This window comes from Notothenia rossii (assembly GCF_949606895.1).
Source record: "Notothenia rossii genome assembly, chromosome: 10".
Classification (NCBI taxonomy): domain Eukaryota; kingdom Metazoa; phylum Chordata; class Actinopteri; order Perciformes; family Nototheniidae; genus Notothenia; species Notothenia rossii.
In genome coordinates this window covers 30160476-30232564 of record NC_136908.1, presented here as the reverse complement: position 1 = coordinate 30232564, position 72089 = coordinate 30160476, and the positions used below count along the sequence as shown (strand labels likewise).

The 72089-nt window shown below is 41.2% G+C and overlaps 3 protein-coding genes and 1 long non-coding RNA gene across 14 annotated transcripts in view; 2 read left to right on the top strand and 2 right to left on the bottom strand.

Annotated features, from left to right (window-relative positions):
* Nucleotides 1-16559: 16559 nt before the first annotated feature.
* Nucleotides 16560-29693, bottom strand: LOC307021208. 2 transcript variants are annotated; one of them, XR_013803101.1, is made up of 3 exons: nt 28450-29693; nt 26516-27415; nt 16560-17991 (listed from the first exon to the last, which is right to left on the bottom strand). It is a non-coding gene; the product is annotated as an uncharacterized lncRNA (long non-coding RNA). The 2 variants fall into 2 exon arrangements; XR_013803102.1 differs by having other exon boundaries at nt 28484-29693.
* Nucleotides 29694-38145: 8452 nt separating this feature from the next.
* On the top strand, nt 38146-49098 carry LOC307021205 (uncharacterized protein). 9 transcript variants are annotated; one of them, XR_013803095.1, is made up of 6 exons: nt 38146-43585; nt 44868-44978; nt 45433-46159; nt 46329-46506; nt 46945-47212; nt 48029-49098. XR_013803095.1 is itself a non-coding variant. In XM_079653095.1 (5 exons), the coding sequence occupies exons 4-5, from the start codon at nt 47039-47041 to the stop codon at nt 48218-48220; spliced, it is 366 nt and encodes a 121-aa protein (XP_079509221.1). In that variant the 5' UTR covers nt 44994-45483; nt 46001-46159; nt 46329-46506; nt 46945-47038; the 3' UTR covers nt 48221-49098. The 9 variants fall into 9 exon arrangements, 3 of the variants coding, with proteins under 3 accessions (XP_079509221.1, XP_079509222.1, XP_079509220.1); XR_013803096.1 differs by having other exon boundaries at nt 38176-43585; nt 46001-46159; XR_013803099.1 differs by lacking the exon at nt 38146-43585 and having other exon boundaries at nt 44591-44978; nt 45433-45483; nt 46001-46159.
* Nucleotides 49099-50163: 1065 nt separating this feature from the next.
* rps18 (ribosomal protein S18) lies at nt 50164-56517 on the bottom strand. Its single transcript, XM_079653093.1, has 6 exons — nt 56457-56517; nt 51886-51984; nt 51598-51684; nt 51176-51277; nt 50676-50767; nt 50164-50283 (listed from the first exon to the last, which is right to left on the bottom strand). Exons 1-6 carry the CDS (start codon nt 56457-56459, stop codon nt 50208-50210), a joined length of 459 nt encoding a protein of 152 aa, XP_079509219.1. The 5' UTR covers nt 56460-56517; the 3' UTR covers nt 50164-50207.
* A 95-nt stretch (nt 56518-56612) lies between these two features.
* vps52 (VPS52 subunit of GARP complex) overlaps nt 56613-72089 on the top strand; it is a 34155-nt gene continuing 18678 nt past the window's right edge. The window contains exons 1-11 of one of the 2 annotated variants that reach the window (XM_079653091.1): nt 56613-56876; nt 57850-57928; nt 58227-58279; nt 58613-58688; nt 59150-59217; nt 60274-60449; nt 61190-61340; nt 64767-64867; nt 65121-65253; nt 66187-66244; nt 68068-68201. In XM_079653091.1, coding sequence (XP_079509217.1) covers nt 56784-56876; nt 57850-57928; nt 58227-58279; nt 58613-58688; nt 59150-59217; nt 60274-60449; nt 61190-61340; nt 64767-64867; nt 65121-65253; nt 66187-66244; nt 68068-68201 — 1122 coding nt within the window. In that variant the 5' untranslated portion in view covers nt 56613-56783. Of the gene's footprint in view, nt 56877-57846; nt 57929-58226; nt 58280-58612; nt 58689-59149; nt 59218-60273; nt 60450-61189; nt 61341-64766; nt 64868-65120; nt 65254-66186; nt 66245-68067; nt 68202-72089 lie in introns of both variants that reach the window. The other variant, XM_079653090.1, reaches the window with a different exon arrangement.

Here is a 72089-nt window from a genome sequence, read left to right as displayed (position 1 = left end):
TATTTGATGACAACGATCAAAACAGCAACAATCTCTTCAGCTCGTATTAACCACAACACTTATTATAGGCATCCAACCAAAAACCCATTCAATAAACAGTTGACTTCGAGAAGAGGGAACTTGCGATGTGATGTGGTAAAATGCTGACTCACTCCTGTTCCGCTCTGATAAGGTGGTAAGGGAGCATGCCCCGAGATAATTTATTTGTAGGGTGTGAATTAATGTAATCTTACTGATACAAAATAATTGTAAGTAAGGGTACTTAAAATGTACAAGTACAAGCGGGTACAAGCGGCTGAGATGGGTTTTCTCCGCAGGGTGGCTGGTGTCTCCCTTAGGGATAAGGTGAGAAGTTCGGTCATCCGGGAGGGACTCAGAGTTGAACCGCTCCTCCTTCGCGTCGAAAGGAGCCAGTTGAGGTGGTTCGGGCACCTAGTTAGGGTGCCACCTGGGCGCCTCCCTAGGGAGGTGTTCCAGGCACGTCCAGCTGGGAAGAGACCAAGGGGTAGACCTAGAACCAGATGAAGGGATTATATCTCTTCGCTGGCCTGGGAGCGCCTTGGGATCCCCCAGTCAGAGCTGGTTGATGTGGCCAGGGAAAAGAAAGTTTGGGGCTCTCTGCTGGAACTGCTACCTCCGCGACCCGACCACGGATAAGCGGGAGAAAATGGATGGATGGATGGATGAATTTCTGACAAGTATCTGTGTTATTTTTAAATGAAATCCTTGAGATCCTATTTAAAATCTAAATATAATATGAACTGCTAATGTTTCTGGTAATGGAACACACTAATGTTATGGATTAAAAACAACTAAAATCATGATACTGACAAAGTGAATAATTTCCTGGTGATACTGCTTCTACCTGTCAGTGCTTAGATATTATCAAGCTGAAAAAATGAATACAGAAATCCAACATACTGTCATCAAATGTCTTTCTATTATGAATTTAAATTAAATGTACATCCCCATAATGATCTGAAAAGTCTATGGCTTTTACTTCTTTACCAGGCTAGTTACAAGATGTTGTCTAAATTAAATTCTATCTCATTACATTACTATGTTTTAACTTAACTGTAATATGTTCTTTCTACATTTCAAACCTCAGTTACTTTAATACCTGTTGAAATATTACAAAATTGTTTCATTATCACAGTTCACCTTCTCTGGTATTCTCATTCTGGAATTACACCTCTCACAGTAGCCCCTCGGCCACTGATTTGTTATAACTCAATCAATATTAGAAACATGTCAACATTCATCAAACAGTATCTTTTCCCTAGATATGGAGCAGGTTAAATCTAAAACTGTCAACATTTTTTAGGAAACCTCTCGTTTCCCTTGGAGCTCCAGAATAATGTGTTAGTCCAAAGACATGCTTGGTTAATTATTGTTTTAGAATCATGCAGTTGCACTGATCACATGCAGACATTCATTCACACTCACTCTGTCAGTCAGGGTCAAAGGTAATGTACTGTCTATCTCCCGACAGTATGGGTGGAATCAAGATGGACGGAAACAACTCCTAGGTTTGATAATTTAATCAAATCCAAATAGGTTGTTAACCTTAGAAGAAAAAAGGACAACAACAATACAACAATTAGGATCACACATATCCCATACAACTTAGATCAAATTCAATATAATAATCACACTTACTAGTGGCCTCTCCTGATTCCTCAATCTCAATGACGTTCATTTATGTATCCCCTCTACACATCAATAAACCCTGTGAAGCTCCACCCAGATTTACAGTATCACACACATAAACAGAACATGAGTTTACAGCACACCTCCCACTTGGCACCCTGGTCGGATGACCCAAGGAGGCCACCAACCTAAATAACCTTGCTCTGGTGGTGGTGTCTGAGGAGGTTCTTCTCCTTAGTTCTCTACTTCGGAATCTTCCACGACCCCGAAGCCAGGTCCCCCCGCAGAGGCACAGGTTTGCCTTTTCTTTTGTCCAGGACTCTTGCCTCCCACTTTGCTTGACCCGTCGCTCGGCCTCTTCTAGTCAGCCATTTCTCTGCAGCTCGCCGGACCCATGCGACCACTCCACATAGCCTAGCCAGACTGCTGAACCTCTCTGGTTTTACCAGGTTCACAACAGCAATGCTTCGAAACTTTCCTTCCGGTCTTCTCTCTGTCAAGACTGAAGCTTCTTCCCTTTCGGAGGTTTCTGGGGATCCACCAACCTTAACTAGGGACTCCTCAGCCTCTGCGTCCTTTCCACTGGTGTCGTCAGGGATAGGGGTTTTGGTTGACTGGGCTCTGGTGAGTATTGCCGAGAATGTTTTTCTTTGAAGCTTGCCCACACTCTCTCTGGCACCAGTTGCCACCTCAGCGGCCGACTTCATGGGCCATTCTTCTAGCGGCCTCACCAGGAACTCTGGTCCCCTCTGCCACTCTGAGCCCTCTCCCAGGTCTTCAGGAGTTGCTCCTTTTGTTACGATGTCGGCGATGTTAAGTGGCCCTGGGATCCACCACCAGTCTGCTACTGCTCCAGCTTGGACCTGCTCTGCAGTCCTCTGCCTCCCACTTTGGCCTGACCTGACCCATGGTTTGAGGGAGAAGCCTCCGGCGCTCAGGATCTCTTCTACCCCCTCTGTGATTTCCTCCAGTCTCTTTTGGTCATTGTGGGATGTTAAGATATTGTCCACATAACTGTCCTCCTCCAGGACCCTGCGTTCTTCCACCATATGCGCGAACCTGGGCAGCCGAGCAGTCTCCCTCATTGCCAACTGTGCGATGCACCCAGCGGGTCGGTCGCCAATATTTACCCTGGTGATGGCGTACTCACCGATGTCCTCTTCTGGGGTGTCTCTCCAGAGGAACCTGTGCAGGTGGACTTCGCGCTCTTTTAGCCAGACTGAGTTGTACATCTTTCGGATGTCTCCTAGGACTGCATGCTCTCCCGCCCTGAATCGGAGTAAGACCGATCTGATGGGGTTCAGCACATCCGGCCCCTTAAGCAGAAGGTCGTTCATGCTGACCCTCCTGAACTGTTGACTGCTGTTCCAGACCAGTCTCACTGGTGTCGTCACTGAGTGGGGGTTCGGCGCGACCATGTGGCTCACGTACCACACTGGTCCTCTCCAGCCGTCTATCATCTCCGTGGTGAGTTTTACTGCCGCGCCTCTCTCCACCATCTCGTGAATCTGACCTTTGTAGGCGGACTGCCACTCAGTTTCCTTCCTGAGCTGCTTCTCTGTTTTCAGGAAGGTGGCCTCCACTCCTCTTCTGTTGTTTGGAAGTGAGGCTGGGTCCTCGGTCCATGGGTAAGATGCGTCCCAGTGCGGAGTCAGGCAGTGTTCATCTTTGGCCATGTAGGACAGCCCCTCTTTAATCACTTCCAGCTCCCTTTCTTCTGCCAGGGTCATTTCCTTTCCTCCTGGCTGGCATGTCCCGCAGCGACACCCACCACACCTGGGTTCACAGGCCGCACCGATGCTGTCCCACTTCCACCGCTCGAGAACTTCTCTCCTTGTTGCAGTTGTATTCCTGGTCTCCGCCTTTACTTCCTGAGTCAGGCTCTTGGTCTCCTCTTCCCTCAGAATCTCAGGACTCTCAACTACTTCTCTGTACCCCACTGCAGCTGTCCTCATCGAGCGAGCGAAGTGCGTGTCAGACTGGTGCATTGCCACTTTTACATCCTCGAACAGACTGGGATGTGCTCCGCCCACGGTTTTACCCAGTGGGCCCTCCCATAAGACGAGGTCTCCAACTATCCTCAGTCTTTGTGGAGCGAGTCTCCCCTCTCTGTGACTGATGAGAAGCTCGACATGGTCTGGTCTCTTCAGTTCCTCCGTTGCAACCTCCGGAAAGAACCTCTTTAGCTGTTCAGGTCTGACGCTCCGATGCACTTTAGCGATCTCCTCCAGGCCATAACAAACCAGCTTGTGAGCCCTCACAGTACCTTTGGGGGTCTTGACTCTTACTCGCAGGAGGTACCTCTTCGTCTTGACTGTCACGGTCATTCCTCCAACTCCATGCACAATCAGAGTGACTTCTTCTCTGCTCAGACCGAGCCTGTCAGCCGCTGCATGAGTAATGTAGTTGGTGTCTGATGCGAGGTCAATCAGAGCTCCGATCTTTTGCCCCGCGTTGGCAGTGACTTCCAACAGCATCATGATGACAGGGTGCTCGGTCAGTCTATTTTCTTCCAGAAGTCCACCTTCATCCTTCCTAGCGCTCCTTGTCACTGAAGTCTTGTTGCTGTTACTGAAAGCTTTCATGATCTCCGCCGCCGCCTCTGGGGAACATTTGGACAAGGCTAGCTTTTGTTCTTCTGTTAGCTCCCTTACCCTCTCACTGCCTTTTCCAAGTTTCCCCTTTGGTAGCTGTTCCCATTTTGGACAGAGGAGGTAGTGGTGGTCCGAGGAGGTCCCCTCTTGGCAGTCTTCCCTGTTGCAGAGGAACCTGTCTGTGCACTCTTCTACCACGTCGTGACATCCAAGACAAACGCGGCATGCTCCTACCTTCTTCACAGCAGTCTTTCTCTCAGCCAAGCCAAACCCCTTGAACTTCTTGCAGAAGAATAATTTGTTATTGTGTTTCTCCTCTCCACACACGACGCACTCCCCTTCTGGAGTGTCCCTTCTGGTGGCTTTTGTGTAGGCATACTTCCTCTCGAACCTGTTTTGCGGCTTTTCCATTTTTTCAGATGTCTCTGTTATTTTCAGTTGTTCCAAGCTCTCTAGAATTTCTTCTTGCTCCTTCAGGAACTTCAGAAGCGCATTGAAATGGTTGACTGGGGTGACACCGTTTTCGGGCTTAGCCTTGAAGATGACCCACTCTCGCTTCACCTGGTCGGGCAGCTTGCTTTCTATAGACCTAATCATCAGCGGGTGGTTGATGGCTCCAGGGTTCCCGAGGTCTGTGAGGTCTGCCAAAGCCTTTTCCACAGCTTGGATGAGGTCTATCACCTTCCTCGGCTGGTCTCCTTTCACAGCTGGTATCTTCTCCAGTTCTGCGACGATCTGCAGTGCAATCGTGGACCTGTTCCCGTAACGGTTCTCCAGAACCCTGAACATGTCTTCGACTGTACTGTAGCTGGCCAATGTGACATCCTTTTTTACCTTCTCTTCCATGCTGTCTAGAAGCTGGAACTTCTTGACTTCAGGCGACCCGGACGGTTCTCCCTGCTTCTGCAAAGATTCCCAGTCCTTTTTCCAGCGGTGAAACTCCCTCATACTGCCACTGAACTTGGGAAGGCTTACCGGCTTGAGTCGTATCTTTGATATCGCTCCCATCGGGTTGTCTCTGGGTTCCGTGCCTGCCACGCCAGTAGTGTGCGCCTCTTCCACTGCTTTGTGCTGCGCTTTCATGAGTTCAAACCGTGCTTCTTCTGCTGCAATCTGAGCCTCGGCCAATTTAGAGCGTTGGGCCTGGTCTTGTCTTAGCTGAACCAGGGCGAACTGGGCGCGCTCATCCTCTGCTGCGGTGCGTGCCAACTCTGCTGCACCGCGTGCTTTGTTAAACTCAGCTTCCTTTTGACGCTTGAGTGCATTTTTTCTTGTCTCCAGCTGCCGCACTATCTCTTCCACATCTGTTTTAGCAGTCTCAGGAGCCCATCCCCTCCAGGTGCTGTGCACTTCTTTTAATTCCTTAATGAGTATTTCTAAATTATTTAGCTGCTTTTCGTAACTCTCATAGCTTACTAGGTCAATTTGTGTCGCTTCTGCCTCCTCATAGACCTTTTCAGCTTCCCCGACAGCAAACATCACTTTCCTTTCTCCATGCCTAGACCAAAGGTTTGCTTTAATCACTTCACTGATCTCTTCAAGCCTTTGGCTGGTTTTTCCATCCGTCTTTTCCACGTCTGCCCTCAGCTCTTCTGATACTTGGTCCTCGTCGCTATCAGCGTTCAGAATTAATTTCATCAGGTATTCACTGTTGGCCTCTGTGACTTTGGTGGCGGCCTTGTGGACTTCACCATATTCTTTCATCAACTCCTCCTCTGACATAGTGTTCACCATCTTTGTTACTGAGTTCACCTTACGACCTAGAGCCACCTTCGCCCTCGTCCGCAGGTCTTTCAGATGCTTCACTGTTTCCTCCCACTTAATCATCTCTCTGAATTTAAGGCTGAGTTTAGCTCAATCTGTCTTATCCTGGCTAGCTAGCTGGATACCTAGCTGGTTGGCTTCGTTTTCTAGCCAATAGCTTGGTGTCTTTGACTTGGATAGCTAGCTTGGTTTCGTATGCTAGCACCCTTCAGTGTGCTAGCTAGCTAGTTATTGTCTTCTTGCTGGTTAGCTTTGTTTCCTGGCAACCTTCAGTCTGCTGTCTAGCTACTGCTTCGTCTTTGCTATGCTACCGCTAGCTTCTTTGGCTAGATAGCGCCGAAAATAGCCTTGTCACTCACGTGTTCCGACCACGTTAGCTCCGCTAGCTTTGCTAGCCTCGGGCCTTCACTTTCCGCCGACCGTTGCGACCACGGGGTTTCCTAGTCGTCCGATCGTCAGCTCTACTTGCGGACCGGCGTCCCTCGGTGCTTCGCGAGCTCCGCTAGCTTCGTTAGCTCCGCTAGCTTCGCTAGCTCCGTTAGCTTCGCTAGCTTCGTTAGCTCCGCTCCGCTAGCTTCGACGGTCCTTGATAGCTTTGCTAGCCTCGGGCATTCACTTCCCGCCGACCGTTGCTGTAGTCTATCTTCCTAGCTGTCTCTCGCCATCGGTTGAAACCTTTATTCCTCCCGATGCAGGTAGTTAACAACTGTACTGTCTATCTCCCGACAGTATGGGTGGAATCAAGATGGACGGAAACAACTCCTAGGTTTGATAATTTAATCAAATCCAAATAGGTTGTTAACCTTAGAAGAAAAAAGGACAACAACAATACAACAATTAGGATCACACATATCCCATACAACTTAAATCAAATTCAATATAATAATCACACTTACTAGTGGCCTCTCCTGATTCCTCAATCTCAATGACGTTCATTTATGTATCCCCTCTACACATCAATAAACCCTGTGAAGCTCCACCCAGATTTACAGTATCACACACATAAACAGAACATGAGTTTACAGCACAGGTAATTTGGTCTCAGTCTTTTTGGCCATGTGTCGTGCTCTGCAGAGACTTTAATATTCTACTAGCTGGAGTTGTACTAGTGACATCATTGTGTTGATGTCAACCAATGCAACAAAGTTTTTCTCGTGTTCGCTGCACCATTTTCTTCAGATGTTTAACCAACAAATTATCAATACACTTTATTAATATACCGCCCCTAGGAACCACAATACCTGAAAAATGTTCATGCAAGGCATTCTTAAGTGAACCTGCAGATAACGGCCTTTTGAATTAATATTCCAAATTAATCAATAATAATAACAATAATCCATTTTATCAATTTGTTTACCCTTAGAAGTGAACATACCTCATAATGTTACATCAGGATGTTAAACTAAGCTTTAGCCAAATCAATCATTATTACTGTTTCAGATCTAACTGGAGGTTGAACAAACAAAACCTTTTTTTGTTTACATCATGCAAACCACTACCACATTTTCCAATTTCAGCATCAGCCTTGTTACTCTAAAATTACGTCTTAAATAGGAAGATTAGAAATGAAACAAATATTTAATCTTCAGAAATGTTCTTAACAAATGTAGAGTAATGCCATCTCTCTATCTAGTGAATAGCCAACATATTTAAAAAATGTCAGATATACAAAAATAAGCCTAAATACTCTTTTACTATTAAAGTCTAAAGCTAGACCTAAACTGAATAGTTTTGGTAATGGACAATTTAATCTAAAAACAAAACAAAACTGGACTTGTGTTCTTGTTATGTGTTCTTCAAAATACATTAGTAAATACCTTGTGAAGTATTCACAATATAACTAATCCTCTCTAGGATATGAAATCCATTAATCTTTAACCAGATACTATTTCCCTATTTATTTTTAGTTCATGATAATAATGGTATAAAGTCCACACGTTTACCCATAGCTAGTCACTATGTCAAGATTATCATGTGTGACATAATAATCAGATGTCTTGTTTGCCAAACAAGGATATTAAACTTTATTCTTTTCAGCATTCCAGACCATCATTAAACAATCAGCCTCCTTTCCTAAACACTAAGCATATCGTTCTACACCACCTTCTGATAAACTCTTGCACAGTTATGCTGTAAAATCATTGCATGATTTCTTCAGAGTCTGAACAGACTGAGACCAGCCTGTCTCTTGATCTTGTCATATTGGGAACAGTCAGTGATTCATTGTCCTCTTCAGCTCTAGTCAGTGGCAGGGTCCCCAAAAAGTTAGAACCGGCCCTGGTCAGTGGGCTCCAAGGAAACTCTCTCTGGCATTGGGATGTCCTGAGGGGGAAGGGACCTCTGGATCAATGTGATACAATCAGCAGACACACGTTGTCCTCTGTACAGTAGGAATCCCCAAAAACTGCATTTCCTCTTCACACCACTGTTGCCTTGACAACGAGGCACAAGCAAACTGTCAATACCTCCTCAGAGATGCGTTCTTTGCACACTTCTTCTGTTTCTGTAATGAGCAGCTTTTCACCAACACACTGATTCAGAGTACAACCCAAAGGTGGCGCACAACTATCCAATGCTGCTGTAATCACAGCAAATCAGCTACTAGAGAAAAACTCAATGTAAATCTCTCCCCCAGCGGGTTACAAAATAAAACAGCTGAGTGTCTATATGGTCAGGAATGCTGAAACATGTGAATGTTAAACCCATTAATGGTAACAGTCTTCCTATTCTTCATTACTTCAGTTCTCAGTTAATAGGCAAAACAAAAATCTTTTCTTAACCACTATAGATTCATCTTTAATCTTCTTGCTTATTCTATTCTTTTTCAAATTGTTTATCGAAGTTGTGTGTTACAAGCATGGTTAGATTTGTAACAGAATATAAAACTAACTGTATTCAGCGCTATATATTTAAAACAAGTAATCTGACTACAGTTAATGAATATATATTTTTGGAACACTTAAAGGAATTATTACAAAATGTAATCTTCATTATTACTAAAGCTGAAACCTAAATAAATCATCACGGAACATTTTTCTGTCCTTATTACTTAATTGTTTCAATAAAAACTAAAAAACATTGTGAAAACTCCTCCTTTGAGAACATCTCAACACTTTTATTCCATCTAAGCACGAATGTTTATGACAAACTCGTCCTATTAATCCCAAACGGTCTTTAATGGTATCAATTGTGAACTTTTCTTAATATTAATTGTAAATGCAACGTATGTTCTCTTTAGAACAAAGACAGGTTAGTTGCAGCTGAAACTGGTTAATAGCAATGTTCTGTTAACCTAGATAAGCCTGTTGTTCTTATATCTAGTAAATATATTCTTATTTTATGTTACTCACAAAACAATATGACATTTTCCAGAATATTGGTTAACTTTATTTAACATTTATTCTCTCTCTACTCTTCAAACCATCTGACTTTTCTCTCTCTCTTCCTCTCTGCGCCCTGCAGCCCCTTTGTGTAACCGTGTGAGATGGCTGGAGCAAAACCTCGTGCGGGACCTCTGTCGTGCTTAAACATGAACAGATTCCTTTGATTGACAAACTTAGAAAAACCCTCTGTTGTACTTTCTACTGTTTCATCATAAACTTAAAAACACCATTGGGGTGAATCGTTTAAGTTTTCAGTTTCCTATCTACTTTAAACAACCATCAACTGAGAGTAACTGTATATGATAAATACAACTCCTAAATAACATTACAATATATATTTCTTCCAGTGAGTTCGTTATTTCATGTCTAACAAATTCTCCTCTTTTCATGTCTTATTCTAGGGGCAGAAAAATCCACCTATTATATTTAATTTGAATAAAGCCTTAACTTTAATGTACTTCATATACTCAGTAAACCTCTTTTCACTTTCCCCTAATGTTACTGTATGTAATATAATTTTCCTTGAAGTATAATTAAGTACAATCCTTAGTTAATGACAAATACCATGAAATTCACAATGCAATGCAACGGTATCAATCAGTTCTCAAAGACTATATTTAAATAGCAGCAAATCATTGTTTCTTATTTATTTCAATATATCTACCACTTCAAATCACACCTTGATCTGTTACTTTTCTATGTATTTCCTTCCAACTTCAGGCATTAGAGAAAAAAGCAAGCAGACACACTCCGGCCCGCTGCTGCTCTCGAGAGGTAAAAGGGGGGGGGGACTCTCACAGACAAATACTGACAACCCCCCTCTCTCCCCCGCTGCAGCTCTCAGCCTTTTAAGGAGAAGGGGGGCTTCTTTCAACAATTAACACTTCTGCTATCCTTTTATTCAATTTTTCTGCTTGAACCCACTGTTCTCGTAAGCTCTTAACTCATGCTTTTCTCGTTCAAATACTCCCTCTATTATGACTTTGTATATCTATTTATCTGACTAAGGCTGTATCATGTTCAATAATATATTCTATTTATTCACCTGGTACATAAATATATCCTCCTCACTGTCTGTCCAGCTTTTAAGATGCGATATTTCTTTCAACAGAATGGGAGTTAAAACCCAACAGAACAAGAGATAGCGAGATCCGTTAGTTTCAAATGGCTTTTCGAAGTTTGCGTTTTCTCCTCTTGGATTTTTACACATATCTTAACTTTGATTCCTATGAACCTAAGAATTGTTATTCTGATTTGTTCCGGATGGCGTCTGAAAACAGCCACTGAACTTCCCCAACGAGTCTTAGCCGTCTACTTTTGAAAAAAGTACGGGGCCTTTCACCGTCTTCTTACACACCACACCTTGTTGATTCACTTTTATTTTATATAACTTTCCTACCTATCTAAAATATGTATTTTATATTCCACCTCAACAACTATGACACCGGAATATGTCTCTGACAACTCTAACATTTAGTTTAGCCAATTACAGACCTTCGATAGAAACAGGCTCTTCTGCTCACCTTTCAATTGTAGGATCCTTGTTTTAGTTGTCAGAGATTATTCTAGGCCTCTTCTCTGGACCATTCGTCCGCTGGCTGCTGATTTTCCTCTAAAAAAACCTCCTCATGACGTCACCACGTCGGCACGTCGGCACGTCATCACGTCGGGGTCACCAAGCATCACGAAGCACTCTGCAGAGTACTCCGGGCTCAGGTTCTACCACCGCGTGAGACACGTACCACGACAGCCAGTCAGAAACAAGAGCGCCGATCTTCAAAATGATCACAACATTTATACACAGGTGGGGAGGAGTTTTATCGCTTGCTCTTCCCTAGCTATTTGTTATTGGCGAGTTCACTTCTGAGCGAGCTAGCCAGTGAGTTGGCAGTGTTCCATTGGTCGGTTTCCCTTCTGGGCGGGACCCCAGGTAGTGAGTCCGCAGTTGTTGATTCCATCTGTTGCTTCACAGTGTATTTGTGTGTGTGTGTGTGTGTGTGTTTGTCCCTCTGCCCTTAGGCAGATCCCCAAATCAATGATTTGGAGGCATGACAGAGGACTCTTTGACAGGACACATACTCATTCCCCCTAAACATCTTCAACACACACACACATCCTATCATGTATCTTATCACACAACAGTCACATGTTTTTCTTTATGAAAGCCATATTTGTAAATATCCAAACGTCATCGTCTCATGACATCTTTAGGATTAGGTAAATAACTAAGCTTAACTGTTCCCATGGCCTAAGGCCTTCCCTGAACTTCCCTTCACCCCAAAGTCAGCTTACTTTAGAATCAGAAGGACCATTGTCTCTCTAACTTGTGTGTGACCCAATCATCTCCTGATCTGATAAGAGTCTTGCAGGAAACGCACATTTCAACACCCCAACATCCTTATCGTTTCTTAACTAATGCATGCTGGACATGAATCACTAATTAACAGGACTTTAACTGCATTATATTTGAGGAAAATGTCCTTTGGCTTAATCAATAATAGTTTTAGCACTTAACAGAGGAAGCCAGAGACTCAGGGCCTCTTCAGAGGTCTGGGAACTGTAAAGCAGATGTCAAAGGTCATTTGTATTATTCTCAACCACAGATAGCCAAAAAACCACCCTTTTAATTACACATAAAAGTGGAAGAAAAGACTATTGCGCTATATTTATTATTACTAAGTAATGGGACATTGTTTCAGGAATATATAAAAAGCCTCTCTATATTTAAAGAGGAAAAATGTACTTTGTCCCTTCAAATTTAACACACACGAATATATGAGGTGACATTAAAATGAATATACAAGAAATACACCTTCTTGAACTTTCTGCTATAAACACGTTAATTGAATCTTTCAAATAATACTTCATGTTACGTTATTATGAGAGTGCTCTCATACTTTAAATTGTATATATTTATGTAAATATATTTGTGTGTGTCCCCGCATCTGTAGCCTGTTATTGTCTCATTATACCGCACTCTCAATGAATTCAAAGTAAATATATAAGTCGTCATGAACCCACCTGTCCATCAGACAGAGTGCTGCTGTGCCTCCTGTCATCATGAATGGACGTCTCTTTAAAATGACCCCTCAGAAGAGAGGAGTTCTCATTTCCCTAACTGCCTGCTGCTTCCCCTCCTCTCTCCCCGGTTCCCCTCCTCAGTCCTCCGCTCGCATCTCCTGTGGGCGGGACTAAATCAAATCAAATCAAGTTTTATTTATATAGCACATTTATAAACGATTTTTGGTCGAGCCAAAGTGCTGTACATATAATAATAATAATAAAAATAGCCTACACTTTACAGCTAATACAATAGCACAGATTTTTCAGAATATCAGTATGAGAAAAAATTACACCCTCTATCCTCAGACCCTCACATCGTCAGAGTTGTGGACTCGAGTCACATGACTTGGACTCGAGTCAGACTCGAGTCATGAATTTGATGACTTTAGACTCGACTTGACAAAATCTAAAAAGACTTGCAACTCGACTTGGACTTTAACATCAGTGACTCGTGACTTCACTTGGACTTGACCCTTTTGACTTGAAAAGACTTGCTACTTTCCTCGAACGCAAAGATTAAAAAGTATGTTGACACGGACGTCTCTCTCTCTTTGCACCTGTGTGCATCTGTGTGCGGCACGACATCCAATCAAATTAGATCCACGTTGTTTCGATCTGACAGCATCCAACCAATCAAAGTACGGGACAACCAATGAAGAGGAACAAACTAAATGCGCGCGTCAGTTGGCAAAAATGATACCAAAGGTAGTTTCGTTTGGGTATAAAAATTATGAGGTGCTCAACAAAAAAAGAATTGCAGTATGTAAAACATGCGGGTCGAAGATTACAGACGGAGACGCGACAACTTCGAACTTCGTTCGACATTTGAAGTTGCACAAAGAACGGTAAGTTTTGAATGAAACATTAACACTAAACATTCGTTTTCAAAGATGAGCAACTCACCGAGTGGTAAGTGGTGTTCGTAGTTGTTTTTTTTTAAATATATCGGCGCAATATTTGGTTTCCATCCGTGTTATTTGCTATTGTGGAACTAGCTATGTTTTCAGATACCTCACCGAGTAGGCTATTAACTTGCGCTTGATATTTATCAAATTAAACACGACAGAAACTGTATTTCGCTAAGACACTCGTTTTGGAACATCAACGAACACCACTAACCACTCGGTGAGTTGCACATCTTTGAAAACGAACGTTTAGGGTTGATTTAAGGACCGCTTTATGAATGCCCGTACCTGAAGCATATGGGGGTGATTCTAAATTAACCAAAAGCTCTAGACTGGACCAATCGTCAAAATGTCGGAGTCAAACAGTCTCTTTCATCCTAGACAAACCAGAAATGGGTCTCAAAGTGCAAAATATTGAACTTATCCATACTTATATTGTAAAAGGATAGTTTAGGATTTTTTTTTAAGCGAGATTGTATGTGCTTAGCAGCTAGTCAGTGGATCATACACAGTAGACTGCTGCCAGCAGCAAAACTTAAGCAAGCCTAATCAAATCAAGGTCAGTTTAATGTACTTTATATTAAGAATATGTGTACCATTTTAGCTTGCTGCCAGACGATTTTTTTCCGATAGGAAAACTAAGTATATCTCACTCTCTCCAGCACACCAGATTCCATTGACAAAAATGGCCATTTTACTTTGCAGCACATGGGAGTTGCTAGCTGCTGGTCTACTGCTGCCTCATTGAGGTCGTTTATGTAATTTAGGTAAATCACAACTAAGCTGAACTATCACAGAAGACATAGAATAGCACAATTATACTTAATCATTGAGCCAGCAGTAGACCAGCAATTTCTGTGTGATGCAGGTAAAATTGCTGTTTTTGCCAATGGAATCTGGTGTGCTGGAGAGAGTGAATTAACAAGCATACTTCAGTTTCCTGTCGGAAAGGGCTGTTTGATGGCAAGGTACAGCAGTAAAAATATTATTAATATAGTAAGTGTACACTGAAAATGAAATGTATTTTATCAATGTAATGTTAAAACACACACACTCTTACAGTATACAATACAATTAATATTAACACAAAAATTAATATTAACACAATGTTAGCATTTTCTGACATCTGTTTTATATGCTTACCTGTTACAGATTTGAAGAATACCAGATGAATAAAAGCATCATAGATGACCCACAACAGCCTTCAATCTCACAATTCTTGGACAGTCGTGTAGGGCATTACAGCATGAGTCATCCACAGCAGAAAGCTATCACTAATGCAATACTGTCCGACTTGATTATTGATTGCAACTTTCCCCTGTCTATTGTGGAAAACAAGAGTTTTCGGCACTTTCTGACGGTACTTGACAGTAAGTACAGCCCAGTGTGTCGCAGAACATTGACATCAAAAACAGAGAGCCTCGCTGAGGAGAGACGTTCAAGATTAAAAACTCAATTGAGCAACACTGAGCATGTTTCAGTCACTGTGGACATTTGGTCTGACCGAAAGATGAGGGGATTCCTAGGTATCACTGTCCACTGGATAGAGAAAGAGACAGAGAGGATACAGCTAAAGACTAATCTCTTGGCCTGCAATCGCTTCAAAGGCTCACACACAGCTGAACGAATCTGTGACCAATTTGAGTCAATATGCGATGAATACAGCATCAAAGATAAATTGGACTACATTATTAGTGACAATGCGGCTAACATGCGAAAGGCATTCACTGTGTGCTTCCCCAGTGAACAAGAGGATGATGACGGAGATCATCTTGATGACCCTGATCTCTGGTGTGACTTAACCCTGGAAGAACAGCAAACGGTAGATGCTGCTATGGCAAAGAAACGGCGCCTGCAGTGTTTTGCGCATACGCTTCAGCTGGTGGTGGGAGACGGTTTGAAAGAAACAAAAGTGGCATGTCCTTCTCTTTCCAAGTTATCAAAACTTAGCTCACTGCTGCACACAAGCACAACATTCAAAGATGTGTTTGATAGTGAATTTGGGGAACAGAGAGGCATCCCTGCTGCAGTCAACACAAGATGGAACTCAACACTGAGGCAAGTAAAGGCAGTTCTCCACTGTGATCATATAAAGCTCTGTGCCGTTCCAGAAAAGGCTGGGCATAAGGAGTTGTCATTCACACCGCGAGAGTGGAATCTGTTGAAGGAGTTGGTGGACATCTTGAAGCCGTTTGGAGAAGCAACTGATTTGACACAGGGAGAGAAGGTCGTCACAATCAGTGCAGTTGTTCCATCCGTCTTGTCCCTCAATCACCACCTTGAGAAGCTGAAGCCTAAAGTGCGTTTCCTGAGTGGCCTGGTCAGAAGTCTCCAGGCATCCCTGAACAAAAGATTTCTTGGGATCTTCATTAATGTGAAAATGGCCAGGACTCAAGATGGGATCACTGCCCCCTTTTCAGACCCAGTCTACCTCAAAGCAGCCGCCTTGGATCCAGCCTTTTCTCTGCTGTGGGTGGAGCCCCATGTGCTGGTCAATCGTGACATCAAGGCAGAGGTGGCACAACGAGTTAAAGGTAAATACTATTGACTTCAATGCAACTTTTTTCCTCATAGTCTGATCTAATTGACAGCATCAATAATTGCATTTTTCAGTCTAACACTGTATCACCAACACCAATGGTAATAAGGGCTCTTTTGTTTCTGCTACTGTTGTTAAATGTTTTTCCAGAATTGATCCTGCAAGATGCTACAGAGACTGAGCAACCTGTGCTTCTGGTTGATGAAGAGCAAGATGACCTTGTAGAAGGAGAAGGGCTGTTTGCTGCATACCATAAGAGGCAGAAGAAGGATGTTGGGACCACTCCAGCACTACAGCTAAGTCACTACCTAGACATAGCCGAAGGACAGAACGCCCTTTTGTTCTGGGCACTGAACATGAAGACTCTTCCTTCACTCTTCCGAGTGGCCACCAGAGTCTTGGCAGTGCCTGCCTCTAGTGCTCCAGTGGAGCGAGTTTTCAGCCATGGTGGCATCATACTACGTCCCCATCGTGCACAAATGACTGACAGACTTTTGGCCAATTTGATCTTTTGTAAATGCAATGCAGCATAGGGCCCTGACATAGAAAAGCACAACTCTGTTCATTGTCATGTTCATGACACTTCCAATCCAGTCCCCTTCCAATCTCTCTCTCTCTCTCTCTCACACGCAGTCTCTCTCACACGCAGTCTCTCTCTCTCTCTCTCTCACACGCAGTCTCTCTCTCTCTCACACGCAGTCTCTCTCTCTCACGCGCAGTCTCTCTCTCTCTCACACGCAGTCTCTCTCTCTCTCTCTCTCACATGCAGTCTCTCTCTCTCTCACACACACACGCAGTCTCTCTCTCACTCACACACACACACACACACACACACACACACACACACACACACACACACACACACACACACACACACACACACACACACACACACACACACACACACACACACACACACACACACACACACACACACACACACACACACACACACACACACACACACACACACACACACACACACACACACACACACACACACACACACACACACACACACACACACACACACACACACACACACCAGTCTCTCTATGGATGCATGCCAATTGTTTATCAAGGGAGCAACAGGAACTGATAGAGGCATGAATGTATTACATGTAGATTATTTAGATAATTTTTTGGGAGCGAGGATATCTTTTATAAAGTGGTGACATGTTTGAAAAGGTTAAGGTTACACTTAGGTTTTGAAATGAGTTAAAAAGAGTGTTTGAACAATGTTCTTGCAAAAAAAGGTTTAATAAATGTATACAAATCTTAAAAGCATACATGATCTGTGTAAATATTATTTCCCTGTTGTTAAAAGGACTCGAAAGGACTCGAAACTCAAACGGTAGGACTTGGGACTCGACTTGAGACTTGTCGGTCTTGACTTGGGACTTGACTCGGGACTTGCCTGTCTCTGACTCGGGACTTGACTCGGGACTTGAAGGCAAAGACTTGAGACTAACTTGTGACTTGCAAAACAATGACTTGGTCCCACCTCTGCACATCGTACAAGGAAAAACTTCCAGAGAAAATCCACAGTTTAAAGGGAAAACATGGGAGAAACCTCAGGGAGAGCAACAGAGGAGGGATCCCTCTCCCAGGACGGACAGACGTGCAATAGATGCCGTGTGTAAATCGAAGAGATAATACATTTTACACCATAGGTGGTCCAAATGTTAGGAAATGCATGTGTCTGTAATAAGAAGATGAATCTACGAAGATGTCAACTACAATCCTGTGGGAGCCTTCAGGGAGGCAGCGTGACGAGACCCAGGCAGGACTGCAGAGACAGATTTAGCCATGACCCAAAGTCCACGACTTAATCCAGAACTCAGGACAGAGGATCCAGGACACAGGACCACAGCAAGAAGATCAGCCTCGACTCCGGATCCCGGCGTAGATATAGACACAAAACAAGAAAAGATTTGGCTGGGTTAATCGGAACAAGAGAATACACAGACACAGACAGACAGACGGAAGAACAAGCACTCCCTTAGAATAGGTTGAGGGCAAAGGGTAGCAAGTAAGAGAGTAAGAAACATAGGTGGAGAGGCACACTCAGGGAACAGGGTCCCCACTGGAGCCTGAAGGATTATTTGAATTATTTGAAGGATTAAAGTAACGTGGTATGACAGGAAAGTTCAATCTGGTATATTCCTTTTAATGTCACCTTATATATATTCATGTGTGTTAAATTTGAAGGGACAAAGTATCCTTTCCTCCCCCAATATATTGAGGTGAAAGGCCAAGGCTCTGGAATGTTTCCCTCGTAAAAAAAGGGTGTGTGTGACACAATCTTGTAGCAGATGTGTATGTGTTTTCATTGAAGTAAATATAAATGCTACATGATTACTGGTCAACTATACCTCTGTTCTTATTCTTTCATGTGTGGGTACTAAATGGCTACAAACATTGTGGAGAAATTAGCTTAAACATCTTTTATTACTCTATATGAAATGGAAGCAGTTTTATGACAGGGACGAGAGAGCTGGAGGAGGGTAGCACATTCCAGGAGTTTCAGCATGTCAATTGTCAGGGGAATCGACTTGTTTTCAATAGAGGTGTGTGGTTAGTTACTTTGTGTTAATAATAGCAGTATGTGTAAAGGAAGCTGGAAATATACAATGTGAAACCTTTTATTCGAAGTAAAGATGTGAACAATAGCTCAAACAAATGGAAGGGCCATAGGTAAGCCTGTGAGAAGTTTGACTATTTGAAAAGCATCTCTACTACTGCTTAAGAGCATAGGTAATGTGTTCCTCGTTGTTATTGATATGAAAGTAATTAACATGTATTACGTATATTTAGCCAACTATAACAACTATATCTTAAAACATACTTTTAACTTGTGTGTGGTAACCTGAAGGGCCATAAACTGGGGGGGGGAAGATGGACACAGGGACCAAGGGCCATAAAGGAGATGTGTGTGTGCTGGCTGCAAGATGTGAAATAAGATAAGGAAACTTGTTGTTTAGAGCAGGTTCGTACCAGACACCAAAAGGTGTCTGGTCTTCGTCAAACTGAATGAGACTTTTTGTTTCCGGGTTTCTTCTGCTGTGTCGCACTGATTGGGTGCGACAGGCCATGTGTTCGTCTCTGCCAATAAGATGACCTCTGGGGGAAAGCACGTACACCTCCTCCTCCTGTGTTTTAGTATGAAAGACTGTGTTTTCCTTTGGTTCGCGCTCTTGTTTTTCACCAGCCGTTCCTGAGACCTGTCTCACACACGTGGTAGAACCTGAGCCCGGAGTACTCTGCAGAGTGCTTCGTGATTTCTTTGTATTTGTATTTTGTATCGTTGCCTTGTATCATTAAAGCCGGATTATTGTTTCACTTGCATTCTGGTGTTTCTTAATCAATCCCTCCCTTTTCCCGAATTCACCTAGCTTGTCAAACGACACGCGGAGACGAGGTTGGTTTGCAACATCCTCCAAATCTCCAACAAGTGGTGACCCCGACGTTTCTGAGTGGGGTGTTTTCGGGGAAGAGACCACCAGCGGCAAGCGGACGGAATAGTCCAGGGCTAAACATCTCGGCCTCTTCTGACAACTACAAACAGAGCTCTGTACAATAGGCTACCAGGTGAGCAAACACGATTTAATTCGAAACCTGTGATTTGACCATATTCCAAATTTTAGGGTTGTCAGACGAAGTTTACAGTGTTTTTTTATAGTAACAATGCAAATGCGTGTTTTAGTTGTTAAAACCGAATATTGAGTTTCGGCAGGCCAGAAGGGTATTAAAGTCCCTGGCTTGGAAGTGGAGGTATAAGAGTCCCCACAGTTAAAATCGGATATCAAGTTCCGACAGGCCAGAAGGGTATTAAAGTCCCTGGCTTGGAAGTGGTGGTATTGAGTCCCCACAGTTAGAATGTCTAAGAGTAGTCAGTTGGTTGTATTAAGTCTCCATATAAGACTGACCCAAAATAACGAATCCACAGCTCGACGGGGCTGGAGATGAGTTATTTGTTATAAGTGATCCAAAGGAGAGTAACGCAAACTTCAGAAAGTCATTCTGAAGTGACCGGGCCTCACTATATCCTTTGGTGTGTTGTGAATATTTACTGGTAACAAGGACAGTAATTCAGATCAATAGATATGAAGTCTGTGAATATTTACTGGTAACAGAAACAGCCTAAGTCAGATGAATAGATACGAAGTCATAATGAAGGGAACATTTTAACGAGAGGAGCGTGAGTTGAGAGCTTACGAGGACAGTGGGTTCAAGCAGAAAAATTGAATAAAAGGATAGCAGAAGTGTTAATTGTTGAAAGAAGCCCCCCTTTTCCAAAGGAGAGGCTGAGAGCTACAGCAGGGGAGAGAGAAGGGGTGTCAGTATTTGTCTGTGAGAGTTTCCCCCACCCTTTTTCCTCTCGAGAGCAGCAGCGGCCCGGAGGGTGTCTGCTTGCTTTTGTCTCTAGTGATCTGAAGTTGGACTGAAATACATAGAAAATTAACAGATCAAGGTGTGATTTGAAGTGGTAGATATATTGAAATTAATAAACAATGATTTGCTGTTATTTAAATATAGTCTTTGACAACTGATTGATACCGTTGCATTGCGTTGTGAATTTCATAGTATTTGTCATTAACTAAGGATTGTACTTAATTATACTTCAAGGAAAATTATGTTACATACAGTAACCTTAGGGGAAAGTAAAAAGAGATTTACTGAGAATATGAAGTACATTAAAGTTAAGGTTTTATTCAAATTAAATATGATAGGTGGATTTCTCCATCTAGAATACGACATGGAAAGAGGAACATTTGTTAGACATGAAATAACGAACTCATTGGAAGAAATATATATATTGAGAGGTTATATAGAGTTACTGCTATTCTGGAAAATGTCATATTGTTTTGTGAGTAACATGAAATAAGAATATATTTACTAGATATAAGAACAACAGGCTTATCTAGGTTAACAGAACATTGCTATTAACCAGTTTCAGCTGCAACTATCCTGTCTTTGTTCTAAAGAGAACGTACGTTGCATTTACAATTAATATTAAGAAATGTTCACAATTGATACCATTAAAGACCGTTTGGGATTAATAGGACGAGTTTGTCATAAACATTCGTGCTTAGATGGAATAAAAGTGTTGAGAGATGTTCTCAAAAATGGGAGTTTTCACAATGCTTTTAGTTTTTATTGAAACAATTAAGTAATAAGGACAGAAAAATGTTCCGTGATGATTTATTTAGGTTTCAGCTTTAGTAATAATGAAGATTACATTTTGTAATAATTCCTTTAAGTGTTCCAAAATATATTCATGAACTGTAGTCAGATTACTTGTTTTAAATATATAGCGCTGGATACAGTTAGTTTTGTATTCTGTTACAAATCTAACCATGCTTGTAACACACAACTTAGATAAACAATTTGAAAAGAATAGAATAAGCAAGAAGATAAAAGATGAATCTATAGTGGTTAAGAAAAGTTTTTGTTTTGCCTATTAACTTAGAACTGAAGTAATGAAGAATAGGAAGACTGTTACCATTAATGGGTTTCACATTCACATGTTTCAGCATTCCTGACCATATAGACACTCAGCTGTTTTATTTTGTAACCCGCTGGGGGAGAGATTTACATTGAGTTTTTCTCAGTAGCTGATTTGCTGTGATTACAGCAGCATTGGATAGTTGTGCGCCACCTTTGGGTTGTACTCTGAATCAGGGTGTTGGTGAAAAGTTGCTCATTGCAAACAGAAGAACTGTGCAAAGAACACATCTCAGAGGAGGGTTTCAAAGTTTGCTTGTGCCTCGTTGTCAAGGCAACCGTGGTGTGAAGAGGTACTGCAGTTTTGGGGGATTTCTGCGGCACAGAGGACAACGTGTGTCTGCTGATTGTATCACATTGATCCAGAGGTCCCTTCCCCCTCAGGACATCACAATGCCAGAGAGAGTTTCCTTGGAGCCCACTGACCAGGGCCGGTTCTAGCTTTTTGGGGGCCCTGCCACTGACTACAGCTGAAGAGGACAATGAATCATTGACTGTTCTCAATATGACAAGATCTTGAGACAGGCTGGTCTCAGTCTGTTCAGACTCTGAAGAAATCATGCAATGATTTTACAGCATAACTGTGCAAGAGTTTATCAGAAGGTGGTGTAGAACGATATGCTTAGTGTTTAGGAAAGGAGGCTGATTGTTTAATGATGGTCTGGAATGCTGAAAGGGTTAAGGTTTAATATCCTTGTTTGGCAAACAAGACATCTGATTATTATGTCACACATGATAATCTTGACATAGTGACTAGCTATGGGTAAACGTGTGGACGTTATACCATTATTATCATGAACTAAAAATAAATAGGGAAATAGTATCTGGTTAAAGATGAATGGATTTCATATCCTAGAGAGGATTAGTTATATTGTGAATACTTCACAAGGTATTTACTAATGTATTTTGAAGAACACACAAGAACACAGGTCCAGTTTTGTTTTTTTCTAGATTAAATTTTCCATTACCAAAACTGTTCAGCTTAGGTCTAGCTTTAGACTTTGATAGTAAAAGAGTATTTAGGCTTATTTTTGTATATCTGACATTTTTTAAATATGTTGGCTATTCACTAGATAGAGAGGTGGCATTACTCTCTATTTGTTAAGAACATTTCTGAAGATTAAATATTTGTTTCATTCCTAATATTCCTATTTAGGATGTAATTTGAGAGTAACAAGGCTGATGCTGAAATTGGGAAATATGTTAGTGGTTTACATGATGTAAACAAAACAAAAAAAAAAGATTTTGTTTGTTCAACCTCCAGTTAGATCTGAAACAGTAATAATGATTGATTTGGCCAAAGCTTAGTTTAACATCCTGATGTAACATTATGAGGTATGTTCACTTCTATGGGTAAACAAATTGATAAAATGGATTATTATTATTATTGATTAATTTGGAATATTAATTCAAAAGGCCGTTTTCTGCAGGTTCACTTAAGAATGCCGTGCATGAACATTTGTCAGAACATTTGTTATTGTGTTTCCTAGGGGCGGTATATTAATAAAGTGTATTGATCATTTGTTTGTTAGACATCTGAAGAAAATGGTGCTGCGAACACGAGAAAAACTTTGTTGCATTGGTTGACATCAACACAATGATGTCACTAGTACAACTCCAGCTAGTAGAATATTAAAGTCTCTGCAGAGCACGACACATGGCCAATGAAACTGAGACCAAATGACCTTTGACCCTGACTGACAGTGTGACTTGAGAAAAGCACTATCAATGACTGACTCTGGGGCTGACCAAACTTGACTTTACAACCTGACAGTGTGAGTGTGAATGAATTTCTGCATGTGATCAGTGTAACTGCATGATTCTAAAACAATAACTAACCGAGCATGTCTTTGGACTAATACATTATTTTGGAGCTCCATGGGAAACACAGGTTTCCTACAATTTCACACATTTGGAAAAATGCACATGTGACCCGTTTCTAATTCCCACAGGAGTTGGCGGTTTGCAAATGTAAAATTCAAACTAAAATCTAAAGATTCTGTTTCTTTTAGGACTGCCAGCTGGAAATGAACACTTATTTTCCCTGGAGTGTTTACTGTGAAAGATGATGGATATACTTTTGTGAATGATGTTTGGTATTTTCTTATAACCACTGGTTACCTGAAGGTTTTCTTCCCATACAGGATTTTATTACACATGTTTACATGTGTAAAAAGGGGGAGTGTGGGATATTTTCATATAGGGACTGGAAGAAACCTGCCGCCCCAACTCAGATGTTCAATCTGACCATTGATTGACAGTTTTAGATTTAACCTGCTCCATATCTGGGGATAAGATACTGTTTGATGAATGTTGACATGTTTCTAATATTGATTGAGTTATAACAGGTAACACAGATGCAGAATCAGTGGCCAAGGGGCTACTGAGAGAGGTAATTCCAGAATGAGAATGAGAAGGTGAACTGTGATAATGAAAACAATTTGGTAATATTTCAACAGGTATTAAAGTAACTGAGGTTTGAAGTGTAGAAAGAACATATTACAGCTAAGTTAAAACATAGTAATGTAATGAGATAGAATTTAATTTAGACAACATCTTGTAACTAGCCTGGTAAAGAAGTAAAAGCCATAGACTGTTTAGATCATTATGGGGATGTACATTTAATTTAAAGTCATAATAGAAAGACATTTGATGACAGTATGTTGAATTTCTGTATTCATTTTTCAGCTTGATAATATCCAAGCAGTGACAGGTAGAAGCAGTCTCGCCTGGAAATTATTCACTTTGTCAGTATCATGATTTTAGTTGTTTTTAATCCATAACATTAGTTTGTTCCATTACCAGAGACGTTAGCAGTTCATATTATATTTAGATTTTAAATGGGATCTCAAAGATTTCATTTATAATAACACAGATGCTGGTCAGGAATTCAGAGCTATTGAGATATGTTATTTAGTTCACCTGAAGATGTTGGGGTTTATTTTGTTGACACAGGCCAAGTATTAGAATTCTGAAGTGGCCTACCAGCGGTGGGTCAAACACCTGAGGGCCCAGAAGCACTGAGCGTAGACTTGAGGGGTGGGTATCAGATTTCTCCACACAGGTTGCTGACGCCAAAAGGGGGACCCGAGGAGCAGGAGGCCGACACAGCGGAGTTCGTCAGGCCTACGTGACTCAACCCCAGGCTCTCCGGCCTCTACAGAGTGACCCAGAGGACATCTCATGCCGTCCGCCGAGGAGCAAAGGGGGACATCTGGTACTACTGGAGCCAGTGTGCGGCGAGGAACACTCCGGCTAGGACCTTGGAGGACATCAGGATGGACCTGGCTATCGTCAACGCGGACATCCCTACAGCAGACGACTTGGAAGCAGGCATCAGCGGACTGGAGGAGAAGGACCTCGCGGACATCCCTACAGCAGACGACTTGGAAGGAGGCGTCAGCGGGCTGGGGGACTTCTCGAGGCAGCAGAGGAGTCTACTTCTCTCTGATCAGATTCATCAGTTCCACCTTTGAAGGAAAGGCCGCATCTCCCCCTCCCTATCAGCTGCCCTTGTTGCCGTATTCCGCTGAGGGGGGGCCCTGATGATTCAACAACACGCAAGGATGCTGCTGTCTGGCACTCAGGCTCTCACTCTGATAGTTTCTTCATTGTCATTGGAGGTTGTTTTCTGTTCTCAAGGGTTTAATGAAGGGGGACAGACACCGTATTAAAGAAGGACAGTAGTTTTGTTTCAAATGTCTTATGTGTGTTGGTCTCGTTAATGCGAGACCAAAAAGGGGGAATTGAAGGATTATTTGAATTATTTGAAGGATTAAAGTAACGTGGTATGACAGGAAAGTTCAATCTGGTATATTCCTTTTAATGTCACCTTATATATATTCATGTGTGTTAAATTTGAAGGGACAAAGTATCCTTTCCTCCCCCAATATATTGAGGTGAAAGGCCAAGGCTCTGGAATGTTTCCCTCGTAAAAAAAGGGTGTGTGTGACACAATCTTGTAGCAGATGTGTATGTGTTTTCATTGAAGTAAATATAAATGCTACATGATTACTGGTCAACTATACCTCTGTTCTTATTCTTTCATGTGTGGGTACTAAATGGCTACAAAAATTGTGGAGAAATTAGCTTAAACATCTTTTATTACTCTATATGAAATGGAAGCAGTTTTATGACAGGGACGAGAGAGCTGGAGGAGGGTAGCACATTCCAGGAGTTTCAGCATGTCAATTGTCAGGGGAATCGACTTGTTTTCAATAGAGGTGTGTGGTTAGTTACTTTGTGTTAATAATAGCAGTATGTGTAAAGGAAGCTGGAAATATACAATGTGAAACCTTTTATTCGAAGTAAAGATGTGAACAATAGCTCAAACAAATGGAAGGGCCATAGGTAAGCCTGTGAGAAGTTTGACTATTTGAAAAGCATCTCTACTACTGCTTAAGAGCATAGGTAATGTGTTCCTCGTTGTTATTGATATGAAAGTAATTAACATGTATTACGTATATTTAGCCAACTATAACAACTATATCTTAAAACATACTTTTAACTTGTGTGTGGTAACCTGAAGGGCCATAAACTGGGGGGGGGAAGATGGACACAGGGACCAAGGGCCATAAAGGAGATGTGTGTGTGCTGGCTGCAAGATGTGAAATAAGATAAGGAAACTTGTTGTTTAGAGCAGGTTCGTACCAGACACCAAAAGGTGTCTGGTCTTCGTCAAACTGAATGAGACTTTTTGTTTCCGGGTTTCTTCTGCTGTGTCGCACTGATTGGGTGCGACAGGCCATGTGTTCGTCTCTGCCAATAAGATGACCTCTGGGGGAAAGCACGTACACCTCCTCCTCCTGTGTTTTAGTATGAAAGACTGTGTTTTCCTTTGGTTCGCGCTCTTGTTTTTCACCAGCCGTTCCTGAGACCTGTCTCACACACGTGGTAGAACCTGAGCCCGGAGTACTCTGCAGAGTGCTTCGTGATTTCTTTGTATTTGTATTTTGTATCGTTGCCTTGTATCATTAAAGCCGGATTATTGTTTCACTTGCATTCTGGTGTTTCTTAATCAATCCCTCCCTTTTCCCGAATTCACCTAGCTTGTCAAACGACACGCGGAGACGAGGTTGGTTTGCAACATCCTCCAAATCTCCAACAAGCCTTAGTTGGAAATTGATGAGAGATAGGGAGGTACGCTGTGTCTACAAATCGTAACACTCCCCGGCCTCTCTAAGCCACTGTACAAACCGTTTCCCTCTAATAAAACCTTGAGAGGTTAGAGAGGAAAAAGGTCTTGGATAAAAGTTATTCTTGATAAGAGAAGCCTAGAAGGCCAGAGAGAAAAAGTGAGTTTTAAGTGTTGACTTAAAAACCCCCAGGGTCTGGGCCGACCTCACATGGAGGGGCAAAATCTTCCAGAGACTAAGTCTCGAGGAGGGGAGTCGAGGAGGGGAGTCGAGGAGGGGAGTCGAGGAGGGGAAATTTAAGAATTGAGAAGCCTCTTTTGTAACGATTGGGCTGGAACTTGTGTGTTGTTAACCCTTTGTGAACTGGGATACATATGCGCAAAAAAAAAAAAACACAATTAAAATTCTATATGAACTAAGGAGCAGCATGAGACTGGGCAAAGAGCCGCATGCGGCTCGAGAGCCGCGGGTTGGCCACTCCTGCACTAGCCTCTAAGGGCTGATCTAAAGGAACAACCTTTAAGTTTAAACTTTTAGCCAACTCCCAGTCTAACAAGCTCTCATCAGCCCCAGAATCGACTAATGCATCCTGAGTGATTACCACCAAGTTTGATTTGTACCTGCATTAATTTTCTGACTGGAGAGTCAAAGGAAATCACTCGGCTCACCAGCATCTTCCTTCCTGCTAATGAGCCTGATCTTTTGCCGAACAGGCTGCCGAAACATGACCCTGCTGACCGCAGTAGAAGCACCGCCGCTCCCGTAGACGGCGCTGACGCTCCTCCGGAGTGAGTCTGGCTCTTCCGAGCTGCATCTGTTCCTCCGCGGCGATAGGGGGCGCTGGCCGCTCTGGAGATGAAGTCTGGGAATTCCTCTGCAAAGCGTAGTATTCCCTCGTTAATTTCTGTCTGAAAGGTGGAGTGGATACTGTATTCCTTGCTTTTTCCCGCTCTCTATCAGCTGGACGCTGATCAACCCGGATAGCCGTAGCGATGAGCGAGTCCACATCTTCAGGCAGCTGTAATGGAGGTAACTGATCCTTTATAGGATCCGCTAACCCATGCAGGAAAGCATCAAAGAGAGCCGCTGAATTCCACCCACTCTCCGCCAGTGTTGGGCAAGTTACTTCCAAAATGTAATATATTACATATTACTTATTACTCTCTTTTGAAAGTAATAAGTTACATTACAATATTACTGTCTCTGAAATGTAATGAGTTACACTACTTTAGTTACTTTTTAGTTACTTTCACCAAAATAACCGCAAAAGAATAGCTAGGTATTTTAAATGCTAAAATGTAGTTTAGTGCAGCTCATTATGCATCCAGTGAAGGGCAATGTGGTATAGCATAACAACTGTGTAGGCCCTTAAGGCTACTAACAACTTGTATTACAGGGCTTAGTTGAATACTCGATACTGATTGTAAATTCTTAACATGTGACACGTTGTTAATACAGCAGTACAGACCGCTGTCAAGGACTATAATGAAGGTTAACATATTGTAAATCAAGGCAAATATTATTTAAACCATGCTCATGGTTTGAAATGGCAAACATTGAAAGGCAAAAGTATTATTAAAACCATGTATCCTACTACATCATCACCTTGGTCCCATCATATACGCTGGGAAGAGAATATTTACTGTGCTTGAAAACTGGTATCACATCATCATGTGAGGTTGACTTTGTGACCTGGACAACATTTCAGCTGCAACATCAGCTCGTTGAAAATAAGCTTGGGATATGAGATATTTTTGTAGCCATTCGTGGTGAAGGCATCTGTGCTATTGTATGCATTATTTTTGACCCAACATTTCTACAGGCATGTCAGAATATGGTACTATTTTCACATGAATATTCTAGCCATTGTCTATTTTTATACCACAAGCTGCAAAATGACTGCCTTACCCCACTGTACAGGCGGGTAGTTGTTTAGATATACCTGGCACCTGCGGGCCGCAGAGGGGCGGCGTAGTTTCGGGCGACGAAGACTGCTGCTCCGGAGCCGGCGAGTCAGGCGGGAGTAAGCTAGTGTCCACAACGGAGGGTAACGTGATGTCCGCATCTGACCTGTTGCTACTGTCTGCAGTAGATGCAGTGTCGCTGGCGTTTAGTGATGGTTGCTTTAACCATTTTCGTATAAATGATTATCCACAGATCAGATGTGTGTCACTGCTGTGGAAGCACTTTGGAAATGATGCACGCGCAGCGGAGCAGGTCACGCGCACCTGACACAATTTGTTGTTAGTATTTTTCGTTACGTTCTCTTTTTTGAATGGTTGCATAACGTTCAACTTCCCCGAAGATCTCGACGCGAAGCCTGAAGGGTAAACACCAGGTTTACTAATCTACCCACACAATTTGTCGGGTGTCGGAATGTCTCGCTATGTTAGTACATTCTTAAAAACAAAACACCATTTCATTTCGGGTTAAAATGTGTTGTAACTGCGTTACTGAGCATTGTAACGGGTAATATATTACCCACATTTCATTAGTAATGCGTTACATTACTTCGTTACAGCAAAAAGTAATATATTACTGTAACTCCGTTACTTTTGTAATGCGTTACACCCAACACTGCTCTCCGCTGCCAAAGTACGGAAATCGATTGCGTAATCCGCCACTCTCCTCTGCCGCTGCTTAATGTTCACCAGGGCTCTCGCTGACTCTCTCCCGGGTGATGTCTGATCAAAAATCTTGCTCATGGTATCCAAGAACAGTCTTAATGACTGACAAACAGGCGAGTCCCGGGACCACTCCGCCGTTGCCCGGCTCCCGCTCTGCCCGTCAGATGAGACACAATAAAAGCTACCTTAGCTTGATCTGTGGGAAATACTGCGGGCTGGTGTTTGAAGTGGAGATCGCACTGCACCAGGAAGGGACGACAGTTTCCAGATTCTCCGGAGAATTTCTCAAGCGAAGCGAGGCGGATCGTAGGCGAATGCATGGGTACTTGAACGGGGATATCAGCAGACCCTACCCCCACTGGACCGGAAAATTCTGCCGCAGGAACACCAGGATTTGCCACGAGGTGAGTGAGTATGTCACACATCTTCTCAGCCAGTAGGTTTATTTCCGTTGACACAGTAGCTTGAAAGTTGTCTTGACGAGCATTTAAATCCTGGACCCCTTGGTTAATTGCTGACAGCTGTCCCTCATGTTGGTGAAGGAGTTTACCCTGTGCCTGCAGGGCCGTTCTTAACGTTGTAGAATCGGTTAAGTCCATCTTGTTAGCTTGGTTCGTTCTTACACGATGGGCTCATAAGAACTCAGATGCTCGATTCCGTTGCTTTGTAATATTCTTTATTGCAAAGAACACAAAGCTTTTCAATGATGACTTCTAGGATCTACTAGGACTCTCCATAGAATCATTAGGTTCTACTAGGTAATGCAAAATAGGTCTCTGGCAAACAGGCATGGATATGACGACAAGACAAGACGAACCAACACAAGACAAAGGGAGAGAAGAGCCTCATCCCAATACCCCTCTTATACTCCTCCTTTCCCTCACTCGCTTCCCTTCCTTGCGTCTTAGCTCCGCCTCCGTAAGATGAGAGCGAGAGACACGAGGAGGTGACGCGAGGACAGAGGAGTCCTCAGGTATTAATTGGGATGTCCTCGTTCACTCAAACGTCACTTTTAAACGACGTCTGTTAATGATGACATGTGCACAGCTGTATCCCCTCTCATGGGGCTTAACTGAATAACCCCTTAGGACCGGCCCATTTGTTGTTAAATATTTATTTAAATGAATGAATCTTTCTCTTGTTAGTCAAGGAATTAAATGTATGATGGTTGGTCCTGCTTTTGTGTTCCGTTTTGGTGTAAAATGTAGCCTACATTTAAATACAAATATAATTATAGTAATGTGAAAGCCTTTTAGAAATGAATTGCACATAATAATTCCCACGGAGCTGTGAGCACTTATACATTTATGTGACGCTTTTCCACTCATCTTCCAGTTGTCGGTTTTCCTCTGTCAAAATGGACCAGCTGTGAAGGTGGGGGCGGGGCTTTTATACGCGAGTAGTGAAAACACTTCCGCGTAGTCTGCTCTCGTGTATCCTCCCTTTCGTCTCCTCCCGCACCCCTCCTCCCTCACCCCTTCTCGACTCCTCCATGTGCATTTCAGCTATTGGGACGTCCTTCAAAATGGCATGTCTTGATCGATGTCCGGGTCAAGTCCCAGAGGAGGGGAAGAGAGGAGTCGAGGAGGGGTATTGGGATGAGGCTAAGGACTACACATTAGGTAATGGGGCACAGGTGGACACAATCAGGGGCGGGAACAACAATCAGTCTAACAGGTGACACACACGGACAGGAAGTGCAGACACCTGGAAAGAGAGGGTAGAGTCATTAACATAAGACAGATAGACAAACACTAAAAACACAACAACTAACAGGCTATTAGCGCTAAAACCTTACAATATGCACGCAAAACTTGGCCTCAGATCTCAATGGGAATGGTTAGCGTATCATATGCACGCAAAATCGGACTTCTGCGTGTCTATTGCACGCATGTCCAATGAGTAAAGTTGTGTCATTTGTACGCAGACTGAAGAGAGTGGGTTTATTTTTTTAGTATTGGGCGGTGATGCGAATAAACAGATTTTTTGTCCAGTATTTTGAGTGTTTGTTAGTACAATGAATCCAGTGTTTTTTGTTGGGGAAATATTTTCCAAGGCCCATAACTTTGACCCAGTTTATCAGTTCATACTGTCCGGACTGAGCACACGCACCTGGAACCTTGGCTGCTTTGCTCTCAGTGTTTTGTCTCCCTGTTCCTGCCTGTTGGCGTCAGCTGATAGAGGTGTGATCATTCTATCTTGTTATGCAGCATGTTGATGATTCTCTCTGAACTAGCTAAACACATGGGTCTGGGGTAGAGTTCTTCAGAATTGACGTGGCAACTTTACCGTGCAGTCAGAACCTCTAGCTCTTGGACTTGTTTTGTGAATTCTCCGGCCGAAGCTCCTAAATAAACCCATCAGTGTTTGACATCAAAGCTCCAGCTCTCCCTGTGTCTCCTTTTGAGTCGGTGACTCCCACTGCATTGCTACACAGAAGTTTCCCCCACAAATTGGCATTGTCGGAACTGGTAAGTGTAATTTCAAATCCACATTTAGACATTGCCTTACCAGAATCTATGATTGACGGTATCCTAAAATTATCTGTGAAGCTGAGCGGCTGTGTTTCGTTTTTGGTTGATGAACATTTGGGGATAGTAAACCCAGGGAATCAGTGTCAGATTTTCTCTGTGTATGCTGCTCGGGACGGAAGTGCCATACAAGCATACACAGCTCATGTTTAGAGAAACCTTAATGAAGGGCACCAGTAAAGTGGAACTTCTGTATGAAAGTAAAGATTTGTATTGAACAAATCGCCAAATTCTAGGGGTTTCAGCGGCCAACAGCAGGAATAAGCAGCCAGAAATATTACCACTATCGCCTCTATAAACACGGCTCCAGCTGCAGCTCGGGGTGTGTGTGTAAATACACAGGGAAAAACAAACTTAGCGGGAGTGTTTACGTGTTCGGTGTTTTGATGTACAACGGCCTCGACAACTTCTGTAGTCCTATTCAGCCACTTGTTAACAACCATCGTTTTTCAGACACGTAAATTCTTCAAAAATCACCAGTGGGATCAGTGGGCGTCCCCGGATGTTTTTTCTTTAGCCCCAGACAAATTCTCCCTCAATAATATTATACATTAACCGTACTTTACCTAGAGGACGGCAGAAGTGTAATTTCCCGTGTTCAGTGAATGCAACAGAGGCAAGACACCACCAGACCAATCAGAGAGTTGCATGGAAATAAACGTGTTTTATTGGCTGACAGGCACGTACCTCTCCTCTGTGACAGTGTTTAAACTTTCAGCTACGGACGCGGAAAAGATGGACATTAGAATTTTTTTTAATAAAAAAGACAGCAATTCTCAAGTGGTGGCTCACACAACAACTCCAGAGCCACGACCTGAGCCAGGTGAACAAGGTATGTAAATGTCAGTAGACTTACAAGTTATGTCAACATGTAAGCAAAGCATAAATTATACGTTGACGTTACTTTGAATCGCGCGGGTAAGCTAAACCGTTAGCAAGTAGCTATAGCTAGCCAGATATATTAAATAAACACTTTGTCATACAATCTAAATGTTGTGTTTTTTAGCATTACCTGGTGATTTCAAAGAAAGCTCTATGGGAAATGTTGACTTACTGTCAGTGTTCGACATGAAGCTAGAAGCTACCTTACAGCAGGGGTTCCCAAACTTTTCAGCCCGCGACCCCAAAAATAACAGTGCCAGTGACTGGCGGCCCCTCTCGACAGGGGGGGGGGGGCCGCCCATCCAGGATTTGGGCCCGCCCATCCAGGATTTGGGCCCGCAATTTTAATCAGGGCTGAATACAAAATTGTAATTGTTTTATTATTATGTGTATGGTTGTTATTTGTAGGGCTCTGTCCTAATATTTATTTTTGTTTTAAACTATGTTGAAAGATTAGTTTAATATCATTTTTTTATTTTGCTATGAATTTTTCTGAATGAAAGGCTGCGCGCGAGACTGGCTTTTCGCTGGGTTGAGTCGTGTGGGTTTTTGAGTGAGATGCGGCACAGCAGCCTGTCAGTTTACTCTTGCTAGGTTAGTTTGGCTATTATCATTTATATTTATCTGCAACAATGGTGGAAGTGGTTCATGAAAGGCCACAAAACCAACCGATGGATGCAGCCTAAGACCGTCAACAGCCTTATGGCAACCTAAAACCCCTCTGTTTCCGTAAAAACAATTCACGAGCGTCTAACAGCCCCTCCCCCCCGTTGACAATTCAGATTTCCCGGGAAATGTAGGTTTCGGGGTGGGCTCGCCCTGGTAAATCAAATGCCCGCCAAGAGACGTATGTCTGCCGCCGGGTTGTTTGTACCATTTTCAGGCGATTTGTAATCTGTTCTAGAAAAACGATGTGTTTTTTAGGATTTCAAGAAGGATATAGAACAAACAATGGATGTATTTTATGAACATTTATCCATGCTGAAAGTAGATTTAGATGTGTTAGGAGTGAGATAGAGATTATTATCTAATATATGCATCTGATGAAGCATTGCATGAAGTCTGTTGATGATCAGAGGCTGTTGTTGGGGCTGCATAAACGTTTTTTAATTTTTGTTTTGTAGACAGACCATGCAGGCCTCAGAGAGTTAAACTTGTGCCTGCGACCATAGTTTTATTGTATTTTGTTTTGAAAATCCACAGCGGAGGTTTGTGTCGTACTACATGCGGTGTATTTTGCATATCTCTCAGTAGCCAACAATCTGTGAGTCTGTTGGCTCGGACATAAACTCGTGTTTAAAATAATACTACACAATAAATTTAGTCTACATTTCATAATAAGTGGTGTGAAAGCTGAGAGGATTTTAAATCGCATTTGAACTAAATAACTAAATGCTTATACAATCTGTATTTGTATTGTTGATTTAATGTGTGAACGAGGCGATATAGAGAAGGTTAAACTGTCATTATTAGACTGTAATTTGTTATATACTGTTGGAATGGGTAAGCAGGCCTATTGTTTTTGGATATTTGCGGAGTTAGGTGGTCCATGAGTGTTTTTTATTGGTTAAGTGGTCCTTGGTATGAAAAGGTTTGAGAAACACTGCGCTAGTGGATTGTCAAAGGGGGAGCCTCGTTGCGGGGAAATTATACAGATGGCTAGTCCGCCCCTGAAAATGTCTATGCAAACATTATTATTAATAATAATAAAAAATTAAAAAATTAGATTTTTTTTTATAAATTTCTTTTTATAATTTTTTATTTTTTTTATTTTCCATTTTTATTTTGTAATCATCTCGCGACCACCCGGGGGGTCGCGACCCCCACTTTGGGAACCCCTGCCTTACAGTACACAGTTGATCCTGAATCCTGTCAGTTAAAGTGTTTCATAGTTACCTTAGCTAAGCATCAACCTAGCACTGAAATATATGGATGTTATGTGACAGTATTTCTGAGAAAAAGTCAGCTGAAATGGTGGCATAGTTGCTGCATGTTTGAACGTATTTGCAGCAGTAAATGTGGCTGTTTGGCCACTGACGTTGCCATAACAACACCTGAATTTAAATGTGCAACCTCTTTTTGTGACAGATTTTTGCATGAAATTATAATTCTTCTGATTGATATTTCCTATTGACAGCTAGTTTATATGTGAACATTATGAGATGGACAGCCAGTTAACAACCTTTTTATACAAATAATTCAGACCAAAGCAAACACCCACATAAAATCAATTTCAAGGACCGCCTACTTCCATCTACGTAACATTGCAAAAATCAGGCATATCTTGCCTCAAAACGATGCAGAGAAACTAGTCCATGCATTTGTTACTTCAAGGCTGGATTATTGTAACTCCTTATTATCAGGGTGTACCAAGAAGTCAGTCAAGTCGCTTCAGCTGATTCAAAATGCTGCAGCTCGTGTACTAACCAGAGTTAGGAAAAGGGACCACATTACTCCTGTTCTGGCTGCCTTACACTGGCTCCCTATAGAACACAGGATAGAATTTAAAATTCTTCTTCTCGCCTACAAAGCCCTTAATGGGCAGGCGCCATCTTACCTTAAAGAACTCATTATACCCTATTGTCCTACTAGGGCATTGCGTTCCAAGAATGCAGGGTTGTTGGTTGTTCCTAGAGTCTCTAAAAGTACAATGTGAGCCAGAGCCTTTTCTTATCAAGCTCCACTTTTGTGGAATCAGCTTCCAGTTTGTGTTCGGACGGGAGACACCCTATCCATTTTTAAGAGTGCGCTTAAGACCTTCCTTTTTGATAAAGCTTATAGTTAGGGCTGATTAGATTCAGCCCCTAGTTTTGCTGATATAGGCTTAGTTTGTCGGGGGACATCTTACTTATTCCTTCTCTCTGCCTATACCTGTGTACTCTCATGTTCCGATTAACCCAGCTTCCCCAAATTTCTTTCTTTTTGGTGTCTATATACGCCGGGATCCGGAGTCATGGATGATCCTGCGGTCCTGTGTCATGGATTGCGAGTCCTGGATCTTGAGTCGTGGCCGTGGTCCTGGATCATAAGTCCTGGATGGATATACTCGTGGATTCATCTTCCTATTATACACACATGCATTTCCAAACATTTGGACTACCTATGTTGCAAATGTATTATCTTTTCAATTTATACACGGCATCTATTGCACGTCTGTCCGTCCTGGGAGAGGGATCCCTCCTCTGTTGCTCTCCCTGAGGTTTCTCCCATTTTTCCCTTTAAACTGTGGGTTTTCTCTGGAAGTTTTTCCTTGTACGATGTGAGGGTCTAAGGACAGAGGGTGTCGTATTGTCATACTGATATTCTGTACAAACTGTGAAGTCCACTGAGACAAATGTAACATTTGTGATATTGGGCTATATAAATAAACATTGATTGATTGATTGATTGATTGAAGCGTAGAAACATGGAAGACTTTGTAGTCGAGGCATCATGTGGAGCAATGTGAAACATTAAACATAAATAAACTGGTGTACAAAACTCAAATACCTGCATTTCAATGGACAGCATATAAGGACACGTGAGCTGGGTTCTGTTGCTCAGATTAGCTATTGATGATCACGTTGATAAATCATATAAAACAAATAGCCAATCACACAAAAAACATGCTGCTGTGATTGTGAGCATTAAACAATTAACATTAAACTAAACAAACACAACAGTACGTTATTGTCCTTATAAAATAAAAATATGCATTTTGTCCACCGAGATAATACAGGCACCTTACCCTCAAGAGATCCTCACGTGCTATGAGAATCTCCCACAATCCATTGCTGTAACAAAGCTAATGCAGGCACACGTTTGTGACACCAGATGGCGCAATTGTGTGTGTGCGTGTGGGGGAGTCTTGCAGTAGAAAATTCGACTGTAGCGCCGCCACTGTGGGCTAAGCCCTGAATGTTTCCAGGTCCAGGCAACGCCCCCGGGTCACTGCTGATGGATTTAATGTCGTAGAACAAAACGTGATCTGTCTCTTCAATTTGTGTCAACCACAGACCTTTTTTTCGAGCTATTTTTCCAAAATCCTATGGATAAATTGCATTGCTTTTTGGCGTAGAAACCGGAAGTGGTAAAATTCTAACTTACTTCCGGATTTTAGGACGCGTCACTAGGCTTGTTTGAGACAAGCGAGACCTGCGCAGACCTGCGCAATTTCGATCAACGTCTTGCTCGTGCGTTGCATGATGGTTAGTCATTGTGTCCGACTTGCTCTGGAGGCTCGCTCACATGAGACGTTGAAATCTCGCGGGACAAAGACGCCCGCAGCCTTGAGAGCGAGGCGTGGCGAGGCGGCGCAGTTCCTCTCCACTGGCTGCGGAGGCGAAATGCTTGATGGGAAACGACTCGCTGCTCGAGCTGAGCGCTCATTGGTGGTTTTTACCCCGTGCTGCTGATGAAACTCTCCAATTGGCTCGGCAAAAGTTGTTGTTTGGTGTCAGTTTTACGTCGGCACTTCAATTCACATTTTTCATCATTGTTCCACAATGTTTATCATCATGAAATTAATATCTATATATGTTATACTATACTTGCACTGCTTACCGTTTTTATACTTTATATATCTTAGCATATTCATACACACTGTTCATACTGCTCACAGGCTGCTGTGTATATCTAGTGTATTCATACCCCTCACTGTTTATTCATCATTCACTTCATTCTATCTTTTATTCTGTAGATTGTGTACATTACTTTTCACTTTACTGCTTGTTGCACTCCTGGTTAGAAGCTAAACTGCATTTCGTTGTCTCAGTACCTGTAATCTGTGCAATAACAATAGAGTTGAATCTAATCTTGAGCAGGAACAAATGTATTTACTTAGCACATATCTGACATTAACAATTAAACAAATGTGTGCATTCTTTATAAATGCAAACCGAGTCAAGCCGACTCCGGAGGTGGCGGTATGCAACTTAAAGTTGTTTGCAATCCGCCAAAAAACCGAGAGAAGAAGAAAAAGAAGGCGAAGCAGCAGAAAAAGAAGAAGAAGCCGACTCGGAGCTGTCCGACTTCAGGCGAGCTTTTTGAGACCTCCCCGGCTGCGATCGGCTATTCTCGTCTACTTTCGAGGCGAGCCGTAACGCGTCTCAAACAAGCCTACTGTGGCACTCTATAAAGCTTCTTCACCATTTGTCCTACTCTTCCTGTTTAACATTTCACTTTCAAGTTTTCAACAGTCATTGCAATGCATTTGAGCTGTAACCATTTTGATGCAAAACATTTCACTTTTCTGCATTTCTCCTCTAAAATACAGCAACACATTTACTTGGTTTTTGTAGCTAAAAGCTGCTACAGAGACCATTCAACTAATAACATATTCAGCTTTTTCTGCATTTTCAGCTAAATTCAGCAACACATGTTCACAGTTTACAGCATTCACACGCATTTTCTGCAGGAAATGCATTTTCTAGTTATTGATGCATTAAAGTGTTATCAAAGCTTGTAAAGGTGCAGCTAGTTTTAATGACTTTGTATACTGCAGGATATCTATCCATCCATCCATCTATTTATCGATCTATTGTAATGAAATGGCTGGCCGCTAGAGGGCAGTGGCGCTGAAACGGGCAGTTCGTCGACCGAGAAAGCGAGTCGTTCGATGAGAAGAAGAAGAAAGATGGCCATATGTTAGCTGGCCTCTTCCTGCAGGTGCTCAAGAAACGCTTCGATCTTCATCTTAATTGTCTGATCCGAGGGGCAGGTGGCAACACTGGATTGTGACTGGATGAGAGATGGCAGAGGGAAGTGACGGGGCAGTTATGGAAATGGAGAATGGGATATAGTGAGGAGGAATAAACGTAAAAAGCAAGGAAATACTCATTCGGACGAGAGTAATAGTGAGGGTGAAAGGAGAGAAAGAGTAGTCGGAAATAGGCAACAGGAGTTCATGGTGGTTGTGAAACTTGTGAAAGAGGGAGCTTCGTTTGGCGAGTGGAACCCTATACGGTTAACTAAATCGATTAATAAAGAAATCGGGGAGGTAATGAGTGCCAAAGTATTGAGGAATGGATCAATGTTGATCAAATGTAGGGATAGAGAGCAACAGGGGAGGGCAATAAAGATGAGTACCGTGGAGGGTAAGAAAGTGGAGTGTTCACTGTTTAGTGGTAAAAAGCTAGTCAGGGGAGTGGTGACAGGAATCCCCGTCAGAATTACAGCGGATGATGTGAAAGAGAATATAACAAATGCAAAAATAAGTGATGTCAAACGCATGAAAGCAAACCGCAATGGGGTTAAAGAAGATAGTCTTTCGGTTCTGATCACCTTTGATGAGAAAAGGCTTCCGGAAAAAATACTTATTGGATATATGTGTTATTATGTGAGACCGTATGTTCCACCACCAATAAGATGTTTTAAATGTCAGAGATTTGGACATGTGGCGGCAGTGTGCAGAGGGAAACAAAGGTGTGGCAGATGTGGTGGAGATCATGAATACGGCAAATGTGAAGAAGGGGTAAAGCTGAAATGTTGCAATTGCGGAGGGGAGCATAGTTCAGCGTACCGTGGATGTGAGGTTAGCAAGAAAGCAGAAGAGGTGCAGCGAGTCAGGGTGACGCAGGGAGTAAGCTACGCAGAGGCAGCAAAGACAGTTTCAGGAGGAACGCAGGTTACAATGGAAAACAAGAATAAGAGCAAAGAAACAGAAAAAGTCCACAACTGTGTTAAGTTGAAGGAGGACACTCTGATAGTGAGTAAAACAGAGTTTGTATTGTTTATGGCAGAGATTATCAACTGTTCAGCGCAGACTAAAAGCCGGAATGAAAGAATCAAAATAATTGTCAGATCAGCTGAAAAGTACCTTGATGTGAAAGGGATGCAGTGGGAAAGTGTGAAAGATATACTAAATGCCGATGTTCAACAATCTCAGACATGCAGTGGATCAACTTGATGGTGTTAGTTGTACTGCAGTGGAATGCCAGAAGTTTAATTGCAAATGGACAAGAGTTTAAAAAATATAATGACAATCTGGGAGAGAAACCTAATGTAATTTGTATTCAGGAAACATGGCTGAAACCACAACTGGATTTTATTGTGAAGGGATATACTGCAGTTAGAAGAGATAGGGACTCTGGCAGAGGGGGAGGAGTTGCAACATTCATACAGAGTGGTGTAAGTTACAAAGTTATGCATGTAAGTACAGATCATGAAGCAATAGTTATAAGGGTATGGAATGATAGAGGACCTATAGATATAGTAAATTATTATAATCCATGTGGGAAATTAGATCAAAGGATATTAGAGGATGCTGGGGGTTCACTGCAAGACAAAGTAATATGGTGTGGGGATTTTAATTCACATAACTCACTATGGGGTAACAGTAGCACAGATGCAAATGGTGCAGTAGTTGAGGAATGTATAGATGACCACGGGCAAGTGTGTATTAACACTGGGGAAGGAACAAGATATAATTGTACAAAGAATATAGAAACAGTACTCGATCTGACATTTGTGTCTAGTGATATAGCAGATATAAGTACATGGAGTGTGGTAAAGCATACTACAGTGGGCAGTGATCATTATCCTGTAATGACTAAAGTTGGGACCAACATACGTTTTGAAAAGGAGAAGAAAATTCCTAGATGGAAATTGGGAAAGGCTAATTGGGATGCCTTCCAAGTTGTAAGTACGCATAGATGTAAAACACTTCAAGAGGAAAATGATGATGATATAAATAAATTGAATGAGGAGCTCGTTAAGGTTATCATACATTCAGCTAAAGAAACAATTCCGGAAGTTGAAGGAGTTAGGCGCACCAAGAGTGTACCCTGGTGGAATGGTGAATGTAACAAATCCATTAAAGACAGAAATAAAGCATTCAGACAACTCAAACAACTCCATTCTCAGGAAGCTTTGAATCAGTATAAAAGGGCCCAGGCTATATTAAGGAGGACGATACGAACGCAAAAACGCAGTTTTTGGAGGCAATATTGCAATAGTATTGGAAGAGAAGTACAGCTTGCAGATGTTTGGGGCATGATTAGGAGAATGGGGGGAGTTCGAAGGAATTATGAGTTGCCAGTTTTGAGCAGAGGGGACATAATATCTGTCACAAACTTAGGAAAGGCGGAACTTCTAGCTCAGACATTTAAGAAAGTTCATAGTTCAGATAGCCAGGCAGTGCAGAGATAATACATGAATGGAAAACCCGAGAATATTGGATAGAGTAGAAGTGTTGGGGGATCAGGTGGACCTGCATTTTAGTATGTTTGAGTTGAGGAAAGCAATTATTAGTGCTCGTCAAACCACTCCTGGGAAAGATGGTGTTTGCTATAAAATGTTGGAATATATGACGGCTAACTCTCTAGTCATTGTGTTAAGGTTGTTTAATAGGGTGTGGGATTCTGGCCAACTTCCTTCGGTTTGGAAACAAGCGATAATAGTGCCCATACTAAAGCCAGGGAAAGACCCTTCAGATCCATCTAGCTACAGACCTATTGCCCTGACATCGCATTTATGAAAAATCATGGAAAGAATGGTTACAGAAAGGTTAACATATATCTTAGAAAGTAAAGCTCTGTTATCAACATATCAATGTGGGTTCCGTAGGGGTCGGAATACAATGGATTCTATATTGTGCTTAGAATCAGACATCAGGAAAGCACAGACCAACAAGGAAGTAGTGATTGCAGTCTTCTTTGATATTGAAAAGGCTTATGACATGCTCTGGAAGGAAGGACTACTAATCAAGTTAAAATCATTGGGAATTGGTGGTAAAGCATATAATTGGGTTATGAATTTTTTACTGGACAGGAAAATACAAGTAAGAGTAGGTGCAGAATATTCAAGTGTTTATGCTGTGGAAAATGGTACTCCGCAAGGTATTGTGTGTAGTCCGTTGTTGTTCAATATAATGATACATGACATTTTTAATCAAGTTCATCCAAGTGTGGGAAAATCTTTGTATGCAGATGATGGGGCTTTGTGGGCAAAAGGCCGCAATGTAGCACATGTTGGAAAGAAAATACAAGCTGCAATAGTTGAAGTGGAGAAATGGTCAAATAAATGGGGATTCAAACTGTCAGTAGCTAAGACGCAAGTCATTTGTTTTACAAAACGGCATAAAATTGCTCCTGTATCATTAAAATTGTATGAGCAACCTCTTGAACAGGTTAATACAATAAGATTTCTTGGTGTTTGGTTTGATGGAAAGCTAACGTGGAGCAATCATATAGGAAAAGTTCAAAGTAAATGTAAAAAGGTCAACAATGTACTTCTGTGTTTGGTGGGACAGGAGTGGGGAGCAAGTAGGTCATCACTACTGAACATATATTGGGCACTCATGAGACCTGTATTGGATTAAGGGTGTATAGCGTTCATGGCAGCAGCAGAATCAAACCTTAAAAAGCTGGATGTCCTACAAGCTCAGGCCCTGAGGATTTGTAGTGGAGCTTTTAAAACATCTCCAGTATCAGCAATACAGGTAGAAATGGGAGAAATGCCTTTAAGGATAAGAAGAGTAAAGTTAATGTTGGCATACTGGGTAAACCTTCAGGGGCATGGTGATAGTCATCCAGTGAAAAGTATTTTGAAAGACTGCTGGGAGCACAATGAGTCACATTGAACAAGTTTCAGATGGATTGGTGATGTTAAAGCGGTAAGTATAGGATTGAATCAAATACAGTATTGCCCCACAGTTGCAATCTCGTCCATTCCACCCTGGATATTCCCATTGCCAAGGGTAGACCTCAATATACAAAAAGAGTTGAAGGAAAATAAAGAAATACCAGTATGGCGCATAGTCCAGAATTATTTTTGCAAGATATCACTCAGACTCAACAATCATATTTACAGATGGCTCCAAAGATCCAGAGACAGGGCGTGCTGGGGCAGCAGTTTATATCCCAGTGAGTAATTCACATATCAAGAAAAGGGTAACAGACCATGTGTCAGTATACACCACAGAGTTGTTGGCATTGGTATTGGCATTGGAATGGATAGAGGAGAAAGGAATACATAATACTGTAATTGCATCTGACAGCTATTCAGCTTTATCGAGTATACGATCAGGCAGATCTTCATTTAGAATGGACATAATAAATGAAATATTTCTGATTTTGTATAAAATGCAAATCAAAGGCATAGCAACTCGTTTCATCTGGGTTCCTGCTCATGTTGGTGTGGAGGGTAATGAACAGGTGGATATTCTGGCCAAACAAACACTCAGAATTACGAATATAGACATTGAAGTTCCGCTCAGCAAAGCGGAGGTTAAAACATTCATACATATATATGCGCAAACAACATGGCAAGATCATTGGGACCTTAGTGACACAAGAAGACAACTTTATAACATTCAAAGGTATGTGGGTGATGGAAGGAAGGTGGGGTTTAAAAGAAGGGAGGAAAATGTCATTTCTCGGATGAGAATAGGTCACACAGGTCTCAATCATACTGTACATTAAGGGTAATAGGAAAGCATCCAACCGGAAAGTGTACACACTGTAGCCAGCCAGAAACAGTTGAACATGTTTTGCTGCATTGCAGGAAATATAGTATTCAGAGAAATGTGCTTTTCCAAACACTGAAGAAAGCAAAATACATTGACTTTTCCCTATCAGGGCTGTTAGGGAAAACATCAGGCAATATGTATTGTGAGCTTATTACGTTTCTTAGAGAAATTGATCAATTTAAAATAATCTAGAGTTTTGGTTTTATTTATTTTGTTGTTTTTTGTTTGTTTTATTTTGTTTATTGTTTTCTGCATAGTCTCTTGTCCATACTCCAGTCCAGTTGGTGGCGGTAATGCACCTAAAATTTGGTTTGCCAACCGCCAATAAACACTAAAGAAGAAGAAGAAGAAGAAGAAAAAGAAGATCTTAATTGTCTTCTGTTCCCTTTGAGCGGCACACAGCCATGACTCTAAATCATTGTATCGACATCGTAAAGAAATAATGACGAGAGTGTGTTTTTAAAGGGATTTCTCTAGTAGTTTTTGGAGCCTATGTGTGTTTGTGAAAGGGGGGGGGGGGTCTCTTCAGGTCAGCTGTCCCGTGAGTTTAACGTCAGGTGAGTTTGTAGTTTATTCCCTGCTTTTTCTACACTTTTGTTTAAAACATTGAATAGAAGAATATGATTATGTTGTTATTTATTTGTAAACCCTGCTCGCAAGTACAACTTTGCAAACGTGTTAAATGTGTTATTAACCGTGATGAAGATCGACTGTCTGGTCTGTGCGGAGTTTTCTCTTCACTGTTAGCAAGTGTCAGTTAGGGTGGTCCCGCTGTGTGCGGGACTGCACAGCATTTTGATCATCTGTCCCACATATTTTGCCGATGTCGCGCATTTGACTGACATTCGCCCGTCTTAAACAAGGCTTTTTTACAAAGGTGTGTAGAAAACGAGAGGATTATCATCACCATTAGCTGTGTCAGATGTCTATCAATCAACAGATACATTGATTAATTTATGGGCAGCCCCACACACTCTGCGTGTGTCAGAGTGTGCACTAGTTTGTGCAAACAATTAAATCAAAGTAAAGCGTTGTTATTAATATTTATAAGCTTATAGTTTAATAGAAATGTTTCTCTTCGATAGACATTATATCAACATATAATCTAGCTCTAAGCAACGCAGTAACATGTCCCGCAAAAAAAGTTGCATTTGTCCCAGATGTGGCTTGTTGGCACCTGGTCACCCTAGTGTTGTCAGTACTGTTTTCCTTTTTTACATCAAAACTACTGAATCAACCATCATAATATCAATATAATTTCACCTGATAATCTGATCCTGTTGCTGTCATGAAATGTCTTCTTCTGATTTTCTCCATATGTTTCTAGGTAATAATCAATGCCCAAAATGGCAAAACATGCACTTGTTGTTTTGAATATATTTTTTCCTCTGTCAAAATGTGTGTGTGTGTGTGTGTGTGTGTGTGTGTGTGTGTGTGTGTGTGTGTGTGTGTGTGTGTGTGTGTGTGTGTGTGTGTGTGTGTGTGTGTGTGTGTGTGTGTGTGTGTGTGTGTGTGTGTGTGTGTGTGTGTGTGTGTGTGTGTGTGTGTGTGTGTGTGGGGGGGGGGGGTGTGTGTGTGTATTAGACCAATGGGTCCATTTGGGTATGGGCACATCACCATACCCAGGAAGACAAAAGTGGAAAAAGAAAAATCTCCAACGAGGCGTTTTGGGGCAGCATAGCCAGGCCTTTCCTGTGTTAGAGTTTTACTGTGACTCTGCAGACCGTTTACATGCATAACACACAAGGGGACGGGTAATAACTGGAAAAGCATGACATTTGACCTTTAAAAAAATTGTTTGGACCTCTGGAATCGAACCTGGGTCCTCGCGGGCGGTAGTGGACTGTTACAGCCGGAGCCTCGCAACGGCGGTTGTTTGTGGCGTTGGATGAAGTACCGGCGCAGCGGCGCTGTGAAAGTCCACGGCCCACCGAAGGCAGCAGCCCACCGGTAAAAGTCCCGAGCCTGCTCACACACAACTGAAACCAAAATAATTTACAGACATATGGAAATGTCTCTCACACCACACACACACACATGTGAAACGCTCTCTCACACACACACACACACACACACACACACACACACACACACACACACACACACACACACACACACACACACACACACAACAACGTTGCAGTCGGGATGAAAAGCAATGTGGAGCGGCACCTCACCACTTCATAACGAGTTTATGAAGTGGTTTGTTATTGGTTGTGATCATATTCTAAAGATGTTTGGATTATTGAAAAGTATACAGCTCCCTTTCATCTGAGTGTTGAGAGCTGTATCCAGAAATACATGTTGTGCTCAAAGTGCACCAGATTGATGCTTTTAACAAGATGTGAGGTCCACCCCAAATAAAGCAGGTTAAAATAATTTAATTGAATACATTTTCTTTTAGTAAACACTGAAAACGGGTCCCACAGACCCAAACAGCACACAAAGGTTAAAGGTAAGCATATAATAATGTTAAAATGTGCTAAATATATACACTGCAAGAAACTAAAAAAGGATGAGTAAAAGTAGCTCACGACTTGTTTTATTTTTTTTAAGTAGCTCTCCTCTTAACGAGGGAGCAGAATAAAAAAAATCCCTTTTTTTCAATATATCGGCAAATATATTGATGAGTTCGAAACGTCCATTATTTTTTGGGTAATTATTTGATACTATATTACGTCATATGCTTGTTTGTTGGCTAGTGTACAGTAGGTGTCATTATTAGAAATACTTCCTTTATCCCCAGATAAATAGGATTATTTGCTGGAAATGTACCGTATAATATAGTAATAATGCCAACTTGGTGTTACTATAGCACCGTTGAGATATTAATGCACTTTAATTCATTAGTTTTGAGAAGTAGAATTATTGGCCAAGTTATATTTCCATTTCAGGATCCTTTTTTAATACGACTTGCATAAAAACATAATATAACGTGTGATAAACATGTGTGTGTTTGTGTGTGTGTTCAGGAGGCAATCATGGATGGGACGGAGATGACGGTGTCTCCTCGCTCCCTGCACAGAGACATCAGGTGTCCCATCTGTCTGGATATGCTGAAGAACACCATGACGGCCAAAGAGTGTCTGCACCGCTTCTTGTCCGACTCCATTGTCACCGCGCTGAGCAGGGTGAGCCTTTTCTATCTACCTACTTTAGCCTAAAGCAGACATGAGCTCAGAGTAACATCACACCTCTCCCCCCCCCCCCCCCATCTGTTAAAATGTTGACCTCAACATAGAAGATGTCTGATAATGGAAATATTGAAACAGGCTGACCAGAACTCCCCCCCCCCCGCAGGAACCACCGGGTGAAGAAGCCGATCCAGGAGAGTAACAACACCACTTTCAGCGGGGGGGAGGACAACGGCAACGCTCTCTCCCACCTCTCTAATGACTCCGCCCACATCCCCCCCCCCCCCCGGGCAGACCCCCTCAGCGGGCTTCAGACGAGGGCTCGGGGCCTGAGGCAGACAGCGGTATTTTCTTTCCTCTTTTTTGTTCACAGTAAAGAAAATCAAGTATTTAAGAAAGATTTAACTAAAGTTGATTTTCTTTCTGTATGTATTGTAGTTTGGTCTCTTTTCATCAACAATATAGATTGCGACAGGGACGAAAGAATTTCTAGGCAAACCCACATTTTGTATTTGAAATGTCTATCTCTTTATATTTGGTGTAATATCTACAGACAGGTGACTGGTATTGTGTCACTACAATAGTCACACCAACAACTTTGGTAACCATGTCAGTTTACAGAAAAGGTTAAACCTTCACAGATGAGAAACTGCCTTTTAACTTGAATTGGAATCAGATTAAAATGATTTAAACATTAATTTTGTGCTGTGAATGCTTCAGTAGTGTATATGAATATCTGTCTTTCCTTTCTACTCATTGTTTATCAAACTTTCTCCCTGCAGGTTGTTGAGCACGACGGTCAATGCCACTGTGGACCACATTTCCAAATACCTGGCTCTGCGCATCGCCCTGGACGACTGACAGACTGACGCAGAGATGGAGGACAGAGGGAGGGAGGAGGGAGAGGGAGGAAGAGGAGAGGAAACAGGAGCAGCAGGGGGAGGAGGAGAGAGTGGAGGAAGAGCAGGAAATGGAGAGGGCTTGGGTCTGAAAACCATCAGTGAGAAACATCACACCATCTACATCCTGACGAGAGGAGGACAGTTCTCTGTGAGTCATCCAACAAGCACTCTGCCACTGCCATCACAAGAGCTTAACATGGGCTTAAATATAAGAATCATATTTAACAAAGTCCTCGTCTGACTTTGGACAGGAATGCTAGTAACCGTTCACTGGCTTTCCATTTAACACTCGTAGTGCCCGACTGAACTTATTTATAAAAAAATGTGGTAGTGTTTGCTAATACCAGTGCATAGACTAATAACTATTCATTGATCTACAAAAGTATCTTTTAACATTTAAAAAGAAATAGTGCAAATGTCGTAGAAAATGTACTTTTTGTTCCAGCACTGGAAAAAAAAGTCTAAAAAAATATATAATTAAGCATGAACAAAAAAATGCACATCTTTATCAAGACTAACGTAATGGAAGAAGAAAATGTATATATTTATATAACACATAACATACACAAAAAAAATGCATAAACATAGAAAATTAATCAGAAAATAAGAACAATTATTTTATTTTTTAAACAATTTAAACATTTCTACAATGTGAGAATCTGTGTAAGTATAAAATGCAACATCGTTAAGTGGTACCTTTTGGTATTTCAAAATGAATCTAGAACATAATCTGCAGCTAAACCATTAACAACAATCATTTTAATTTGCAGTCCTAAACACAAACCGTAGCTGAATTTGAACACAAACAACATATAGAAATTCATTTCAGTTGCGGTCCGAACACAAATCCAGAAAAACATCTACTGCTTCAGTGCACATTTAGGTAGCATCTACTGTATCTTTTAATCACTAGTGTCAATGTCTTCATTATTTTCCATTCATTCAACCCCCCTCCCTCCCCCAGACGCTGAACGGCTCTCTGACTCTGGAGTTGGTCGAGGAGAAATACTGGAAGGTGAGGAGGCCTCTGGAGATTCACTACGCTCCCACCAGAGACCAGCAGCAGGCAGCCCCGCAGCCACAGCAGAAGTCCCCCCCCCCTTCAGAGGGACGGGTGAGGGGGGGCACCCCAGTGTGGTTCCAGAATGAAGCCTAAACCCTGGGTTCACTTGCTTTTAAAGTCGTTTTTTTTATTTATTAGATTTGGTTAGATGCCTGGAATAAGGTGTGTGGTTAACACAAGCTATGGATATGATTTGTTTTACGACATGAGATATGTCAGTAAATCCCTCGGCCTACAAAACAAAATGTCCTCACTGCACCACTCTTAGCGTTTCTTTTTCAAGTGTACTGGAACAGTCTTGATCACTTTTGGATGTTATGAAATCTGATCTGAGACCTGATATTTGGAGGATACATCAAGAAGAAGAAAAAAACACAAACCTCTTAATAACAGCAAAAACAAGAGTCTTGGCTTGTGTTCTGGTGAATAATCAGGCTGCGTTCGAACATTTAACAACCGACCACGTTTATAAAGAAAAAGCTGTGCAGTCGGGGGGTTTGAAATGTGAATGAATTATTTTTAGGTAACGGGGTAAAGAAGAAAGAAGATACTCACAAAATAAAAACACAATTGAATGTCTCTTAATAGGAAATGATATCAATCTATTAAGGTTAATACATGTGGCAGCCAGCCAGGAAAAGTTAAATATATTGGGTCATAAATGTGAGTCGTTTTTAATTCTCATTTTGTTGACACCGTTAGACTTTTCAAACATTAAAATTAAGGGACTTCATTTCAAGTCAAAAGTATTAGATTGTAATTCAAAGTGTGTCCTTCCTCACTTTTTTTCTTTCTTCAGACTGATATAGTTGTCCATAAATGTATTGCTCAAGTTAATGAGATTCATCATTTCCTGTTCTGTGAAAGGTTTGTTACTGATCTGTTTTAACTTCGACTTTCAGACTCAAGTTATTATTTTGTGGAAAAATGTGAAGAAAAAAAATAAAAGTGTAATGTCTGTATTATTCATGTATGATTGTCTAATGGGCTTACTTGTTCTACAGCATGACTTGTTTTTATGCCGCCAGTCAGAACTACACGGTTTAGATTAAGACACAGCTGTACTGAACATTTCCTTTTCTGCAAATGCATCTTATACATTTTCGAGAACTGCTTAACATGTCAAAGGCTAGAGCCTATCCCAGCATGCACTGGGGTAGGAGAGGGTGACTACACGAGCAATATTATTCATGGCGTTGTTTTTTTCCTTTAAGGATAAGTGCAGGTTCCCTGTTGGATATATTTTTTTAAATCACTTTCAGGTGTGACTTAAGACTTCATTTGCAAGTGTAGACCATGTTCCACCTTAAAATATGTAGCTTTGAAACCCACCAACATTTCACTTTATGGTTTCCACACTCCACAGGGGGTTCTTGTCTCCTTATAGGCCATTAAGACTAGTTTTATTTAACCATTTATATCTTAATTTCGTTTGAATGCATATTACAGTTTTATGGAACATTTGTAGATAAAGAAATGTTTTCTTCAGTTATGTGGCACAGTGTTTAGTTTTGACTGCACTGATTCAGAATTGTTCATTTGGCGTTAAGTAGAGCTTTGCTGGGAGGCATTTCTTAAGTGTCAGAGTTGCTTTAAGCTGCGACTACAGAAGAGTCGGGGTGTTTCTCAAATCGCGAGTACGCTTGCTTGGTAGCACATGTCTTCAGAGCATCTTGCTTCAGAAGCGAGGCGAGAATACTTCCTGGCATTCGGAAAACAGAGTTGAACAAGCTAGCAGATGTTCGTCATGAGAGGCCCCGCCTTACATTTTCCGCCACAGATTTGGGGAAATTGGTCCGTGCGCAAAGCATTGTGGGGATTGTAAGATCTGAGTCTACACATGTGCAGCCTTGAAATTTCTCCAAACGAAGTACCCCGGACTCAGTAGAATTCAAAGTATGCTGGACATTGGGACAGTCCTTCGGCGGCACTCGAAACACCCAGGGACTTGCATTAAATGTTGACTTTTTCTCTCATGAGCTTTAATGAAGCCGTTCCCTTCAGCAGTATCAAGAGAAACATGACGCTACAACAGATCTGTCCAAAGTGACTTTTATTGAAACAAGGGGAAGCAGGGGGTTTACTTCTTCTTGGACACACCAACGGTGCGACCACGACGGCCGGTGGTCTTCGTGTGCTGACCACGCACACGCAGACTGGAAGGAGAGGATAAAGTTTAGTTTAAAAAAAACATAGCTTATAAAAAACAGTTGGATCCAGCGGTAAAACCTTCCAGATTTATCTGATAGTATGTCATGTACCAAAGCCCTGAGATGCCAAATGTACAACTTTAATACAATGCGCTATGAGTTAGCATCCCACTGAAATAATTAAAACTACTTTAGCTTTTTTAATTAGCCCTTAACAAAATGTAATGTCATAGACACCAAGACTGAGCAGCTTCAAACCGCAGCTCAAGGAGAAGATACACCATGACACCTTATGGTGATTCTATCTTTGGCTGTAGTCAACCTAACTTCATCGATTTGATTTAACAGTGCTCTCTGGCAAACTGGACGAACAATGCAGACGGTAACAGAAGTCTTACCCCCAGAAGTGCCTGAGACCCCGGTGAGCCCTGATCTTCTTCAGCCTCTCCAGATCTTCTCTCAGTTTGTTGTCCAGACCGTTAGCAAGGACCTGCAAACAAACAGCAACAGTTAACAGGTTTGTTAAGGGATTGCAGAGTTCACCTTTGAACTACTTGACTCCAGTGTCTTTCAAATATAAAAGTTCATTTTACATGTCACTAAACCATTAACACAATGTTTAATAGCAAACTAATGAGGCAAAAATCCCTGTGAATTCCTGCAGCTTGTCTTTAAGACATGTGAATAACAGACAAGTAAAAAGGAAATCTGCTAAACACACAAGGGACAAAACTATTCCAAAACAAGCTGGATCCCTGGCTTTCAACTTTTGATTCATTCATACGTTTGTGATAAAGATAAGTAAAGTCTGCTCAAATAACTTGACGTTTTAGGTTTAATATAACTATTAATGCTAAAAACTTTTTGGAATGATTTAGAATACTTTACTGTCACCCACCTGGCTGTATTTGCCGTCCTTCACGTCCTTCTGCCTGTTGAGGAACCAGTCAGGGATTTTGTACTGGCGAGGGTTCTGCATGATGGTCACAACACGCTCCACCTGACAACACACACAGTTGTTAGTTCACAAGAACAATAATAAAGTGGAACCAATTAAAATCACAATCTGAATACAGAATGTTGCCACAGACGCACAACCGTAAACACATGACTGTAGCCTCTGCACACAGACATCTGTATTGATTTTATGCACACAGAATCAGGAAACATTTGGCATTATATATTGTCAAAAATGTTTGAAGTATTTCTCACTCATTTATCCACAAAGCTATGGAAAATTAAAACATTCCACTTTGACAAGAGTTTAACATGTTTTCCCATTTGCTGCCAGGACCCTGTGAACAGCCCCAGATCTCTCACCTCATCGTCGGTCAGCTCTCCGGCCCTCTTGCTGAGGTCGATGTCGGCCTTCCTCAGGACGACATGAGCATAACGTCTGCCAACGCCCTGCGAAGAAACAGGACTTGAGGATCAGGCAATTTCACAAATGAGATGTAATAAATATGATAAAAAAAGTATTATCTAACACTTCAAATCAAGAATAACCGATGAGGTCCATATCTCAAATTAAGATGTAAATAAAAAGAAATAACCTGTGAAGGCATGTTAAAACCACAACACAAAGCACTTCATTTTCTAAAACCATACCTTGATGGCAGTGATGGCGAAGGCGATCTTCCTCCTACCATCGATGTTCGTGTTGAGAACACGAAGAATGTGCTGGAACTTCTCAGGGATGACAAGAGACTGAAAACAGAAGATTTCAGAACATTAGGAGGGCAGGAATCTCAAGTTCGGACATTGTTCTTTTTTTAAATAGTGCTTGATCAATATTAGCGGTGATAACCCTTATTGAAGTAGCAGATACTTAAAATAAGGGTAGCCGTAATGGCAGTGGGACAAACATTATGGATGGCTGTTTTTTTCTACAGGTGGCCATCTGTTTCGTCCATTACTCCTCATTTCAGCAGCATGTTTACCTTCAAACGGCTGAAGACTAACTTAATTTACAAGAAAGAAGTTATTAAATTAAAAACTGTGTATCGTTATGTTATTTTCTCTCTCAAGTCTGAATTTTATATGGGTTTTTTGCTCTGATCAGTAGTACATGGTCAAATAACATTCTGGAAGTATAGTATAGCTGTGTCCCAATTCAGCGGCCGCATCCTCCTGAGGATGCATTCGGAGACCCCATACGTCACTTCCGCCAAACGAAGGCTGTCCCAATAAAAAAAAGAAAAGACAAGACTGCTCCGAATGCGGCCCGCAAATGCAGCCTTCTTTCCCCAGATTTAGAGGATACATCTGATGTACACTCCGCGGTGTACCATATCCCAGGATGCAATGGGTGACGGTGACGAATGAGTTTAAAAAAAAAAATATGGCTTGTAACGTCCCATCAACGGCTACAACGGTTTCAGCTGAATTCGTTTTTAAATGTAAGTATTGGGTTTCAACTCACCTAAATAGTAAACGACATGAAAGAAAAGTAAACCTATTTAATTTGTGTATTTAAATATACGGGCAATTGGAGATGTCTTCTTTATATTACATACATAAAATAATATGAAATGAAAATATTTCTAAACCCTGTTTGGTTTTCATATTGTTGGGATTCATTATAAAGCTAATTTATTTATTTAACTGCTTTTGTTATACAAATCTTACTGCAACAATTTTGTTTTGATAGGGAGCAAGGAGCAGACTGCGCAATTTATCCAGATGCGCGGGGATTTTTTAAACTTAATTTAAACATATTATATAACACAAAAATAAGCAGTGTTTCCCCTATATGTTTTCAGCAGCGGCGCTGCGCCGCTGCTGAAATATGCGCGCCGCTGCTAGGGGGCGCAAGCCCCCAAGCAGATAAAAAAAAAAAAAAAATTTTTTTTTTTTTTTATTAAAAAAATTATAAGTGCTGCCCCCTAGCGCTCGCGGCAACTTCGAGCCACCGATACGCGGGAAAGCTGTCATTTTCAGAGCTGAAGGAAAACTGCCTGACAAGACAGACAACAGCAAGTTGAAGCAGACATAACTTTATTTGGACACAATCACCTCAAGAAGAAGGTCATAACGCCATAAATGTAAGTTATTATAATTTAAAATGTTGTTACATTTAGATTAAGTAAATTAATACTTTGATAAAAGCCTACAGTTAAGAATGAATTACATCTAGCTAACTTAGTTAGTTTGTAAGGGATAACGTGCAGCGACGCGGTCATTATGGGGAAAAGAACACCCGACAGGCTGATCAGGATCCCGACGCGAAGCGGAGGGATCTAGATCTGCATGAAGGGTGGCAGAACCCAAGATATTCAAGTCACTGGGGCAGTGGAACGAAGTGGAGACATTTGACACATTCATTACTAGGTGCCATGCTCTTTTGACACCTGATATTAAACTAAAAAATTGCCTGATGAAAGTGATGTAAATGAACAACAAAAATAAAATAAGTTACATATGTGTTATTGGCTATGGTAGTTTATTGGTATGTTCAATTATTTGATTATTAAAATGTAAAACGATCTTTTTCATATGGGTGTTTAGAGTTAGATCTAGTCTCTAGTCATTGTGTGCTCAAAGTGCACCAGATTGAAGCATTTTATATTAAAATGTAAAAACAAATCTTCCCGGGGGGGCATACCCCCGGACCCCCCTAGAGGATGTGATGTCCAACCACCAATTATGTTCATACAATACTGAATACATTTGAAGCTTTTAATGATGTATGTGTCTTTCTTGTGCTGGCAGACAAATAGAAACATAATGGCGGGAAGCACTTCGCACGCGCACACACTTAAAATGTCCACGCGCGCCGCGCTCACATTTTGCTGGGCCCGCGTGCCTTAGCACCGCTGCTATGACTCCATCCTAGGGGAAACACTGATAAGTACAGCTAGATCGAACTCCGTATTGAACAGTTTGAAAATATTTTGCCTAGTGTCAGAAATTATTACCGGCACTTGTGACTGCAGCTGGTTGCTAGGTGACGGGGGCGGCAAAATGTTGGGGTAACTGCCGGTGACGTACAAGGACATGCTCCGTAGAGCAGGCCTATTCAACTGGCGGCCCTCGGGCCGAATGCTGCCCAGAACCAACTCCCGAGTGGCCCAGCCTCCCGTAGCCAAATTCCTACACTAGTACAGACCATGAACGCAACACTCCGCGTTGCATAGAAACCACCAAACCACAACGCAGCACGTTTTTTGAAAGTGCATCTAGTGGTGCTAGTAACGGTGGTCCTATGATAGCAACTCTAAAACATGTCCCTCTCAACTCTGAAGCTTAAACAGAGACAAAACGGTAATTGATCTTGTGGAGCAGATCCAAGTCAAGCTGGACCTTTTTGCTACCGACTTGAGCACGGGTCGGATGCTGCATTTTCCGACGCTCCCCAAACACATCACATCTCCGGCACAAATCACGGATGTGATGATAGATTTCATTGCGAGGTTGAAAGAGAACTTTGCCGGTCGATTGGATGGACTCGCTCTGCCCACAGACGTGATGATGGGCTTTGCCAGAGACCCCTTCACTGTTGCAATAGAGGGGGACGTATCAACCAGAGGAAAGGAAGTGGTCCCCTGCATCGACAAGGAGAAATATACACTGGAACTTATTGACATGTTCGCTGGCACTAACGGGCCAGCGAAGTTTTGGAGTGATGTCAAAAAACAGCAGTTCCCTAACGTTCAGAAAGTAGCGATCTGTGTGCTCAGTATGTTTGTATCAACATACACATGTGAATCAAGCTTTTCACACATGAACTCAATCAAAAGTAGCACTCGCTGCTCCCTGACTGACAGCACTCTTCACCAATGTCTTAGGATTGCATTGACATCCTATGAGCCAAAAATCACTGCTCTTGTTCAAAACAAAAAATGTCCCTTCTCCCATTGAGAAAGTCAGCGATGACAAATCACAAATGAGGTGATAGTAAGCACCTAGTTTACTATAGTAGGCGTGTAGTGTAGTATTCATTCATATAGTTACCCGTATCCCTTGTTATGGGTTTGTGCACTGAAGTGTTTGACAGTTCTTTCTGTATTCATTCAAGTGCACTTTGTAATGTGTCTGGGACAAATGTGACCAAAACGTATGATTTTTGTGTTATTACTTGAAAAGTGAAAAAATATTGCTACAGTACTACCTCTTTGTGTTGCATTGGAGCTCTTTAGCTGTTTTTTTTGTATTTGAGCACATTTATTAACACTGCTATTATTGTATTCAGTAAATGCACTTTGTGATGTGCCTGGTTAAAAAAAAATAACCTAAATATTTGACTTCTAAAGCAAACAAATGTAATGCTACAACTGTGCACTTTTTTTTCAGATTCTGTTAAATTAATGCTAATTTGTTGTGTTTTTATGCACTTTTTGACCTACCTTTGTTGGATGAACAATTAATACAAATTGCATGTTTTTCATCGCAGTAATGTGTGTTGGTTTAAAATGTGTCACTACCCGCTTTTTACAGGCCGCTGAATGTCTGGCCCAGCTGAATTTTGTAGTTATAAAATCTGGCCCAACTGAATGTGTAGTTGAATAGCCCTGCCGTAGAGCGTCTCATTTCGCAGTCCGCGGAGGACCCAGCCTCTGAATTGGACCACAGCTTATGTGTGCATCTGAAGCTAACAGTTTTGGCTCCAGTTAGCATAGCTATTATTACTCTAAGCAACAACTTCTGTGCACCTCCAGAACCTTCAAAACTACTCAGACCAATGGGTTACCCATTCCAAAGCAACTCAACCTTCAATATGATATGAACCGGCTGCCGGTGCACATTCACCGGTGAAACATGTACCGTGCCTCCAGACATGCAACTACATAAGTCATAAGGAGGTTTAAGGCTAGTTAGCGTATACAGGTAGACGCCTAAAATGTGAGTGTTTCTGTAACTTTAACGACGCCGGTAACTTGGAATATACCTTGCGGTTGTAAAGCTTTGCTATAAACGGAGCATAAAAACATCAATACAATTACGTTGTATCAATAGATGGAAAAGCCTCCATGCTAGTTAGCTGCACCTCAGCTCGGCGTTGACAGTAAATCGAGTTACTATGTCAATTTCTGTGACCAATACTTAAGCAATTCAACATCATTCCACTTGCAAAGACTGTCTAATATTCAATAAACGTATGTTTGTAGCAAATAACAGCGATTAAAGCCTGATGATTGCGGATTTCCAAAGTATTCCAGGTTGACAAAAAATGTACTCACCATCTTGGAAGTAGGTTCCGTGCGAAGAGGAAGCTGAAAGGCTCTCGCGAGAGTTTGATACTGTCCGTGAACGGAAGTTGGTCCACCGATTTTATACACCGGTTAGATACAAAATATATAATAAACACAAATAAATATAATTAGCCATGTTTACGTTGTCCGACGGAGTACTTATTAACCAATGTAGTTGACCTTAATTTAGTTGAGACTGTCATTGTGTACATATATTTATGTTCATAAAGGCAAGGACGCTTCTTCCGTTTCTGCGAACGACGAGGTGGAACTTTACATCTGTACTTCATTTTACGTTAGCGTAAATTCGCTTCAATGGCGGAGGTGGCTCTAGCTGGGGGAGCTGGTCCCGATGTCAACACAGCTGGAAACCCGACAGAAATGGCCATGGCGTACTTACAAGACGAGGTGACATTTTATAACTTCTATTTGAATCTCAGTAGTTGTGAAAAACTGTAATATGTGTTTATGGTCTCTCATGTCTGTATCCTGTTAGCATTCAGAACCAGAGACAGTCATTATCAATGAACTGCAACTGTACATAGCTGACTGCAATGCATATTGCTGTATGGACAGATAAATAGCTTTGAGTGTTAATAAGAACTTTTTTCAAATTGGGTATTTTTGACGAAGGGTGTGTATGCAGCTTGAAGTTTAAGCCAATGTAGCTGTTAGCACCCTGTCAAAACACTGGAAAGCTGAATGATTTCCTGGATGAAAAATGTGACGTCATATGCGTTGCAATAATCAGCCGATAATTCACATTTCTGACCCAACTTCAGGAAATATAACTAGCACATGCCATTTAAAAGAAAAATCTCTGGAAAACTATGATGGACATGTTTCCTTATTAGCCAATACTTTATTGACAATTGGTGAATCAGTCCATCATGAAAACAACATGTAATTGCAGTGAAATTGAGTTGGCTCAAGTTAGCACAGCAATTATTATTCTTACCACCAATTTATATCCAAAGCCTTCAAAATCACTCAGTCCAAAGGACCCTCAACATCCATTACTTGTTTTTAAAAGTTTGACCCTCCTCTGGGAAATGCAGTATGCACCTGCCACCTGCCAAATCCATGTTTTCTGAGGCAGTGAACAGTTCAGGTCATATGACACTTTCATAAATACGTTTTCCTTGTAATAGGGAAAAAAATCCTTACTTACAAGAAAATTAGGAAAAGGATGACATTGTATATTATATTCCATATATTATATACTCTCTGGTACCACAAACTGAAAATATGTATTTATAGCCCGTGGAAATGTTTGGTGATCCGTCACAGTGACAAAGGAGAAAAATAAAATAATTCCAGAGACCTTTCAACACATTAAATAATTATTTGTTTATAATTATGTCTGTTTTTATTCTAGAAGACTGATGGAGAGATCCAAGACATCAACCTAGGAGAACTAGACCTCACCACTGATGAGTTCATCCTGGATGAAGTGGACAGTAAGGCAACATTTAGCATTTGAATGTCTCATAATGAGATCTGGATACAAAGGAGATCAGCACAGATGAATTTAGCTTTCTTCTTGGCCTGACATTACATCTTTTACATTTTGACAATGTGCATCAACTACTTGCATTCCTTAATGACAACTAGATCCTATGAAACCTTCTATATTGCATCAACTACAGATTGAAGTTCATAACTCAAAGCTGCAGCCTGGTAGAGACAATCTGTGGTCCAGAGTTTCAGTTTGAAGTTTGATTTGTCATGACTGCCCTTTGTCTCTTTCTCCTAAAGTTCATATCCAGGCCAATCTGGAGGATGACCTTGTGAAGGAGGCGCTCAAAACGGTAGGCGCATTGTGGCTCTGATGTTTAAACATGGAGGTCTAAGAGAGCAATGAAAGTATTTCTCTAAAAACAAATACTACCTGTCGTCAAAAAAGACACGCTCAGCACCTGTTGTTGTTACTATTGTAATATGTCATCTGTCATTGCTATCTCCCTTCATTCATTAAGAACATATTAGGGGAGTGAGATTCAATAAGAGATATTGAAACCAAATACAAGTCTTTTAAATTAGGTGAAAACTGCATTTATATTAGCCAATTGATGGCATGTTTTCCTCAGCCTTTCTCAGTACACTGTGTTTGATAAAAGTGTTCCCTCCTCCTGTCTATTCAGGGTGTTGACCTCCGTCAGTACTCCAAGCAGGTGGAGTCAGAGCTGCAGAGGATTGAACAAGCCTCCATTAAAGACTGTATCCTTTGAATGTTACGGTCTATACTTCATTTATATTACAGCTTAAAAAGTGATCAACATTGGCTTCAGTCCATTGTTTTGGGCTATGTGTCTTTTCTAATGTAACAGTCCCAAATACAGAAGGAATAGAAATAAATCACTGCATCATAAAAATAGAAGAATTGTTATTCTTTATTAGGTGCCAAATTACATTTTTAATGTGCATTGTCAACAAAGACAAAAAAAAGCTTATCTGCTGATATACAATATGAATGTAAACAAATGATGCATATTGATATGAGTATTACCACAAATATCTTGGTTCCTTTCAGTGATGTCTTCAAATACAAACATTGTAATCACTCATTTCACTTTGTTCATGATGTAAAAAAATGGCGTATTTTGTTTTGTTGTTGTTGTTTTTTAAAATACTTTATCATTATTAAATGATTGTAATTTTTCTAACTGCTGATCTGTCAGACATCAAGGAGAGTCAGAACATTGCTCTGCTGCACAACCAGATCACCGCCTGTGACTCCATACTGGAGGTAAGAGATCCCACAATGCACTGCATGTGGAGTCAGTAGAAGACAATGTATAACGAATATTGGAGCCTCATCCCAATACCCCTCCTCGACTCCTCTCTTCCCCTCCTCTGGGACTTGACCCGGACATCGATCAAGACACGCCATTTTGAAGGACGTCCCAATAGCTGAAATGCACACGGAGGAGTCGAGGAGGGGTAAGGGAGGAGGGGTGCGGGAGGAGACGAAAGGGAGGATACACGCGAGCAGACTACGCAGAAGTGTTTTCACTACTCGCGTATAAAGGCCCCGCCCCCACCTTCACAGCTGGTCCATTTCAACAGAGGAAAACCGACAACTGGAAGATGAGTGGAAAAGCGTCACATAAATGTATAAGTGCTCACAGCTCCGTGGGAATTATTATGTGCAATTCATTTCTAAAAGGCTTTCACATTACTATAATTATATTTGTATTTAAATGTAGGCTACATTTTACACCAAAACGGAACACAAAAGCAGGACCAACCATCATACATTTAATTCCTTGACTAACAAGAGAAAGATTCATTCATTTAAATAAATATTTAACAACAAATGGGCCGGTCCTAAGGGGTTATTCAGTTAAGCCCCATGAGAGGGGATACAGCTGTGCACATGTCATCATTAACAGACGTCGTTTAAAAGTGACGTTTGAGTGAACGAGGACATCCCAATTAATACCTGAGGACTCCTCTGTCCTCGCGTCACCTCCTCGTGTCTCTCGCTCGCATCTTACGGAGGCGGAGCTAAGACGCAAGGAAGGGAAGCGAGTGAGGGAAAGGAGGAGTCGAGGAGGGGTATTGGGATGAGGCTCGGGTGTTAGATCTTAGGAGGCCTTGTCAGCTCAGTTTTCTCCATCTCAAAAATCCACAGAGAATTCCTTCTGTCGATATGACAATCTGCGACCAAAGTCCCAGTTGTATCGTCCCCTTAAAACCCAGAATTTAAAACAAATTCAATTCAAATAGAACTTCAATCGTCCAGGAGGAAATTTGTTATGATTTCAACCCTTGTTTTCCGTGTGTTGTTCCACCCTTCCAGCGTATGGAGGGCATGCTGAGCGGCTTCCAGTGCGACCTGTCCTCCATCAGCAGTGAGATCCAGACCCTGCAGCAGCAGTCGGTCAGCATGAACGTGCGGCTGAAGAACCGGCAGGCGGTGCGCAGCCACCTCAGCCAGTTGGTGGACGAGCTGGTGGTGCCCGGAGCCATGATCTCGTGAGTGGGGGGGAGAGCTGGGGCTCCAAACAGCTGTTAAAGGGATAGCATTGATTGTTTAAAGTAAGGCTGTATGTATACTTGTCCATAGTCAGTGACCACCTCCAGTTTAAGAAGCCGACAGGAGCACTAACAGTAAGCCTAGCAATGTAATGCTGTGGACATAGCCCCCAGTAAATGAGGCGGGGGGGCAGAGCGCTGCAGCAAATTTCGCAGTGGTTAAAGGGTGGTACTGCCCCTTTATTCTGTATGTTGAAATAGCACAGTTCAAACCAATTTTCTAAACTTTGCTATTCAGCATTAATAGCTTATTAATAGTAATAAAACACTGTGTATTGTAATATTCATGTTATATTTGTCGTACAATGTTACATGTTTCTACTTTAACCTCTATTTTCATTTTTTCTTTTATCGGACATTTTACTTAACTTCTTATTTTTATACTAATATTTGATTCTATTATATATTTGTATTGCGCACTTCCTTTAATATTTTATTCTTAAATGGATCAACGGTCCTGAAACCCTATTTGCCCTGGGATAAACAAGGGTTTCTGATTATATATATGAAAAGGAACTTACAATTGCTTTACTTCCATGCTAGTATTCTTGTTTATAAAACTGAAGGCTAGCCAACTGCCATCTATTGTAGATAAAACCCAATGGCTAAGTACCTGATACATCCCTCTTAGCGTGTCCATGAGGAGAATGTTGATCTGATGTTACTCCCTGTCTGCGTAGCACCATCCTGGACAGCCCTGTGACGGAGCAGGGCTTTCTTGAGCAGCTGCACGAGCTCAACAACAAGATCAACTTTGCCAAAGAGCTGAGCTTCAGAGAGACGCTGGCCTGCTCCGACATCCAGGACATCGTGGACCGTCTCAAACTCAAGGTGAGACGGAAAGGGGAGGGTCTAAGAAACTCCACGGTGGATATGTTGGTTCCTTAAATTGCAACATTCTTTTACAGAATATTTAAGGCTGCAAGTACGGGGTTAATCAGCCGGTGGTTTAAAGAGGCCCTATTGTTCTTCATGGAGTTCTCCCTCTCCTCTAGTGTGTTCTATAAGTTCTGTGCCTGTAAATGGTTAAAGTCTAAAATCCCTGTGTTCCCTCCAGAGGGAGTTTCTCTCCCACACACTTTTTTAAAGCGGTTCCTTAGTTAAAAAATAGTCAGGGATTATGGGTACATGATATATATTATTCATATATTTCTACTGCCGGGTACCATTTACAAGTGTTAACATTTCAATTGTTCTACATCAGGGGCAACGTGAGTCGCCCGCCGGGCATGTTCTAAAAATTGCTCGCCAAGTAAATCCAAAATGTATAAAATACACAAAACAAAAAGGAAATGTAATTAAAAGAATCTACCCTATGCATAAACGAAACCTAAATCATAGCGAACTCTATCTACTTACAACACATGTGTCATACTCAAGGCCCGGGGGCCAAATCAGGCCCTTGGTGGATTTAAATTCGGCCCACTGGATAATTTGTAATTACTATTAGATCTGGAAAAATGTAATCATAAGAAATGACTCTGGAAAAGCTGCAGATAGAGCCATAAGAAATTAATGCAACTGATTATTTAATGTTGTTTTTATAGGCAATAATTTAAGCTTTGTTAGTTCCAGGTTTAATATGTGCAATAAGTTCATTTCAATAAGTTCTGTAATAAACATTGAACCAGTCCGGCCCTCAATTAGTACCCATTTTAAAATGTTGGCCCACTGTGTATTTGAGTTTGAAACCCCTGACTTACTACAACTCTATATCTATCTAACACCCCTCCTCCCCCCACCCGCACAATGAATATCGAATATCACGTTCTTGCTTGATTTGTGGGAACAGCGTTGCAGTCGGGAAGAAAAGCAATGTGGAGCGGCAGCTCATCGCTTCATAAGGTGTTTGACCTTTCCTTCTGGCAGAATCTACACATCAGCCCCATTGAACAGCCTATCGTGCCAGCCTATACAACACACGAGGGGCAGAGCTGTACTGTGTCTGTGTTGCAACTTGCATATATATTTATTGCGAGAGAGAGAGACTTTATCTATATGTCTTGATTAAGTAAGAAATCATTCCAATGTGTACTATAGAACAGTAAAAAAAAACAAAAAACAGTTTAAAAGGGGAGTGATTAGTAAAATATGCATAAATAAAAAGAAAGAATGCTAACTAGGTAAGATAAGAATAAACAAGTTTAAATGATTTGTTATTGGTTTTGATCATATTCTAAAGATGTTTGGATTATTGAAAAGTATACAGCTCCCTTTCATATGAGTGTTGAGAGCTGTATCCATGAATTCATGTTGTGCTCAGATGCACCAGATTGATGCTTTTAACAAGAGGTGAGGTCCACCCCCAAATAAAGCAGGTTAAAATAATTAAATTGAATACATTCTATTTTAGTAAACACTGAAAACGGGTCCCACAGACCCAAACAGCACACAAAGGTTAAAGGTAAGCATATCATCATGTTAAAATGTGCTAAATATATACACTGCAAAAAACAAAATAAGTGGAGTAAAAGTAGCTCACGACTTGTTTTCTTTTTTTAAAGTAGCTCTCATCCTAAAAATGGTTGGTGACCCCTGTTCTACATGGATTCCAGAATTGGCATGTTTTTTTTGTTAGAGATTCAAAGGTTTATTGTCATAACATTTCAAACCATGTTTCTGAAAGAGTTTCAGAAGGAGCACTGAATAATGAAACCTGATAATAAACCAATTAGGAACTAAATGCTTTTTAAACCTGTTACTGGCACACACGTCCACCACCTGAACTCGTGCTAAAAGCACTTGCATAATGATAAATATCAACTGTGGTGCCATACAAAAGCACAAAAGATGGAAAAGGAGAAAAACGGCAGTCATTCTTCTAAAATGTGTCCCTTAAAATAACTTAGAAGAATATCATGTCATCGCTTGTTGGATTTTAACTTGGCAGGGTTTCTCTCACGTATAATTATAGTATGGCATCAGCAGCAACAACAACAACAACAACAGCAAAACAAGGTTCACAATTTGCTACAACCCACAATGACTACATCACTTGTCTTGTTTTGGCCAACAAACAGCCACAAAATATTCAGTTTACTACAGTGTAAGACAAAGAAAGCAGCAAAGTCTCACATTTAAGAACTGGAAAGATCACATTGTTGGTATATCGTCCTCGATATGACTTAAAGGTCCCATGACATGACCATTTCTACTGATTATAATTCCATTGTTGAGGTCTACTAGAATAGATTTACATTGTTCAATGTTCCAAACTCACATTGGTTTCTCATACAGCATCTCTGTATAGTATGTGTATTCCAGTGTTTCCCCTATATACAAATAGTGGCGGCGCAGCGCCGCTGCTGAAATATGAGCGCCGCTGCTAGGGGGCGCCAGCCAGGTACCAAAAAAAAAAAGAATTGTTATTATTCTTAAAATAATAATAAGTGGCGACCCTTTTTCATTTTTGATTGTTTGTTATGTGGATTTGTAGTATTTGTGTTACTGTATGTTCAATAAAGGTGTATTTTTGCTAAATCTTGAGACATTGCCCCGGACCCCCCTAGAGGATGTGACGTCCACCCCCCAATTCAAACATGTTCATACGATACTGAATACATTTAAAGCCATTTTGACGTCTATTACCTATGTCAATAAGTTTCTGTTTTTGCAGTGTATTTGTCTTTTGTAGAGATTTTTCATTTATTCTTTACATATAAAATGTCGCCAAAAATCTCACCTAGGGCAGCAAATTGTCTAGAACCGGCCCTGGTACTAGGCCTCAAGAGCCTTTCTTGTGCTGACACATAGAAACAAATTGGCGGGGTGCACTTCGCACGCGCACACACTAAAAAATTCCACGCGCTCCGCGCTCACATTATGCTGGGCCCACGTGCCGTAGCACCGCTGCTATGACTCCATCCTAGGGGAAACACTGTATTCACTCTCTGTCCTACACGGCTTGTTGGTGCTCCTGTGTATATATAACCGGAAAAGCATGACATGGGACCTTTTAAGCTCTTAGTTGGTGAATAAAATATTCAAAGATGAATTTTCTTTGCTTAATGGAGCAAATCACTTTAACTCTCCAAAAGAAGAGGGTGGATACATATTTCGAAAAATGGGATTGTTACACACATCTAGGATGTAAACAGTGTCTTAGTATTTGTCTGCCCTCTTCATATGTACTGTGAACTCTAACTGGTAGAGTAGAAAGGTAAACGGTTCTATGTTAAATAAATCAAAGTATAACAAATGTTATCCTTTTAAATGACTTTGTTGCTGACGTGAAACTATCTTCCTTCCTCACTTCAGGCGGTGTCAAAGATCCGAGAGTTCATCCTCCAGAAGATTTACTCCTTCAGGAAGCCAATGACAAACTACCAGATCCCCCAGAACACTCTGCTCAAGTACAGGTGAGAGCAAGACATTTCATACCACTTAGGAATATATCAATCTTCTTCTCCATTTAAGTTCTTTATTGGAGGTTTTATTGTGTAGAAAAACAAACATGAAAAGTCCAGCATAATAATTACAAGTAAGTATAGAAAATTAAGTCATTTTTAATAGTAATTTTGATTGAATTCAAGCACACTGTACTGTATGTTTTAAAGATGCTATAAATGAGTGAACATTTAAACTTCGGCCCTTTAACTCTTCTCGCTGTAGATTTTTCTATCAGTTCCTCTTGGCCAATGAGAGAACAGTTGCTAAGGAGATCAGAGATGAGTATGTGGACACGATGAGTAAGATTTACTACAGCTACTTCAAGTCGTACAGCGGCCGGCTGCTCAAAGTGCAGGTCAGTGGCTCCACACAGGACATGCAGTATGTGCCAAACAAATATACTCTATTGCCAGTATACCTGGAAGTGTTGAGTACACCAAAGTGTTGGGATATAAATGTATAGTACGTGTCCCCAGCACAAGACTAATGCATACTTGTATATTTTGGGACATTTGCGTAATTGGCATAAGTTGCATTAGTTGGCATGAGAAAAGCTAAAAAATGGCTTGGAAGATTTTGCCAATTCTGGAGTGGTTTTTTAGGTATATTGAGTTTCGAAAATGGCACTTTTGAGTCCCCTAAAACTTTACAATCAACCAAAACATTCATTGAAATCAGCCAACCAGGAGAACAAATATGGCCACTTTGTGGTTAAACTGCCATTTCTGGCAATGGCAGGAATTGTTTCAAGATCCTCAATAACCCCCAAAACCACTCAAAATGGGTCCAAATGGCCTAGCCTTTTTTCCCCACTATTGTCTGTATATGCTAATTAATGCTAATTAACACAATTTATGCTGATTGTGCAAATTGCCCAACATATGCAGGTAAGCATCCGGTAGTTTCTATGTGGACCCGTACTGTAAATGTCTACATAAAGCTTTGGGGTCCTCAAGATTTCCAGGTTTCCAAAAGGACCCTATGAGCTGGCAAACAGACTAAATCGGTTTTGTTGAGTATGAGGAATATGACTTGTAGATCAGAATATCTCTGCAGCTCACCAATACTGCACTATATGGCTCTAGTCCATATTGCAATTTTGATACACTTTGGATTCATTTTGGACTAGTAATAAAGAAGCATTGGGCTTTTGTCAATTGAAATGAAGAGATGATTTTTTCTGACAGGGATGTTGTATCAGCAGTGGCAGTAGGAGTTCTGCATTTCTATCAGTGTTGTTGCTCTCTCAGTTTACATGGTCAATAACGTGTCTCTGTCCTGTGTGCAGTATGAGGAGGTTGCAGACAAAGATGACCTGATGGGAGTAGAAGACACCGCCAAGAAAGGTATGCTTTAAACTGTGTGTGAGTGTTTGCGTATAAGTGAGCCTACTTACATACAAAGGTATATACATAACTAAACAAAATAACCCTCACTATTGCAGTGGTACAAACTAAAGAAAATGAGGCTGTAAGAAAACACAGCTAAGCTAACTAACTACAGTCAACGTAAAGGCTAAGTTAACCACTGCTAACAGATTTAAACATGAACGAAGAGTAAGAAGCGAGAGGCGCCTGTTCACCCAACAGAGCCTCCAGAGTGATAATTGTCCCCAGGCTTTGTAGTCATCTCCAGCAGGTGTGCGCCGTCTCTGTCCTGCGATTGGAGTGCGTCGGGCCCGGCGTGCTCCAATCACAATCTTCAGGAGGCGGACCAGGAGATGGCAGGCAATCACATCAGGGCAACCGCACAGCTCATTTACATACAACACAGATTAACACAGTTAAGAGGCGGGGGGGTGGGTGGTTGTGTGTGTGTGTGTGTAGTGGCCCCTGAGGGGAGCGTGTGACCCGCCAACGCCCCGCTGACACCAAATGAAACTGTCATTTTCTTTATTAGTTTGTAGGGATGAGCCTATTTGAAATATATATATATAGATATGTGTGCGGCGCGTGCAGGTGTAGAGCGAGCGAGAGAGAAGTTGAGCGAGCATAGTTTCTGGAAGTGAACGGGAGTAGCAGCAGTATAACAAAGTCACAAATATAAACAACGGCCTCCCAAGAACATTGAATGTTGGATTTCATTTACCGATCCTGCAGACACCCGCTACACGGAGCAGAGGAGACACAATATAATGCTATGTATTGAGTGCATTGAGCTTTTTAAAAAAACATTTACAAATGATTTATCACAGTGGATATCAAAAGTATTCACGATTTAAAAAGGATTAAAAAAAAAAAAAACGTATCTATGACTTACACAAAACAAAGAAATAAATTAGTACATCCTGCAGCGGGGAACATTTACAGCATTTAAATATGTAAAATAATAAAAAGTACATTTTGATTAAAGAGGCCAGCATTACATTAAAGGTGGGGTAGGTAAGTTTCAGAAACCGGCTCGAGATACACTTTTTCTTATATTCCATGGAATGCTCTTAACATCCCGATAGCAATGAATATCCTAAGTGCTTTGACAAAAAATCCATTAAAAAATGTCATCTGTGGAACCCGTAATACTGTAAAAACTACAACCAATCCGTTTAGCCGGCCCGGCTAAACGGATTGGATTGCCGCCCTGTCTGTCAGCCTTCCATCTCGTGCACGCACAAATGTATCTCGTGCCCTCATTGGGCGTGCCCTCATTGGGCGTGCCGTCATTGGGCGTGCATTGCAGCAGTACTTCAATAACTCACCAGCAACAGGCGGACACTTTCACCATGGTAGAGTTAGGTTCAACATCGTCTACTGGTCGCAAAAGAAAAAATGTAACGGAGCAAATTAAGAACAAAAAGAAAGTGGAAACTAGGAGAAGTCAAACCAGAGTCAACATCGGAGTTGCTTTGGCTGTGTAGTATTGCTAACCTAGATGTGTTTAGCTTTGCCTGATATGTAACGTTACTGCAGCCTGCTCTCGCGGAGGAGGTGCTCTGTAAGGAAGTCTGAAGGAAGGGGCGGATTCTTTTTGGCTGTGTACTTTCAAATTTTAGTGCACTCGAGCCGGTTTCTGAAACTTACCTACCCCACCTTTAATAGATGGGAAACATTGTAAATTGCAGTGGTATTGCGAGAAGAGTGAAGAAAGGATATGGGTGGTAATTTATCATTTCCAGTGGTTCTATTGGTGTTTAATGGGTGTGAGACAGATGCTCATTGTCCTCCTGCTGCAGGTTTCTTCTCCAAGCCGTCTCTGAAGAGCAGGAACACCATCTTCACTGTGGGCCAGCGGGGGGCCATCCTGAGTCCTGCCGAGCTGGAGGGGCCCATCCTGGTTCCACACACAGCTCAGAGAGGAGACAGCAGGGTGAGACGTCACTAACACTCCTAAACATCTTTACATTTCCTGCTCGGTGCGAGTTTTTAGTCTTTTCAATTGATGGATAAGGTCTAAGTCCTTAGAAGGTATTCACATTTCGCAGGGATATATAGAAACAGTGTTAATTTTGGCAGATTTGTTTTAGTAGTCTTTGTAATTAGATGACATCTCCTAGATATGTATTTTCAGGTACATTTTTTGTAATTATTAGTAAAAAGAATCTCCTAAATTTGAACTTTTTTCAGTGCTAGTCTAATGCTGCGTTCACACCGGACGCGACGTGATGCGATGTTTGAGGAGCGGTGTGATTACATGTAAAGTCAATGCAGAGATGTGGACAGTTTGGAGCTAATTTCCTGCCATAACTCCACAAACAAACTAAACAGGTTTTACCAATGCCTCATGATTCACTAACAAACACAATGTGGTTTGCAAATACAAAACACCATCTCCAAACTAATGCATTTAGTTTTGCAAAGAAAAAACGTAACTATCAAACAAACACATAGCATTTTTCTAATAAATCATGTTTCAGAGACAAATTCAGCTTAGCTTTTACAAGTACACAACTTTTTTTTTAAAGTACACAACTTTTGCTTCTTACGGCGGAATATTACTGCCAAAAGTCACGTGACTCACTTACGTGACTTTTGGCAGTAATATTCCGCCGTGGGTGGCTCATACACACTCACACATGCTCACTCACACATGCTCCACGGCAACAGGGGGCGCTACTGAGTCCATTGGGAAGGCGGGAGGTTGAGCAGAGCATGGAACAGCCCTTGCCAGTCTGATGGCAGGTGTTTCTAGCGATCCAGCGATCTGGGTCAGTGTTATAGTGATAATATTATAAACAAGGTGAATTTAGTGATCACAACGAAAACAGCCAAGACACATATTGAGCCCAGAAAATGAATGTTATTAGGAATGTGAATATAATAAGCCTTTGTCTAAAAGGAACAACATTGTAACTAAGGAGATTTAAACTATACAGCGATTCTGCACTCCGTCAATCAGCTGCTCTTCATTTTTTTTCATATTCAGTGATACAAATATGTTTTACCACAAGTTCTTAATAAAACTGACACTGTTGGACTCAGTACTAGTTTGACTGCTACCAGAAATAAAATGAAGTACTTTACTGTGTACTTTGTGAGTAATCCTCTGTCAGAGTCCCCTCCATAGTATACATAATGCATGTTTTCTGCTATCTTTGATGAATGATAAAAATAAAATGTTACCATTAGTTCTTAATGAAATTGATACTGTTTGACTTTGTATTAGTTAGCCTACTACTAACAATACATTGAAGTACTTTTACTGTATATTTTTTGAGAAATACTCTGTCAATGTCACCTGCTGAGAACAAAATCAAGTTTGATGAGTTGATGAGGAATAATTTTTTGTTGCCATTAGTTCTTCGTGAGATTGATCCTGTTGGACTCAGTACTAGTGAAACTACCCCCACAAGTACTATGAAGTACTTACTGTGTACTTTTCCAGTAATCCTCTGTCAATGTCCCCTCCTGAGTACAAGAATGCATGTTTTTCTTTTAATAAGTGTTGAAAAACCTTTCTTCCTGAGACTGATATTGTTATTGTTGAGTGTTTTAAGAGGATGGTAGACATGATATCAGCAATACTTCCAGTCAGTACTCCGGAAGCAGCATTTTACACCTTGGAAAGTCTTTAGAGTCTGGCCTGGATAGCTGGTCACAAATATCCTTCAGCAAAGTGACACACTCTGTCACATGGTTGCCTTCTTATGATGCTGCATGCTCTCTTTTAATATATGATTATTTCTCTGCTGCTAGTTCCTACCTCGCAGATTCTTCAGTCTCATCAGCCTCATCCATCCATCAGTCCCAGTCAACGCCTCCAGCACACTTCCAGTGTCTGACTCCATATGATATTGTCCTGATGCTGTAAGGGTTATGCCCCATGATCAAAAAATTAACCCTCTAAAGTCTGAGTGCCAAGGACCTCATATTATGTCTGTCATTAATGTTACATCACCCATTATAACATGTTCTTTCCTTTTTTCTCTTCTCTTAACTCAATAATCCTGTCTTTAAGTATAATGCAATGTAAAGTCCTTTTCCTGCACCGTTTTAAGGCTTCAAAACAGGCATTTTTACTGTATGTGTTCGGAGAAATGACACAATCAATGGCCCAGAATTGTACTTTATAAACTATGAATCTTGTGGTGCTTGAAGAAATGCAGACTGGTCAAACCGGACAAGTTATATATATATATACACCTTTTTTGGAGCCCTTTTTTGCAATATTTATTCAAATGTCACTATTTATTTAAACAAACCCCTGTCTGAGGATAATACAAGCAATCATAAAACGCCCTTTATCTAGAGAGCCATTGAAGCCCATGAAGAATTTATCCTTCCACAAATCTTTTCATCTGCTCTATTAATAAAGTTGCCACGTGTTTTCAAGTTAAGGCACTATCTGTGCAGAACATTACAAATATTCTTCATTTGCAGTATTTTAAAAGTGTTCAGAAAGACTGCATCAATTATATGCTATATACAGTATATATATAATATCAATATTGTTATTAACTTCAACCAAAGTCAATTTGAATAGCGGGCAAAATTGGTTAATTGCCATGCATGTGGTGTTTGATATAGTTTATGTTCAATTTTAACAATTTTAGGCAGAAAAGCGTATATTGACTAAACCTTTTTTAATAGTTTACTATAATTTAGAAAGGTTTTTGTGAGAAATCATTTCAAAAGTAAACTTCTTTTTCATTTTATATTTAAATTTGAAATGTTTGCACACAACATTATTAATTTATACATTTTTATAATTTTTTAAAATTATGAATCCATTTATTTTATTGTATGTCCTTGAGGCTGGGGAAGATATATCAGCATGTAGTTCAACATGCAAATGTTCTAATGCAAGTAAGTATAAGTATAACATGGAAAAGGAAATAAAATATGTTTCATAGGAGGATGTGGATCTATTTTCTCTCACCTAATGTAATCGTGGGGTTTTGATTGTGTAATTACACTATCAAACACTCTATAATTTAGCTCTGACCTTCACAAAAACATTTTGTTGAATTGGACACATTTTTCATTACATTACATTATTACATTACATTGTATTTAGCTGACGCTTTAACCAAAGCGACTTACAATAAGTGCGTTCGACCAACAAGATACAAACTTGAAGAAAACAGAATCATATAAGTACATCAGGTTTCATAGAGCTAAAACATTTCAAGTGCTACTCAACTGGCTTTAGATAAGCCAGTCCTTTATTAGTGTATAAGTGCTTTGTTAGTAATTCTATCGCTCGAAGTGGAGTCAAATCTCTATTGACTGACATGTGATGACTGGGACTGATGGAAGAATCTGCGAGGAATGAACTAGGAGCAGAGAAATAATCATATATTAAAAGACAGCAGCCCCATAAGAGGCCAACAAGAGTCACAGGGGTGTGTCACTTTGCTGAAGATAGTTGTGACCAGCTATCCAGGCCAGACTCTAAAGATTTTCCATGGGGTAAAATGCTGCTGCTGGAGTACTGATTGGAAGTATTGCTGATATCATGTCCACCATTCTCTTAAAGTACTCTGTCCAACAATATAAGTCATGAGAAAGGTGTTTTAACGCTTATTCAAAATAGCAGAAAACATGCATTATGTATACTATGGAGGGGACTCTGACAGAGGATTACTTACAAAGTACACAGTAAAAGTACTTCATTTTATTTCTGGTAGCAGTCAACTAGTACTGAGTCCAACAGTGTCAGTTTTATTAAGAACTTGTGGTAAAACATATTTGTATCACTCACTGAATATGAAAAAAAATGAAGAGCAGCTGATTGACGGAGTGCAGAATCGCTGTA

Coding starts and splice junctions, on each gene's coding strand:
- rps18 (XM_079653093.1), bottom strand. Junction 50,768..51,175: donor AGGACGGCAAATACAGCCAG/GTGGGTGACAGT, acceptor GTTTGTTTGCAG/GTCCTTGCTAACGGTCTGGA. Junction 50,284..50,675: donor GGTCTCAGGCACTTCTGGGG/GTAAGACTTCTG, acceptor CTCTCCTTCCAG/TCTGCGTGTGCGTGGTCAGC.
- LOC307021205 (XM_079653095.1), top strand. CDS start 47,039: ATGGAGGACAGAGGGAGGGAGGAGGGAGAGGGAGGAAGAGGAGAGGAA. Junction 47,213..48,028: donor CGAGAGGAGGACAGTTCTCT/GTGAGTCATCCA, acceptor TCCCTCCCCCAG/ACGCTGAACGGCTCTCTGAC.